Here is a 71,147-nt window from a genome sequence, read left to right on the forward strand (position 1 = left end):
CCCAAAGGTCCAGGAAAGGTACACTTGCACAGTACTTAAAATGCAACTTGCAGATCTTTCAACGCTCCATCATACTGCATGCATAAAAATTATAACTAGGAAAAATAACTAGGAAAATTAATTATAACTAGGAAAAATGCATGTTGGCGTGCATTTGGCAGACGGAAGCGGAGCAGCGGGTTTCACTAATGCGAGTGATTTTAACGTCCTTTCTGTAGCACTTTTAGCAATTTCTTAACATAATTATTATTAATTTATACTAACAATATAACCAGCCAGCAACAGTTTCAAAACGACCTTCATAGCGACCTCCGTAACGAACATAAATCAACGAAAGCATTAGTCTTGGATACATAGTACCTTCACTGCGCTCCTGTCAAAAATTCCGCTGGACACTGTACATCAGAATCGCCTATCAATTTTGGCTATTTTTTGATGAATGTTAGCCATTTTCGTATACAGATGTACTTATTTACGGAAGTCTGCCGGTATGTTTATACTTTGTCAAATACAGCGCTTTGCACATTGTCTAGAAAAACTAGCAAGCTAAAGCTGTTGCACAAGTGCACATATTTTGCGCCATGCACTGGCAGTCTTCCCTTAAGTGAGTTATTGTCGCACGGCTGAAGAATCGTTTACTACTAATACTTATTTTTCCTTTTTTTAAAGGTGAACGAGAAGCTAGCGCTGCTGCTGCCGGCTCACAAGATCAAACCGAAAATGGGTAATTTTATTTCTTAAATAGCTGATAGTACTTAAAAGGCAATGGCTGGATGTGGAATGTATGGTGACTCGTAAAGCCCTGCATTGTTCAGGTGCTGCACAACAGTGTGACACCATGAAGACGACTTGTCCGCCTACGTCGAGTATTTTGGTAGATATCCGAGGGTTGCATCGTCAATCCGTTCCTCTCGCAGAACCGTTATTGGATGAGCGAAGTTTCCGCTCCGGTATCTAACATCGCCAATGTGGGCGTGGATCCGACTTGGATTTCGTGTGTCCAAGCCCGAACTGTCCTCGGTTTCTTATGCGTTCTTTTTTCGAAGGTAACTTCCCGTATCGTTGCTTTGATGGGAATTGATGATACTGGTCCGTGGTCGGCTAGCTGTTGTGAACCTTGTGGAGGTTCAACGTCGGGTTCGGCCACTTCGCGCACTTCTGGTCGGTTCTCGAATCCTTCCTTTGGTTTGTTAGTGTCTTGTGCCCGTCGTGCCTGATCCAGTATCAGTTCCTCCATTGAGACTTCTGTTGGTCTGAATTTCGACCACATGTAGTCGAGGTTGAGGAATGTCCGAGAACCAGCTACCGTTTTGGTTGGTTGCTCTTTTCGCTGGAAGAGGCCCGCTTCTCCTGGCGGAGAGTTAACGGGTACCTGTGCTTCCAATGGGACTGTCTCCCATTCTTCGAATCCTCCCAGTTCTTTGGTGAGGTCAACGGCTGCAATTGTTGCAACGTACTTATCCGTTGCGCGTCCGGATGATACTTTGGGGAAGTTTCTGTTGCCCCGGTGCGCGAATCGGCGTCCCGGTCCTCCGCGTCTTGGGCCTCGTCTGGGCTGCTCGGTTGAGTTTCTCCTCACCGCCAATCCGGTCCAACTTCCGTGGCCGGGCCGTACTACGTCACGTTGTGTGACGGACGGCGCAGTCGCAATGTTTGCGCTGCATAGGTCGGGCAATTCCTGCCTTCCGACCTCCGACGTTCCAACGCCAAGTCGAGGCGCTGGGTCGGCCGTTCCAGGCAATATTTGCGTTCCGACTTTCGACGTTCCACGGAGTGCTACCGAATTCACCAGCTCTAAACATCAGTGGTGACGAGCTAAGTTTCAGGTCGACTGGTCGACTTTGTGTCGCCTTAGTGGACTTCGTTAAGCTTGCGTTGCTCGAGTCGACTTGTTTCCCGTTGGCGAAGGTCGGCTTAGCGGCGAAACTGCCCGTTCGTTGGGTACCGGTGTGTTGGTCGGCAATCCAGCTGGGTGAGGACCGCTTCGTGGCTGTATCTCGGAATCTTCCGTTCCAACCGTTGGTTTGGCCGGCTGGATGCCCGCATCCGACTTGTTGTCGGTTGGTTGCCGTTCCAGGCTAGTCGGTCGCTTGTTGCCGACTTCCCTTTGTGCGTTCTCCGTGGTCGGCTTCTCTTAACCGACCTTTGAGGTTGGCGAAATTCTTCCGACCTGTTTGGTCAGTTGAACTTTGCCGACTTCTGTTGTCGGCTGTTCCGATCCGGTCGAGGTCGGCTGTTGTTGTCCGACCTCCTTGGGTGGTGGTAAGTCGACCTGCTGTTGGTCGACTTCCTTTACCGAGGGTTGGTCGACTATTTGTTGGTGGACTTCCCTAGTCGGTTGTTGTTCACCGGCTTCCTTAGTCGGCGATTTTCGCCTGACCTCTGTGGTCGGCGATTATCGTCCGACTTCCTTTGTCGCCGTGTCCGTGTTGGACGAGGTCGACTTGGGCACTTCTTCCGTCTTGTTGGGTGATTGTCGTTCGGACTCTGTGGCTTTCGTGGCCGTTACCAATTTCTGAGCACTATGTGAGCTCGAATTCTGGTCGGCATGGGACAATATAGTCCTCGCCTGCAGCTGTTCCGTATCCCTCCCGGTCGGGTGGGACGGGGCTGCTACGTCAGCTTGGGTGTCCAGGAATGTTTTATCCCTGGCGTCCTCGAAACTGTCATCCGAAGTCGGATTCGAGTCTGCAAGGAGGATTCGTTCGTTGTGCCTTTCCCTTGCTTCGACCGATTTAGTCGAGTCGGTCGAGGACGGCTGACTTCGTTCGTGACCAGCGTATCTAAGTGAGTACGCAGTGGTCGCTGTTGCACGCCGAGAATAGTCTGTGTTGAATTTCCTGGCGTATTCGTTCTCCCTTGGATTCATCAATTGAGGTCAACTCAGGTCGGCTCTGATGGAGCCTTAAAGAGTTTATCAGTTAGAAAGAGAAAGTCGAACAACCTTCTGTGCGAAGGTGTTCGATGAATTCAGGAACTTCTTTTGGTTCTGGAACTTCCGAGTATCAGGACCGTCCGGTTTGTTGTTGTGTTGTTGTGTCTGTTGATGACTCAGTACACAGAGTATTAGTATATAGTACTATGGTACAGTACAGTACGTTATAGTAGTGCGGTGTAGTCCGTTCTATACTACTATGCTGACCAGTATGACGTAACAGATTAAGTGGTCTTGCACTTCTGTCTACGTCACGGATAGCGAGTAGCGTCAAAAGTTTAAAAAAAATAATGATTCACCCTATGTTAGGCTGTGGGAATCTTCCCCTGCACGCTGATTGGCTGCCCTCAAAGTACTGAAAATCGGTCGTTATGACGTCACAAGGAAGCTTAGGAATTTTGGCGCTAATTTCCGCGAGAAAAACGTTTGATTTTTGGTCAACTAGAAAGTTTATCTAATCGAATTTTAAATTTTCTGTCCGTTAGAAATTAATTTTATTAATTAAGAAATTTTTTTGGTGATCGAAACACCGTCAGAATTTGAAAAGAAGAGAATTTCCGACCTGTTGTCGGTTAGACTTTGTCTAACTGTCTAGACAGGTTCGTTGACCGAGCGGTGGGTTCTCGACCAAAAGTAAAATTTTAAGTCGGATTCTCCGTTAAAATTTACTTTTCACCGTTAGAAAATTTAAATGTACGGGTAGAAATTGTTTTCTACCGCTAGAAAGTAAAAAGCCAACCTAGTTTCGGCTAAAATCGACCTAGAAAACCGTTACTTTACCAGTGTCGGTGTCGGCGTCCGCTCGATTTCCTCCGTCCGAGGTCGGAAATCTGTCGTTTCCGTGCTGAAATCCGTGAGTAAAGTTGCGGGTCGGTGTTCAAACCGAAGGTCCCCGTATTATAGGATTAATCCGTGCGCGCTGCAGACTCTTGTTCTAATCTGATCCGTCCGTTGGGATAAGAAAAGTTCCGTGCGTTTGGGAAACGTGCTGTTCAATGTGGAAGAGACAAAGAAACTGTGCTCACCAGCTGTGGGAAGAATCACTTCAGTGATTCTCGTTTTTCCGCAGCTGTAAGACGGCAAGATCGTTCTGATCGAAGTCAGGGCAGAGGCTTCTTCAGCAGTCTATCTGGCAGTGACTTGTAGGTTCCTGACGAGTTCTCCGAAAGTGAAGCTTTTCACCGTCTCCTCAGAGATTCCGTATGATCGAAAACCGTGAGTATCTGCTACCATGTAACAGACAATGGTGAGGAGATCACGAGTGATGCTTTATTGACAAATAAAGGGAACAAATACTGCGTAATAGCAGGAAAGCAAGAACAAAGGCGCATATGGCCGAAAATAGCAAGTGGTTGCTAAAGTGGTTCTTGAGCGTCTGATGGCGTGAAAGAATGCTGGCGGCAACCACGTGCGTGCAGCTGGCCAGATGCATCAGCTGTGTGATGCGCCGACTGGACTCAATCCAACGCGAGCATAAGAACGCTGAGTCATATTGCGAGAGAGGGACGAGAGAGCAAGTATAGCTCAGTGTGTGCGCCGCGTATATCCGCTTAACCGGATGAGTGCAGTGCAGCAGCACACGTACGTACAGCGAGAGAGGCAATAACGGCATGCAATGGGTGCAAGTACGTCCTGTGTGGACCGTACGCACCAGGCGCAGTCGTACGCCTCTGACATTATTAATAATCAGTTAACTACAGCTAGCGCCCCGTCAGTATAATTCGCGTTTTAGAGTATGTTACAGTTTCTGAATTTCAGTTATTTTTTATTAGCGGTTTGACATAAAGCTTATATCTGTATGTCTGTACTGCTCACTGTATAGATATGCTTTGCACAAATTTTTCAGCCAAATAGGTTTGTAGATGCAATTTTGGGTACAATCATTGACTCTGTCCACCTTCCAGCAGTACAACGTTATACACCATGAATTGTTTGTCAACTCCTGAGTCGGTTCATTGGAGGGTGGGAATCATATAAATTTTAAATAGAATTGCTGTTAGGTGTAATGTGCGAATAGTCTTGCATGCTGTAGTATGATACTATGCTGCACTACCCTGAAAATAACTGGGAAAATCAACGGAATATGTAAATGTTAGTAAAACGGGTCTAAACGTTCATATTCCCAGTTGATCTCATACAATTAGATCAAATTTGTTTTGGATTTGACAGAAGTGTTTAATTACTTTAACACTGGCGTTGACTTACGGCAGCTATCACAAGTTAAGCAGCAAACGAGTGTGCGGAGAAAAAAGAAGATTCATTTTTCACCAATTAACCGCACCTGATTAACCGAATACATTATCAGGCAGCTTTATGGTTAACCGCAAGCAAGGTGGTGATAGGGTATGCCGCAAGGCATATAGTCTACTCGGCCCGTTTCCCTGTACTGCTGCCGTCACCTGCAAGGAGTATGACGTTACGGCATTACATACGGTTAAATTAGGTGCGGTACAGAAGCACCATGTATAGCCACAACGTAAAAACACCAGCCGGCTGACATCAGTCCGAAGTACGAGCGACTGGTTCGACTAGACTTGTTCTTTCCCCTATATTTCAGCCTTCTACTCGTCTATCTGTGAGTGCCTCGTCAGCCGCGATTGTATTACGCGCCATGCGATTCTGTTTTATGGAGTTACTTTGCTCAGAATGCAATGTGACCTTTTGAAATTGTTTATGCCGGCGATTACTTAAGAACTTCGTGCATGGCCAATAATGTGAACAACACTATACATGTCAAACTGACGATTTACCGGCAAGATTTTAAAAAATTATGTAGTTGGCCAAAAACTTATTAGTTGCCACATTTTATGCGGCATCTGCCAGATTTTATCGCATGCCAGCTGCCAGAGCCTCCAGGTTTTATTGCTCGCCATGTCATTCGCAGTGCCACTGGCAGGTGCCAGTGCCACGGTTTACCCCCTGCTCGCTAAAAGATGATCTTGGAGAGATGAACGGTGTACCATTTTAGCCATACTCGTACCTTATCTTATAATTATAAGCAATTTCAGAAAACTACATGCCTTCCTGATTTCCTGTATTTTGCAACGCAGCAAATTCGGGGCCTGGAAGGTTTTTCCGTTTCCACTGAAAATTCAGGGCGCACAGCCAAATCACTTCGCGCCTCGATCGGGGGCGCATAGCGATGACCTAAAATTAATGGAACTGCAGCGGCTCGATCAAGTGGCACCACAGAGTTGTGTGTAAGGGAAAGCACCACACATGCAGCGTGTGTATGCTCAGGCGGTCGCAAGCACGTGCAGTGCACACTTTGCAGGTGCTGATTTCCCGTATACAAACTCTGTGGTGCCGTGCCACTTGATCGAGCCGCTACAGCACATTTTCAGACGGCTATAGGCTGCAGCCCAGTGCTTATCCGGGCTTGGCCCGGATAAGCCAGATAGGGTCAAAAAGAAGGAGAAATAACAATTATTAAAGGAAGGAATGTTTTTGGTCAAAAAGAAAAAGAAGGTTCGATAGTCAAAAAAGGAAGAAAATTTTCGTGGTCAGAAAAAGAAAAAGATTTCAATGGTCAAAAACAAAAAAAACCTTCTGGACGACGACACTCTTAAAATATCCGTAGGTCTGAGATTGTGAGTTGCAATAATTATGTGAGCCTCACGATTGTATGAAGTACCGAAACACGTGGATAAATACGGACACCATGGTCTATCTTGTGCATTCTCTGCTGATAAACACCCACGACACGGCGGGCTGAACAGCATCGTATGCCGATCTCGTCAGCTGGGATTCCGGCAAAACTGGAGCCACGTGGCACATCGCATACGTCCGAACGACGTCCTGATGGCTGTACAACCTTCGCCTGGCAGAGAGGGATGTGCTTAGCGTGGGACGTCACTTGTGTGGTCACGGTTGCGCCTTCTCACGTCAAGTCTACGGCGGCCAACGCAGGTGCCGCAGCGGTGAAAGCAGAAGAAAAGAAGTCCCGGCTTTATTTGTATCTAAGTGGCAGATACACATCTTTGCACCGATAGCTTTCGAAACAATGGGCCCTTGGGGGCCGTCCGCTATCGTCATCATCAAAGCACTGGGTAAACGACTCGAACAACACACGGGGGAAACCCGTTCTCATGAATTTTTACGCCAAAGATTGTCACTGCAGATTCAGCGCGGCAACGCGGCGCCGGTTATGAGAACGATGGAAGGAGCAGAAAATTTTAACGAAATTCTGATGTTGTAAAAAATGTTGTCTGTTATTACAAATTTATGTTGTTCCTCAGGTGAAATAAACATATTTCAGGTGAAAAAAAATATTTCTGGTAATGCGTTAAGAAAAGTTTTGGGAATTACACTTGGTAGTCTGTACGTTTAGTAGAGTAAGTAGTCCGTACTCCGTGGTACAGAAAACGCGTACCAGCTAAACATATTTTTGAGAAAAAGTAATTAATTACACGTGCGCTGAGTGTGCTATGGATACCGTGATGGCGAGGTAAAACGGAACATCAACTACGGCATCCAGAAGATGAGGCGAACAAAAACCAAACTCACCATTTCCCAGCAAGTCACCCTTTATCACGCCTTTGTCCAGCCATACATAGATTACTGTGGACTGGCCTGGTCAACGGCGTCTTCGGGAGAGCGGGAGAAGTTGAGTAAACGTCAGGATGCGGCCCTGCGAACCATCACCGGATACGGGATACGGGTAACACCGCAACTGTACCGGCAGCTGGGGATTACCCCAGCAAAAGATCGATTGCGCCAGAAGGAAGCAGCCTGGCTTTTCAAGATCCGCAACCGGGAGAATTTTGCTGTGCCATCATACGTGTGTGACTTGGTTCCTTTCACGGACACCAGTGCCCAATATGGACTTCGCCGGACAGAGCGGATCGATGCCACCGCGCGGCGGAGCATCGGAGAGACGATCCTTGCGATGAGGCTTAAAAGTCTGTTCAATAAAATTATGAAGGATGGAGATAATCTGTTTGGCTGTGGTTCTGTCGAAGTCTTCCTTTCTTTACTGCGTCTTAAAAAGATTGTTTAAATTTTTGCTGTTTTATTGTTGAACTTTGATATTGACCAGAATATTGAGTGCCTCAGGGTTTGTCTGCTCGGAAATAAACTAAACTAAAACTAAGGAACGGAACGGCCTTCCGACACGCCCAGAAAGCATGGGACACTCTGTTAATTATTAATGTACGTAGTACGTACTCACGTACCTACATCAGTTTATTCAGTACATACACTCTGTTTTGCCATCTGTACTACTAGCGGTGGTTGCGAACCACATTATTTTATATTGCACGAGAGCGAGCGCCAGTACCACTGCGAAATGGTGCTGGGATTGTGGAACTGGAAAAGCGTGACGTACGCTCTTCGTGGCGTCAGACAAATTTAGGGGCCATCCATAAATTACGTAACGCTAAAATCCACGGTTTTGAATACTCCACTCCCTGTGTGTCACAATGCTAACAAAACCGAGATCCCCTCCCCTAAGCGTTACGTAATGAAATCAAAACCCCTCCATAAGCTATACCATTGTGACGTCATAATTGTAACAAAACGTAACAAATTTTTTAAAGCCCCCCTCCATTTTGGCATAAATCGTAGCGTTTCAAAGACCCCCCTCCCCCTACTTGCGTTACGTAATTTATGGATGCTCCCTTATGCTCTTGACGAAGACTTATTGCAGCACCTCCCGCTTCGCGCTCGGTGCAAATTATTGTATGCGATGGTACATTTTGTTTTTCAAGTCGTTATGGTGCTGCAATTATTTTGTATTATAACCAGACCAACCATGCCTTTTCCGCTTTCCGTATCAGACGGCAGCGGCATTCGAATGCAAAGTTGCAAACATCTGAGAGAAATCGCAAATTACTGTAGATAATGGATCGGCCTGTTACTGTACACTGTACAGTTTGCATGCACAGACTACAGAGTACAGACCGCAACCGGCAGCGTGCCGACTTCTCTCTACAGGCTGGTGCCAAGCCACGCTTGCTATCAAAATATGCGAGTGCTGAGCGCGCAGCCCCGAGACAGATGCCTATCGGGCTGCGAGGAGGGAACCTTCTACAATAATATGTATCGCACTGCATACCTTTCCTGTACTGTTTACATACTGCTCCAGGCTGCAGCCATCCGCCCGTAGTTGCGCAGCATGGCTGCGCTACACTGATAGCGTCTTCATTCTACACGGTCGTGGTGTTGTAATTCTAGACGGATGAATGGAGCAGTTCAGGGAAGGGGTTAATGCGACGCTACTCTATTCCTTTTATACAGTTGTATATTCTATGGCCTAAAAATATAAGTATCACCGTATAAGATGGTGAATATGTTCCTATAATTTATAATATAATCATTATATCCGTGTAATGTAGAGTAGTCATACACTAAATGGTGCCACGGCCCCTAATTATTAGGCTCGTTACGCCACTTTGTGGTAATAATTCTGCGCGTTTAAATCTGGATTCTTGTTACAACAATGCAAATTAAGAGCACAGCTGGTTAGACTGTTCGAGTCAGACAAGTTTTTAATTTTACATACGAGTATTCTTTTCACCTATTTCTCGTCAACATTGATTTTTTCCGCGATGGTTTGCCTGGATCACTTGAGTTCCTAACTTTCCTACACTGTAAGTACATTGAAAATATTTGCAGTGCATGAAACCTTCGTAGTTCGTACACTACATGAGTATTAGTAATCAGTTATACAAAAGGGGAAAACACTGAAACTGTCCATTTTTTCCGGGCTGTGCAATATTTCCGCACATCGCAGAAAGAGCCAATTAAGGTAAATTAATGGCGAATGGCATTTCACGTTTATTTAAGATCCACTACTTGGCAGCGCGAACACGATTAATTCAGTTGTAGTCTCAAGAGCATTCGCTAGAGTAGTACAGTAAAACTTCATGAATCTAAAGCTTATGGAATTTTTCAAACAATTCTGCAGTTGTTTCAGTTAGTAAACTTTAATCAGTTTGTAAACTTTAGTTAGTTGGTCTTAATCGTTTGGGTTTTCAGGAAATTTCTGATCGTCGATTGAAATCAAATTTTTTAATCCTTCGAAGTTCAAGGAAAGAAAAGATTTAGGTAAACTATTAAACGAGTTTATCTGTAAGTTGCAATATTATTTTACTTAAAAATTAAGTTTCACTTAATTTTTGATTTGTTCGTTTAGCTGCAGTAATGCTAGAACCTTACAGAAATTAAGTCAGCCGTTCAAGATTTTACTGCCTGCATTTTTAATTCGACCTGCGCTGGTTTTATGGGGCATAAATAACTTTCTCTGCAAAGCGAGTTGTTGGAGTCAAAACTGGTATGAAATGTGGGATTATGTGCCAAAGATGGTTTTTCTCTTTCGAAAGTGGTATCAAGGTTGCATATTAGGATGCAAGGGTGGCATACGTGAATTTAAATCGCTTGGGCGGGAGGGGCACCCGGGGACCCCAAGACGAAAACGGTAAACTAACCTACCGCAGAAACTGCACTTAAAATTTTTAAAAACAATTTAGCTTGTTCAGTTTGCGTGTAAAGCTACATAATTATATGGTAAGTGCCGTGTAAAAAATTACAACAAGTGCTAGCGAGCGATCTTGCTGCCAAAATTGCTGGAAATTCTATCAGAAATGATAGAAATAGATCTAAAATTTTTGCAGCGAAATCTGAAGGGCGTGTATTTAAGGCTGTAATGCCGCTGTATCATGTATAAAGTCTACAAAAAAGATACACTTTCGCGCGTAGGCAAAAAAGCCTTCACCATAAATAAATGGGAAAACTTGCCAAACTTTTAGGAAAACATTTTTTTTGCTAAAATCAGTTATTGAAAAGTAGAATTATGGGAAGAAAGTAGGGACTAACTTGAGTTTAAATTTGAACTTGAGTTTTCATTAATTTAATTTTAATTTAAACGCGATTTGTGTAATCGGTACGATCCCCGATCAGGATAGCATAGAGCGAGTGTTTCTTTTGTAAATGCTGTTTTGTTCTGGTGCATAGCTTTTGTACTCGCACCATGATACTTATTACTTATTAAAGGTTTAATAAGTTATAATTTATTTTGAATGACAATGTCATAAGTAGCATATGCATATGATCGCAGATGATGTGAAAAGATACAGGCTTGCGCACCTGCTGAAGTTAGGAGCATGGTTTATATCGCAGTAAACTGAGTAAAGGCTGTATTTTTTTATAACGGGCAAGCAATGCACACAGTGCTCGGAGCTACTATACAAACAGCAGTAGTGTGGCAATACCGTACAATTACAATACACGTGATACTTTTAATCAATAAATTCCTGTTTTTTGTCACGCCCAACTGGACGATTGCCGATAAGTATTGTTTTCAGGTTTTATTCTATTAACGTTATTCTACCTGTATGCAGAAAAGATAAAAATTTTTCGGAGAAGCGAACCGGTGACCGCCCTGTGAACCTGTTTTATGGATTACAGATCATTCCACAGATCAGCATGGAGTTTACGCCGTTAGTGATGCCACAGTTCCAGCCACTCTTGGCTGAGGCTGGCCAGATGAGTTACCAGAATATGGTGGCGGTCCTCAATGATGACAACAGCTGGTGGCTGGGATACATTCAGGATATGAACGGCGAGCTGGCCTTCATCCACTTTGACTCGAAGAAGGTCACTAACCGTTGGGTGCACATGGGACGGGTCTGGGCGTTGCCATTCTATGCAGACACCCGCCCATTTTTACATGCGCGCAAAATGCAGGTCGTCTATGCGGCACTGCGAGACGAAGACGATGGACCGTTTCGTTTCCGACAGGTAACAATGTTCAATGAAGTGCAAGGATGTGAGACATGTCGACTGTACTACATCAAAACCGTGACTATTGACACCAGCGACCAGCAAAACAGCGCGCGTTGTGAACTGGTTCAGCACTGCCAAATTACACCACATCTGCCGCCCGCCGGTTCTCCGCTGCTGCTGCACTCCATCAGCGGTCTGCGCTGCACCAAGTACATGGTGCCCTTCCCCGCAGCCCCGACGATTTTCCGTGACGCCTCCGATAAATTTCGCATCATCAAGCACTTTCGTCATGCATTTGAAGGGAACAGGTCATCCGTTCATAAATGGGACTGTTGTCGCTTTCATCTGCGAGCTGAACGGGATGGATGCATGTTTATCTTCATGGGTCCCGCAGTGGACGCCGAGATGGCACAGAACATGGTGAAGACGTTGACACAAGTGCTGGAGACACACCTAGCCAGTCGGGAACAATGGCCAGCGATTATTCGGCAAAGTCCATGCATAACTGAGCCATGTCGGCACGAAAAAGGTAACGCCTCAAGTGGTCATTGCCGTCCATTGGCAAGAACACTGTTTTGGCGCAAACTCATGACAGTTGCATTTTTGTGTGAAATGATACATGGGTAACACGCCAAACTTAATATTGTTTTAAATATAATAATATAATATTATATACAAGTATCGGTCGCGCGAGCGCGCGACCAGCTGTGTTCGAGGTAGGGAAGAAAGAAAGATATTACAAAATATACTTTGTACAGCAATAAAATAGATTTCAAGAAATATTTCAAAGTAAAACCCCAGCGAGTCAAGCTACTAAAATATTTTAAACATGTAGAAATTGTTAGAGGCACGACAGCCTGCGTGGTAGATACGCCACTTTGCGTATGCGTACCAACGCACACATGCTGATTCGCCCTCTCTCGTACGTACGTGAGTGGCTGCACTGCACTCTCCGCCTAGCGGATCTACCGCGGGCGCACTCACTGAGCATACTTGCTCTCTCGTTCCTCTCACTCGCAGTATGACTCAGCGCCTATACGCTCGCGTTGGATACGAGCCCAGTCTGCGCAGCACATTCCACATGTCTGGACGCACGACGTTGCCGCCAGCGCTCTTTCTCTCTCTACATTTCATTACGCGCTAGAATTCGCTCGCAGCAACATGACTTGCTGATTTTCATGCCAGACATTGGCGTCTTTGTTCTTTCTCCCGCAATCACGCGGTATTTTGCTCCCCTTTATTTGTCAATAAAGATCACTGTGAGCTCCCTGCGCTTGCCTGTTATATGGTAAGCAGATCGTCTGGTTTTCTGTCCACCGGATCCTTTGAGGAGACGGTAAAGGCATAATTTGGCGGAGAACTCGAGGAACCCACGGTTGAAAGTCAGATCGACTGCGAACGCAGCCTCTGCTTTCACCTAGCCTCACTGTCTCGCGATTGTGGTAGCAACAGGTTGATCGCAAAAGCGATCCCTTCCACTCTCGCATTGCCCTATCTCTCGTCTCTTCCACACAAGAAGAGCGACTCGGCTGACTGCCCCAGACGGACGAATGGGAAAATCCCCACTACCCACTGAAGGATCAGGCTCACACGACAGCCTGCAGCGCGCGAACGGATCGTTTCTGCAAACGGGGACCTTCGCCTTGAACGGCGACCCGCAACTTTAACGGATTTCGACCTCCCAACGGCGGATCACCGACCTCCACGGACACCAGTAACACACCGGTAAAGTCCTGGTTACAGGTCGATGTAGGTCGATTCTAGATAGAATTTCTAGATTCTAACGGCTAAATTTAATTTCTAACAAAGAAATTTAAATTTTCTACGGTAAAAAGTTAATTTTTGTCGGAGAAACCGACTTAAAAAGTTACTTTACCGACCTAACGGACCACTCTGGATAACCGACCAGAGGTCGGTCATTGTCTTATTTTTCACTTTTGGCGGACTTTTCACCGTCAGAAAAATTCCTAAAATTTTAAAAATGATTTCTGACGGATCAAAAATCAGAAATTCGACCAAATAACAATTTTGGCCGACCTAAAAATAATTTGTTTTTCTGCGAAAAATAAGCGAGAAAATTCTCGAACTTCCTTGTGACGTCAGAACGTTCGATTTCAGTACTTTAGCGTTAGCCAATCAGCGTGCCGGGGAAACTTCCCACACGCTTAACATAGGCGTGAGTCATCATTTCTTGAATTTTGCACGCGGCTCGCTATTTGTGACGTAGGCAGTGAAGTGCAAGACCACTTAACCCTGTGACGTCATACTGGTCAGCGCAGTAGTATAGGACGTACGTTACCGTATTACTATATCATACTGTACTGTACCATAGTACTGTATAGTAACCTTGTGTACTGAGTCACACACAGACACGTCAACAACAACAACAACATCAAGTCGGACCATGCTGACCCTCGGAAGTTCCTGAACCAAAAGACGTTCCTGATTCTATTGAACATCCCCACAGAAGGGATTGTTCAATTCACTGCATACAAGCAGCAAATCTTGTTCGGTTCCACTTTAACCGACCTAACCCGACAACAATGTCGTACCCGAAGAAGAATGAATACGCCCGGGATTTCAACACCGATTACTCCCGGCGCCTGACCTCAAACGCACCGTACTCACTGCGGCATGCTGGTCGGGATGGAAGTCAGCCGTCATCAACGGACTCGGTGAAGTCGGCCCAGGCACGGGAGAAGCGTAACGAGCGGATCCTCCTCGCCGATTCCAACCCGACCTCCGATGACAGCTTCGAGGACGCTCACGACAAGACGTTCCTCGAGCCCCAAGCTGACTCAGCAGCCCCGTCCCACCCGACCGGGGGGGAATCGGAGAAGCTGCAGGCTGAGACGACATTGTCTCATGCCGAGTCGGAACACCCACATGGTGTACCGACCTCATCGGACCCAACTGAAGGAACTCAGCCGAGCTCACAGAAAGCTCAGGAGTCGGTTACGACTACGACAGTCACCAACATTGGACGCAAATCACCCAACCAGACGGATGATGCGACGAGGTCGACCTCGCCCAACGTGGGCAGAGCGACTTCACCGACCTCGAAGGACGGCGAACAGCAACCGACCTCGAAGGTCGGAAAGAAGCAACCAACAACGGAAACCGACCAAGTCCAACCGACCACAGAAGTCGGAAGGACATCACCGACCTTGAAGGTCGGTCAACAAAACCCGACCTCGGAGGTCGGTCATCCTCAACTAGGAGGCAAGGAAGGTCAATCGTCACCAACTAAGGACGTTGGCCAACCAATACCGATTAAGGAAGTTGGTAATATCCAACCGACAACAGAAGTCGGAAGGATTTCACCGACCAACTGGGTCGGACAACTTCCACCGACCAAGGTCGGTCAACAGCAACCGACCTCGAAAGTCGGTCAACAGCAACCGACCTCGAAGGTCGGTCAACATCAACAGAAGATTGAGGTCGGACAACAATCTCCGACCAAGGAAATCGGTAAAGTCCAACCGACAACAGAAGTCAGAAGGATCACTCCGACCAATAAGGATGGAAGTCCATCGACCAACCAGGTCGGACCTCATCCGACCACACAAGTCGGAACTGAGGTCGGACAACTTCCACCGACCTTGAAGGTCGGACAACAGCAGGTCGGTTACGTACAACCGACCTCCCTGGAACAGAAACCAGTGGATAACAGGTCGGATACGGAAGTCCAGCCGACCAAACTAACGGTCAGAACGGGAAAAACGGAGGCGCCGCCACGAAGCAGCCCGCGCCTAACTGGATCACCGACCTACTTACCTGCACCCAACGAAAGGGTCAGTTCACCGCCCAAGCGACCTTCACCAACTGGAAGTGAGTCGACTCGGGTAATGGGAACCTTACCAATGGTACGAACACCTTCACCGACCGATGAAGTCTTTGGGACGACCACCACAAAAGTGGTTCGCCCGGATAGCAGGGATGGATTCTTCCGAACGCCGATGACACCCCACTTGGGTAATCATAGGTACCAAGCAAGCACGCTTGAGTACACGGCACGGAAGTGGATTGCATCCACACCTCCAGAAAGGATTGACTATATCAACCGGCTCCGGGAACGATGTCGCCAACCGATTACACAAACCGTGTTGGCTGACCAAATCGTCAACTCCGCGGAAGGTACGATGTCGCAGTCGGCAAACGCCCATAAACTCGAACGAATGAGATGGGAAAAGGAACTCGCCGAGGCTAACAAAGTCATATCCGACCAACAACGGCGGATTGACCAGCTCGAGTGTCACCTCAAGAGGTCCGACAACCCATGTCGATACGACTTCGAAGAGGTCGATAAACTCAAAGGCACACTGGAGCGGTCCGTGGAACCGGTCTTTGAACTAAAAAGACGGCTCGCCACCGTGGAAAAAGACCTAGCTGATACACAAACTGCACTGGTCGAATCGGAACTGGCGGCAGGAGAATTCCACCAACAGTTGAATCAGGCCAACGAGGAAGCCGAGGCTTACCGAAACGAGGTCGACAGATACGTAGTCGAACTCAAGCAGGCCGACAATGAGGTCGACCAACTTGCCGACCAGGTCCATGGACTTAACGATGTGCTGAAGGAGGAACAGAAGCTCCGAGCACAACTGGAATACAGTCTGGCGGAAGCTCAGAAAGTGAACGAAGCGCAACGGAACCGCATCGTTCACCTCGAAGCCCGTGAAAACGAACTCTACGCCTACGGAGAAAACGCGGACGAATATATCGACGACCTGAATCGGTACATCGATGAGATGGATACGGAGGTTCGGTGCCTCCAGGAGAAAACGAAACACCTGGACCGAACCAGGGTAGAACCTCCATCCTACAGGACGTCGATGGCAACGGACCACTATCCGTCGCAGACTGTTCGGAACATCCTGTGGGATATCCAACCTAAGGAGTCCGAGAAGAAGGAACCGACCTACTTCGTGGGAGTGGTTACGAACAACCCACTCTCCGGAACTCTTCATCAACAGCCTTTACCGCATCATCCAGAACCGGAACACAACACGTCGACTGCGACACCACATGTGCCAACGTCGAATGTTCCGACAACAACAACGGCTGGTACCTACACAAGTACCATGTATGCAACGCACACAACGATGCATGCGCCAGCGCCCACCGCGTCCCACCTGAACGGACCACGGGGAACGGAACGCGATACAGGACGGCGACTGGAAGGACGAACAGGCTCTCATCCCAACATGGATGACTTCGGACTCTTAACTATACGCGACTCAGATTATCAGAGAGCCCGGGTGGGGTCATACCCAATGATCCTCCAAGGACATAACCGACAACCCGATTCGGAACACTTCGCTGACAATCCGGAACAGTCCGATCCGACGCCTCGATCGACCCACAGAAGGTCAGTACCAAAGGAGGCCGCAAACAAATCAGTTTGGACGGGTCAACGATAACCCGGCCGGATTCTTCCAGCAGCCAACACGGCCCCCTCGAGCAACAGCACCTCAGCCGGATCGTCAACCGGCTGGATATCCGGACCAACAAGGTCGGGGATATCCGGATCAACAGAACCACGGATATCCTGATAACAGAAATCAGGAATATCCAGACCAACAAGGTCGCGGCAACCCGAATCAAGATCGAGAACCAAACCCCGCTTCACCGACCGCCATGAATGCACAACAAGCATTCCAGGAGACGATGATTCGCGTATGTGCTCGCGGACGCAAACAGAGATTGCCTGAATTCGACGGTGACCACAACAAAATCGAAGGGTGGCTCAAACAAATCCGCCGATTCCACGCGGAAGCACAAGCATGGCATGAATCCGACCACACATTCATGACGGACCTAGTCTCGCGACTCGAAGGCCAGGCCGCCCAATGGCACCGGGACACTGCCGGTGCAGAACCAGACGGAGGATGGCCGGTCAACCTATGGTTGGCAAAGTTCGAAGAACGATTCGCGGACAAAAACAAGGAGATCAACGCATTGACAGCGATGGCCAGACGAAAGTACCGCTTCGGTCAAGAGACACCGGAACAGTACTATGACGCCATGATGAACATTAAGTCACGATCTCAGACCATAACCGACCAAGTGGCACTTCACCACTTGAAGGAAAACATACTGGAACCCAAACTAAGGGAAGCCCTGGATATCCGAATGCCGACAACACCGACCGAACTTCGTGACTACATACGGCAGTTCGTCAACGGCAAGGAGATGTACGAGGTGGTAAGGGGATCACGGGACACCGACTACGCCCGAGTCCGCGCCACGATTCCGGTGCAGACTCAAGCCCCACCACCGCCTGGTCGCCCGACCGCACCAGCCGTACATGATGCCGGGATATCATACTCCGACGTATCGACAACTGACTCCCCCGCCAATGACGCTACCAGCGCAACTTGCGCCGGCTCAGCAACCGACCTGGGCAAGTATGGCGGCCATGAACCAAACACGCTGGCGGTTGCGGAACAACGGGTTACAGGTCAGGTCCAGATCCCACAGGATTGGACGTACGGTACTATCCGGCCAACCACTCGGCGGCGGAAATCGCGCCCGCGGTAACTTCAACCGCGGCGGAGGCGGATACCAACATAGTAACCGGTCTCCCCAAGCACCACAGAGTGCTTGGCAGTTCACCACCTACGTGGACAAGATGGAACAGCTGTTTCTCCAATGGACATTGGCGAACAGCTTCACCTGTCACTACTGCAAGTTTGGCAACCATGACCAAACACGCTGCGCGTTTGCGGGAACTCGGGTACAGGACAACCCGAATCGCCGCTGGTACGAGGATTGGCACGTACGGTACTTATCCGGCCAACCACTCGGATCGGCAAACCCGCACTCGGCACTGATCGTGCCACCCCCTCGACAACGCCAACAAGGAGGAGGTCAACAGGGATCTTCGGAACAGCGGCAACAGTTACCGCCTCACCAGCCTTTCGGCTTTCCGCCGCCCAATAACGGGTCGGCTTGGGGCAACTCCCCGGGAAACGCCTAAGGTCGATGAGCTCCGGTGACTCATTCGACCTCCAACATCCCACCGAACCACCGGACAAGGATAACCCTACTAACCAACCGCACTTTAACCGGAGAGAATCACCTGAACCTGAACCCACAACAGAAGGGGTAGTCACCCAACAGATTGATGCATTGGTCAGACAACTTGGCCTGAACCTTAACAGTACTCCAGAGGAGTTCATACATGCATTGTCAGCTCCAACAGGAGAAGCTGCAATAGCCAGAACAATGGCAGAACGACTCGGGATTTTCGTCAACAAAGGCGAAATTGAGATCCGGACCGGAACGCAACGAATGCCCGGCTTACCCGACCCAGTGCATCAACTTGGCGCTGGAACGTCGGAGGTCGGAACGCAGGGATTGCCCGGACCGGCCGACCCAAAGCCTCAACTTGGCCTTGGAACGTCGGAGGTCGGAACGCAAGAAATGCCCGACCTACGCAGCGCAAACAATGCGACTGCGCCGCCCGCCGCAGAAAGCGACGCAGGACGGACCGGCCACGGAAGCTGGACCGGACTGCCGGTGAGAAGAAACTCAACCGAGCAGCCCAGACAAGGGCCAAGACGCGGAGGACCGGGACGCCGATTCACGCAAAGGGGCAACAGAAACTACCCCAATGTATCATCCGCACGTACAACGGATAGATACGCTGCAACAATGGCAGCTATCGACCCCACCGAAGAATCGGAAGGAGAAGTCGAAATATGGGGAACATTCCCTCTGGAAGCACAGGCACCCGCTCACTGGCTGCAGCAGGAGCCGGACCTCTCCCAGCAACAACCTCAACCGGCTAGAACAGTAGCCGGATCTCGGACGTTCGTCAACCTCGACTACATATGGTCGCAAGTGAGGCCAACGGAAACCTCGATAGAAGAACGGATACGAGAACAAACACGACGGTTCGAAACTCCCACCGACGTGCTGGAGGACGGAGTAGCTAACCGACCTCAGGCACATGAAGTGGTCGTAACCGAAGTGGGACCAATCCAAGGCACGCTGACGCCAACAGAAGGCGGATCAGTCTCCTTAATTCCCGTCACACCGACTGTACGGGAAGTGACCTTCGAAAAGGGACTCACAAGAAACCGAAGACGGTCAGAGCCTGGACACACGCAATCCAGATCGGACCGACGCCCACTATGGCGATGCTCGACACAGGAGCAGAGACTTCGCTGATCGAACAACGATTCTGCGAACAAAACGACCTGCCAATGCAACCTCTTGGCCATTACACTAGGATACTTGGCGTAGGCGGACAAGTTGCCTTCACCGTAACCCACTGCTGCACCGTACCGGTAACGCTGCAGGGATTTACGAGCCATCACACTTTCCACGTTCAACCGAGCAACGCGGATATCCCAGTGTTACTTGGATGTGACTACCTCCATTCGAAGTTCACCTTCGTGCTAACGCCCATTCCTAACCCGGAACGATCTGGAGGAATGACGGTAGTGCAGTCTATCCCGATACCAGAGGCATCGGGCACGGTAGAAAGTGAAGCGAGGATAAACCGGCTTGGCCAGCCGACGGAATCTCCGCCCAACATCTGCCGTGACTGCCGGGATACTAACCGGACTTTGGTCGAGGAGTTACAGCTGCACAATGCCATTGAGGCGTACGAAGACCGGATACGTACCGGAAGACTACGTCCGCAAAAGCGGATACTGAAGACGGTAGTCAAGTCTATCCCGATACCAGAGGCATCCGCCACGGAAGCGGATGCCCTCTTAAAGGTTCAACAGAAGTACCGAACCTGGTTTACGGGAGTTCAACACTTTCTCGACCGACGGACGTTGGAAATGTTGGCCACTCTCCAACAGAACGGAGCGGTGACCACGGACCAGATACAGGAAGCACAACGGACATGCGAACCTGTATTGGCCCTCGCCGGAGACATCGACGATGAGGCTTGGGAATGGGAAGATGAACGAGTCCCAATTCACCGGCAGTACATGGAATACGGACTTCCTGTACCACGCCCTCTGGAGATACCCTGCCAAGAACTGGGCGGAGCACTCTTCAGTTACATGCGACAAGTACAGTTGTATGGAGAATCCACAACAACTGCGTTTTGGAAACGGTACGGCGAGGATACCTCAATAACAAGGAAGATCCCCGACCCGTTACCGGCAACAATGGAACACTCACCGAAGGAAGTGAGGTTCGTTAACAGTCTGGAGAAACCGACTGAAAATACGCAAATCGGCGAAACTGACCGACCAGAATGTTGCATAATTTGCAACGACAATATTGATGGAGTCATCCGGACGCTGAAGACCCATCATGACCTGACTTGGGTTGACGGCAGACCGTCGTCACCGACCCCTCCGCAACCAGATCGGAAGGTGAACCCAAGCCGGAAAACCAAATCAGTAGCTAACCGCTGGCTGAGCAACATAAGCTCACAGCCATCCGACCTGGAGAAACAGGAAGGAGAAAGTCGACCGACCCAACCGACGGATACGGCCGACCCACCGACCTCAGAACCTGCAAAAGGCAATGTGCCACCGACCACAGAAGTCGGACATGGTAACATGCCAGAGGTCGACCTTGAAAGTGGATCAGCCATAGAGTTCGAAGACTACGATTCGGATGGCTCGGACGTACAAAGTTCGAGTGATTCACCGGACACGGACTCCGATAATGAACCTTCGGAAGAATCCGAAGAGGATGATGATGAAGAACTCGACCTGTCAGTACGACACTGCAGGTCGGATAAACCGCGGGATGACGACTCGGATGACTCTTCCGAAGAGGATGGAGAACCGACCTATGACGTCAGGCTAACAAAAGCATTGCGGTCCATCATCCATACTGAACTTATAGTCGACACTCCTCCGGAACAAACCGGACAGGAAAAGCCAGTCGATCCTGAGCAACAAGCAGAACTGGAACAACTTCAAATTCTGAGAGAATTTGGAGGAGGTGAACCGGAGAAAGACGATCTCCGACCTTCGACGATAGTAGTCCAGCAGTTGTCAACGGAACAACCAGCCTCGGTTAACTTGACTGACCAACAGAAGTCGGAGCAACCGCGCCCACAGAAGGTTCGGATTGCAAAAGTTAACTCAATTACGGAGTTGAACTTGGGCAACAAGCACCCACAAGTTCACCATTTGGCACTGGACCCGTTCATCGACTCGAAGCCGCTAGACCGACAAGTGGTCTTCAACAGCGAGCGCGTCTCTCTCCCACCATACTCAACGTGTTCTATCAAGGTACGGACGGCCAAACCAATGGACCCGATGAGACCCATCTACTTCTACACTTTACGGCGGAAGCACCGACCTATCCGACCGATAGAAGCTAAGATTGAGATCCGACCTCAGATAGACGCGGCCTGGATAAACATCCAGAACATGACACACCAACCAAGGATCTTGAAGAAAGGCATAAAACTCGGCCATATGCAATACAGCGACATGTTCGAACCGGACATCGACAACCAGTACGTCGAATGGGAACTTCCACTTGGGATTGCCAAGACTTGGCCACCCAAGCCCGAACCAAAGCCATCGCCGAAATTCGAAATTTTCGAGGCGACGGGAGTTAGAGCTCAACGGAAAGTGAAACTCCTACCTCGGGCGATAACCCAAGTGCATGTCGTAATGGATGTTGCAGTAGCCACCGGACAGAAACTCATGTACCTTGGTGGATCCGACCCCCAACGAGACGGAGTCGAAATGATGGATGGCGTAACTAAACATGATGGGAGACGATTTACCATCATGGTAGCCAACCACACACACCGTGAGGTCACCTTACGAAAAGGTGCCCCCATGGGTCGAGTCGAACCGTTCCAAATGATGACGGACGACCAGAGAGTTGAAGAAGCGAGAATACGCTCAGCTCAGGTAGAGGAAGAAGACGCGGAATCCCAGGAAGAGCGGCGAAGAATCATCGACTCCATGAACTTCGGTAAGAACTTAACCGATGAGCAACTTGCCCAACTTAAGGCAGTTGCCTGGGAATACCGGACCGTCTTCCCAACCTCGAAGAAACCATATGGAGATGTCAAAGGTGTAACACACACCATTGACGTCCAAGGTGCACAGCCGATCAAGATGAACCCCACCAGAACAAGCTGGAAAGGAAGGGAATTCATCCAGAAACATGTGCAGGAGATGCTCGACCAAGGAGTCATCGAACCTTCATCGGCTGCATGGAGTTTCCCCGTCGTCTTAGCCGCGAAACGGAACGGAGACGGCACGGTTGGAACTCGCTTCTGCATCAACTACATAAAGTTGAATGCGGTAACGAAGAAAAACAATTACCCACTACCGAACCCGGACGAGCTACTGGACCAGTGCGCCGGAATGGAGTACTACGGTAAAGTAGACTGTCAGTCCGGCTTTTGGCAAATTCCCATGGATGAAAATTCCAAGGATTACACAACCTTCGTGACACCGGAGGGAATGTGGAGATTCAATCGTATGCCATTTGGAGTCTGCAACGGACCAGCGACCTTCCAGATGCATATGGACAAGATCACGGCATCAGCCCGAAAGAAAGGCGTGTTCGCATACATAGACGATATCATCTTCTTCGGTAAAACTTTCGAAGATTTCGTCGAGGCTTTCCGAGCAACCCTCGAATGCCTCAGAGATGCCGGATTTACCATTAAGCCCTCCAAATGTGAGGTAGGAACGGATAAAATGCTGTTCCTCGGACACGTCCTTAGCAAAGACGGAGTCCAAACCGACGATGAAAAAGTAGCAGCCATTGCTCAACACGATTACCCGAGGACAGAACGCCAACTGAGGTCGTTCCTGGGATTGGCTAACTACTACCGTAAGTTCATCCGAGGATACGCCCAGAAGACATCAAAGATGTACGAGCTCCTACGGAAGGACCAAAACATCAAAAAGGATTGGACGGAGGCCCACACGGCCGAGTTCAACGAAATTAAGAAGGCGTTAACAGAAGCGCCGGTACTGGCGAAGTTCGACCCGTCGAAAGAGACCGTCATCGAATGTGACGCAAGCGGAGCCGGACTTGGCGCGGTGTTATCCCAGGACGGACATCCGATCGCCTACGCCAGCAGAGTCTTACACGGACCTGAACTCAATTACGGAGTCACAGAATGGGAATGTTTGGCCGTGGTATGGGCAGTGCAAAAATTCAAGCACTACATTGACCATGGACCTTTCACCGTACAAACGGACCATCGAGCATTGCAGAATCTGCTCAGATGCGAGTCAAACCGACCTGGCATCAACCCTCGGCTAACAAGATGGGCACTGGCTTTACAAGGACGGGACATAACCATCAAGTATAAGCCAGGAGTTTTCTGCGACAATGCGGACGCCTTGTCGAGGTGGCCACTCGAACGGAGTGATGACAAAGATCCACACGAAGAGTTGGATCAGGTGCCTAACTTTGAAGACTTTAAGGATGAAATTAAAGTCTGCACCATACGGACCCTACGACGTCTGAAGGACAACGCTTACAGGAAAAAGAAGAGGGATGAGAAGGAACCACCGGAAATTCCACTTCCACCACCTCTTCCCGGATGTAACGTCATTTCAGACTGGGATGACCTAAGTACCACAGAAGTACGGGTCGTCAACGTACCAGCTCCGAAGACGTCGGGCCTCAACATATTAGAACCGACCATCCGGACCGCAAATACGGCGGAAGAGACGGACGAGTTGAGCCCACATGGCGATATACTCGTACCGCCCGTGTCAACGAACGCGGAATTGCGGAAAGCACAGCTGCGAGACCCGCACCTGAGGAAAATTATCGATGAACTGGAGAACCTGGATAAACTCGACTACAAGTCGAAGTACACCGAGCACTACCAGATGGCTCAAGGACTCCTGTATCGATTGAAGGTAATAAACGACAAGCTGGAACGATGCTTCGTCGTACCTCTCTTCATGCGAACTAACATCATACGTTCGCTACACGATGGGAAAACCGGAAACCACTTCGGACGCGATAAAACCGTAGAAGCATTGAAGTTGCGCTACTACTGGGAACGGATGTCAACCGACGTGTTCGAATACATTCGGAAATGCCGACAGTGCATTTTGGCCAACAAGGTCCGACGTCCCCCACCGGGTAAACTCCAGAAGATGGAGGTTGGTGAAGCTTGGTATCGCATCTACGCGGACTTCAAGGGACCTTTACCTCGAACGCAGACGAAAGGATACCAATACATCGCAGTTGTAACCGACCAACTGACGAAGTTCACCATCGCCCGGGCAACCAAAACAAACACCGCGAAGGAGTTCGAAAAGTTCTTCGTGGAAGATGTCCTGCTGAAGTACGGAATGCCGACCTTCATCCACTCGGACCGAGGGACGCACTTTACGGCGAAAACATTTGCCAAGGTTGCGAGGATCTTCGGCATCCAACATACGCTTGGAACGGCCTATCACCCGGAAGGTCAAGGACAAGTCGAACGGCAAATGCAGACGATATGGGACGGAATACGTAAGTTCTGCAACATAAAGGACGGACACCGTTGGCACAGAGCCTTACCATACGTCGTCTGCGGGATGAACAGAGCAGTCCATGCCTCGACCAAATTTTCACCTTACCATATGCTGTATGGTCGAGAAATGACCATGCCACAGGACTTAGTGGCCGGGACGAACGCACCGGAACAGTATACGGATAAGGAACATTACATCAGGCGGATAAAAGAACGACTTCAAATGGCCCATGAAATCGCGCGCATCAACATTGATGAAGCCTTCGAACGGAGCGCCGAAATTTACAATAAGAAGAAGTCGTCACCGACCTTCAAACCACGGGATAAGGTAACGGTGGAATTCCCAACTAAGGATCCCGCCAGGATGGAACGATACGATGGAGAGTGGACGGTCATAAGTTATGTTGGCCCGAACAACCTACTACTCCGAAGTGAGGACGGACGTGAAGACACCGTAGCCGTCGACCGAGTGAAACACTTTCCAGCCGACGCACGTCGACCAGTAACTCGGTCATCTCGACAAAAGAAGCCGGATAACGACCTGGGAACCGACCCCACAGAAGGGAAGGCAACCAGTAAGTCGACCAAAAAGCCTGAAGTAACCATCGAGCAATCGGAGAAATCGGACTTGACCGACCAACCTGAAGTAACGGTTAAGAAAAGAGGTCGAGGTCGACCTCGGAAGAAACCGACGAAGGACTTCGAGACACCAGCCTTGCAGGAACTGCAGAAGCAAAATGTGATACCAGACGAACCCGCTGAACCGACCTTGGAGAAGCCTAAGGAGTCGGACAACAAGTCCGAAGAACCGGTTCAGCCATCCAACCAACCTGCGGAAGACCCCAAGAAGTCGGTAACTAAGCCGGCAAGGAAGAAGAAGTCGGATAAGACGACCGATCATTTGGCACCGACCACAGAAGTCGAAGTAGCCGACCCGGCAGTCGCACCGACGAAGCCAAAACGGACTTATAAGAAAAGGACGGTCACACTAACCGACCAAGCGGCACCGACCACGGAAGTCGAAGCAGCCGACCAGCAGGTCGAACCGCCCAAGCCTAAACGGAAATACGTCAAGAAACCGAAGCTGACAGCACAACAAGTGCTGGAAGAAACTGAAGTCGCAGAAGACGAAGCCCATAAAGAAATCCTCGAAAGAATTTCGGAAGGACGGGCAGACTCGGAGAAACCTGTCAAAACTGCAACACCAAGAAACCTCAAGCAGCAGTCACGACAGAAGTAGTCCCAACTTGAGACACCTAGGAGCGGACATTACGCTCAGAAAAAAAGAAACTGCGAGGTCGAGAACCGACCCGGCGGAGAACCAGCCTGCCTGAGAAACGGCACCGTCGAGAAACGACGTGGACTTTCGGAATGGATACTTCTTTTATTCTTTTGCAGATTCCAGACAGCAGACGTTAACCACGAACAAGCCAAAAATGCCAACCACATAAGTTAGCCGGATTCTTTGGCCGGACCCGGAAATGTGTGGTCAGACCTGGGTATTTCGGTTCTTTCACCGTACCGTTACGTCCTCCAAGGAATCCCCTGGAAAGAACTGGGCAACCGACCTCAGTTCCCCAGCATGGCATTAGCAGATCGCGAACTAGATCAGAACCACATCTGCTACACCGGAGCCAACAGACGCCCCGGCTTGCTAACATAGCATATCGTGAACCACGTTCTGCTACCGAAGAAAATTACTCCGGCCAACCGACTCCGGAGCGCAGACCGAGAGGATGACGCTAAAATTGTACGGAAAACCGGACTCCGAGCGTTCCCTACAATGTTCGCCTGGCACCCTTGGCCGACTTTGGAACCAGGGTAACCGACCAGTAACTTTCGTCACCGCAGACAGTGGTATCTTCTTCGGTTCGGAATGTCACATGGTTCGGCATTGACCACAAAAGTCAAAACCGACCTGCTACGACATGGCATAAGTGACACACCCAAGGCAGGAGCGAAGAACCGGATTCCGCCCAGAAGCCCAATCGACGCACATCGTTAACCGCGAATAACTACCTCAGCCGACCACAGAAGTCGACTACTCCCGAGGTAGCCACCTAAAAAGGAGAATGGCGCAGATCGTGCCATTAAACCACGACCTCTTTATTACGACTCGGATAACTTAGCCGACCACAGAAGTCGGTGAAGTTTCAACTTTACATCCGAACGACAAGTCGTACGAAAGGATATACCCAACACAGACCGTGTTGGATAACCACGATCCACTACCTCAGTTGACAACGGAAGTCGACTATTTCCGAGGTAGCTGCCCAGGAAACTTGACCACCGCAGGCCGCGGATCCAACAACGATCTCCTACTTCACTGCCAACCGAGCAGACCAGCCAACCGAAGCTGACCGGCCTTTGGATCAGATCGTGAGCACATTTGTTACCATAGTCGACCACGGAAGTCGACTTGCCCCATGGTAGAACTGCCCGGCCTGCCAACATGGCACATCGTCAACCACGTCTGGCTACCTTAACCGACCACAGAAGTTGGTTATAACAGTAGTCAACCAAAACGGACGCACCAGGATGGCGCGAACCGTGCCATGGAACCATGATCTACTACCTCGGTCGACAATGGAAGTCGACCATTTCAAAGGTAGTTGTTCAGAAACCTTAATCGCGATTCGGATAACTTAACCGACCACAGAAGTCGGTGAAAGTTTCAACTCAACATCCGAAGGACGAGTCGTGAATGTTCGTTGAAGCACCCATGGTCGACTCCGGAACCGGAGGGTCAACCAAGCGGACCGCAATAAACACAGCTCGCTACCTTAATCGACCACGGAAGTCGATTTGAATAAGGGTAGTCGATTAGTGAAACGGACCGCAAGCTCGCAGATCATTAACTTCGACCTGCCATGGAAAACCTGGCCAACAGACGCCATGGCAACCACCGAACTCAACGGAACTTGGACCCGTCTAGAGGCAAAGTCCAATGCCACATGGCTCAGCGGGATAACCGACCAACAGCGACTCGGATCCGACCCAGAGCATGCGAGAGGTACGAACCAGACCACCACTCCTGAGAACTTTCCGGGGCTCGGACGAATGCCAAGAGGCCTGAAACGACCTCTCAATGGATGGAGTCAACCGTGATGAAGAATCACCGACCTCGAGTTGGACAACATTTTACCCGACATCAGGTCGGATAAAGCGAAGTCAATCAGACAACAAGTCGGGATATGACCAATCACTTGGACCCTAACAGAGTGGATCGCGTCAACCATGACCTGCTACCTAAGTCGACCACAGAAGTCGATTTTACCAACGGTAGCCGACCTAAGGTACGAACTCGACCATCGCTCCTAACAACTTTGCGGAGCCCGGATGGACGCCCAGAGGCTTAAACCGACCTCCTGACGGACGGAACCGATCTCGATGAAGAATCACCGACCTCGGGTTGGATAACATTATACCCGACCTCAGGTCGGATAAAGTGAAGTCACCAACAACAGGTCGGGTACGAGGATGATTCGACCGAAACGGACTTGTACGGCTCCACCTCGAGCCTGCATACCGTAACTCACTTCGGTTGAACACGGAATCTTGAAATTACCGACCTCAGGTCGAATAACATTGTCCCCGACCTCGGGTCGGACATGTGACGTAACCGACAACAGGTCGGTGAAAGGAGACACCATTGAAGCAGTCCACGGAAAACGACTTCCGGACGGATGAAATCGACCTCGGTCGACCTGCGAAACGGGATAACCGACCTTGGGTCGTATAACATTATCACCGACCTCGGGTTGGATAACATTATACCCGACCACAGGTCGGATAAAGTGAAGTCACCGACAACAGGTCGTTTATGAGGAGGATTCAACCAAAGCGGACTTGTATGGCTCCACTTTGAGCCCGCATACCGCAACTTACCTCGGTTGAACATGGAATCTCGGAATCACCGACCTCAGGCCGGCCATGGGGAGTAACCGACAACAGGTCGGTGGATGGACACACCATGGAAGATTTTCACGGAAAACGATTTCCGGACGGAGGTTTGATCAAAACGACTTTGTCTGGTCCCACTTGGACCTGCAATCATGGAATCATCGACCTCAGGTCGGATGACAGTGTAACCGACCTCAGGTCGGACATGTGCGGATAATCGACAACAGGTCGGTGGACGCAAGATTCTAACGAAAAACGACTTCCAAACGGATGAAATCGACCTCCATTGACCTGGAACATGGAGTAACCGACCTCGGGTCGGATAACATTACACCCGACCTCAGGTCGGATAACCGGCGTTACCGACCACGCAAGTCGGTTAACAACACCGGATCGTTCGGAACTGTCTGGAACACCAGCGGATTAGTCGAATTACGACCTTTCGACGTTATACGGTATACAAAATCGGTAAATTACCGACCTCGAGTCGGACATGTGAAGTAACCGACAACAGGTCGGTAGATGGAGAGACTATTGAAGATGTCTACGGAAAACGACTTCCGGATGGATAAAATCGACCTCAATCGACCTCGAGTCGGATAACATTGTCACCGACCTCAGGTCGGATAACCGGTTCAACCGACCACAGAAGTCGGTTAAGAACACCGGATCGTTTGGATTCGCTTGGAACATCAGCGGATTAGCAGAAGTACGACCTTCGAACGGACCAGCCACACGGTAACCGACCTCCGGCCGTACAACATTATCACCGACCTCAGGTCGGATAACATTGTAACCGACCTCGGGTCGGACATGTGGATGAACCGACAACAGGTCGGTAGATGGATACCCTTTAGAAGAACTCCGCGGAAAACGATTCCCGAACGGATTATTTTGACCAGAACGACCTCCCATGGTCCCACTTGGACCTGCAAGACTGTAACTCGTCTTGGTCGACCAGGAACATATAATAACCGACCTCGGGTCGGATAACATTATCACCGACCTCAAGTCGGATAACCGGTTTAACCGACCACAGAAGTCGGTTATTAACACCGGATCGTTGGAACCGCGTGGGACACCAGCGGATTACCTGAATTACGACCTTCGAGCGGACCAGTACCGACGTCACGTGGTAACCGACCTCAGGTCGCACAACATTACCACCGACCTCGGGTTGGCTAACATTATACCCGACCTCAGGTCGGACATCAGTAATCACCGGCAACAGGTCGGTGAAAGAAAAACCAATTCGAAGATTGGAATGGGACACGACCTCAAAATGGACGAATTCGGCTTAACGGGACTTGTTTGGCCCCACATGGGCTAAAACAACACAAGTTACCGAGGTCGACCATCGAGGTATGTTATCACCGACCTCAGGTCGGATAACATTGCGACCGACCTCTGGTCGGATATCCATCCTACCCGACAGCAGGTCGGATGACAACAGTCAATCATCAGAGGATGGAAGGAGCAACAATTTCCGACCGGACCTTCGAGCCAGTTCGCATCGGATGAAGTAATAACCAGGCTCGTGGTAGCAGATTTAACGGTTATAACCGACCACATTCTATCGGCATTACCACTTGGCGACCACAGAAGTCGTATGACACAAGTACGGTTTTGCCCGACCTGAACTTTGGAATTCGGGACTTAGCCGGATTCCCTGACCGCTGGTTAACTTACCAGTAGGTCGACCTTGGTCAACCGACCTCGGTTCGATTCCCCCATTTAGGGAGGATGCTTCGGCATTCGCAACAGCGACAGTGCCTCTCTCTCCGGAACAGACGGATACGAGTCGGACGTAAGTGTCAGCCGTGCTTACCCGACCTCGGACTAAATTACCGGTTACGTTTGGTAACCCGGGAACCGACGCCCCGGACCTAATACACCGGATCGCATTCAGACAGGAGACCCCGTGGACGTCATCCTAGTCGGAATAAGTCCCCCGGACAGATCTCTTTTTAGTATTTTTATACATTTTCTAACAAACGGAATTGTATTTTACTTGGAATCTCTAACGAGATCTGTTTTGCATTACTTTTGCTCACTGGAATTGTGATTAAACTGTACCTTATTACACTTTTCTTTCGCGCTGTTTAACCGTCATTACACTTTTTCTTTTACGTTCTCCGAAGCCAACAGAAGCAAGATGCCGGCCAACAGAAGCATTACCGGTCCAACGAAACGCCCGAGCGGCTTCCAGATTTGCGGCCGTGAGTTGCTTGTCTCTCATGGATCTGGAAGTTAAGGATGGGACGGTCAACAGGACACCGGACTCCCACTGCAAGAGGACGCGTACCGGCGACCCCACATGGGTCGACCGGAGAGGTGCGATGCTGGCGCGGTACTGAGTCGGAGCATCCTCGCAGGAGCTCGGATTCCCGCCCAGAGGCATGTTAGAGGCACGACAGCCTGCGTGGTAGATACGCCACTTTGCGTATGCGTACCAACGCACACATGCTGATTCGCCCTCTCTCGTACGTACGTGAGTGGCTGCACTGCACTCTCCGCCTAGCGGATCTACCGCGGGCGCACTCACTGAGCATACTTGCTCTCTCGTTCCTCTCACTCGCAGTATGACTCAGCGCCTATACGCTCGCGTTGGATACGAGCCCAGTCTGCGCAGCACATTCCACATGTCTGGACGCACGACGTTGCCGCCAGCGCTCTTTCTCTCTCTACATTTCATTACGCGCTAGAATTCGCTCGCAGCAACATGACTTGCTGATTTTCATGCCAGACATTGGCGTCTTTGTTCTTTCTCCCGCAATCACGCGGTATTTTGCTCCCCTTTATTTGTCAATAAAGATCACTGTGAGCTCCCTGCGCTTGCCTGTTATAAAATGCGGACAGCTTTCAAGCTTTCCGGTTAAATTCGGCCAGTTTATAAAAATGGTAACAGCCTCCGTAGTTTTTCTTTTTCTTTGTCTTTTTCACGTTTTTAATGTAACTTAATACTGCCGATCTAGCCCACTCAAAACCTGAATTTGTTGGTACGAAAGATAGCATTTAAACGGTGATAAAATGGATGGAATAAGATCATTTACACGATGCTTATTAAAAACCATTCAGCTGATAACTGATATGCGCAGAATTAATGGAAAGTTGTGCGAAAAAATTAACATCTGTTCGAGGTGACCTCGCACGCTGCATCTTTAGCTACTAATTGTTGATTTTCAGCCATTCAGTGAGCTCTTCACTCTTCATTATTTAATAAAATATAATAAAATCAAATGAATACATATTTATTAGATTTAGAGGTTAGTGAATAGAATACCCAGGCTTACACAAGTATTACAGAGCAAAGTAGGTAAATGAAAACCCAAGCTCAAACCAGTGTTACAGAAGGACGTAGGTTATCGAAAAGCTGAAAACCCAAGCTACCAGTATCACAGAACCGCTACATTAGTGAATAAGGTAAACGGGCCGCAGGCCGGGTTTTACATATTTATTAAGTTGATATATAATAGACAAATAGACACTTTCATTATACCGTGAGATATTGAGGCACTCAGATTTCTAGATATTTTTGTACTTAATTTCGAAACTCTGGAGGCTCGAAAATTAGGGGTGACGGCCCCGCGCAGCTGGGCCGAGTCCGCAGCGAGGCCGAGTCGAAATATTTAGAATTTCTGGAAATGTAAAAGCTTTGGAGCCGACTTTGGACAAATTTCTAGTTACTTCGAGGTATCCGAACGGAATTAAATACATTCTAAGGTTTTAAGAACTTGAAAAATATGTGTCTGGCAGTTTGATGTGGTTTGATGTGACTGGCAGTTTTAAGTACGAGTAACTAAATTGTTTAGGTTGCTAAGTTGCCAAACTTGTATTTGCTCAGTCTAGACGTTTCCAGAATTTACTGGAAATTTCTGAGAGCTTTAAACGTTAAGTACTGAAAGTTTGAAACGTTTTTGGAAACGCTCCTTAAACCAAAATTTTTTTCCTAGCTACAGGTAGGAAGTTTTGGAGGATGCTAAATTTTATAAAACTGTCCAAAGTTTCACAAACTCAGTCTCGAATTAGGAGATATTTTCAAAACATGATTACGGAGGGATATATGAATCTATTGAAAACGCTAAGTACTGAAAGTTTGAAACCTTTTTAGAAAAGTTCTGGAAACAAAATTTTTTTTAAACTACAGGTTGAAAGACGCTGGATTTTATGAAAATATCGAAAGTGTCACAAACTGAATCTCGAATTGGGAGATAATTTCTAAAAAATAAGGACGTGAGGGTATATCTATTGATAATTACGTTTATGTTATCAAGAGATTGATATGTCCTTACGTCCTTATTTTTGGAGATTATCTCCTAAATCAAGATTGATTTTTTCAATAAGTTGATAATTTTATAAAACAGAGCATTGCACAAACGTTCCTACCTTCATCTTTAAAAAAATCTGAAGTTTTGGAGAAGGTCCAAAAAAATTTTTGAAAGTTGTAGTGCTTAAGGGTTTTTAGTACTCAAGCTTGTACGTACTCTACTACTTACCTACCACTTAATCGCCGGCGTATCAAAAATTTTTGAAAGTTGTAGTACTTAAAATTAATGTTGTTAGTACTTTAATGTAATACTACGTAAGTTGTAGTACTTAAATGCTGTTGTTGTTGTTGTTGTTGTTGTTAGGATTTTACAGCGTAGTCCTTGAATGGACCATTGCTCCAACAAATATTGGTTGAGGTCATTTCTTCATGGCGGCAGTGTTATTGCAGTCTCCATGATGGTTTCAAGGATGAGAAGTAAACGTCGGTTTTCAGGGTAGAATACTGGACCGGTCAAGGTGGTTTCAAATATTCAGCGTAATAATTGTCAAATATTTAGGGCTGAGAGAAGAGTGGTCAAAACCTAGTACGGTACTTCTCCACATCCCGCTGTTGCGAACGGCAGTTGGTAGATCCAGCAGCGTGATTCTCCGAACAGTTTGTACATTTATAGTTCGAGGAATCTTTGTGGCATTCACGAGTAAAATGCGCTTCACTGCATCTTCCACACACAGGAATAAGTGATTGGCATGCGCTCGCTTTGTGACCATACTTGTTACATTTATAACATCGTAAAACAGCTGAGTCGATGCTAACCGTTTCAGTCCAACCGCAGGTGGCGAATACATATAAACGCTTGGCTGCAAGAACATGCTGTTGCGCGTCAGCATTGAGAAAATGGATCTTAATATGTCCTGTTCCGGTGAACGAAGTGTGCTATTATTGCTTCTCCTGTGGAATATAACGCGAATAGAAGCGATTTGACCACGGGTAGACGGGTTTCTGAATTCTATCTCCTCCTTTAAATGTTCAGAACTTTCCACGTCAACGTTTTTAACGATAATGGGAAAGGTAGTCTTCGGAACAGATAGCTTTTTAATGGGTAAAACTTCACTGGAAGCCAACAGTTCTTGTGCCTTATCCCTTTCTTGTGCAGAATCAAAGGTCAGCAAGATTTCACGCGAAACTTTCCGTTGATATACCTCCTTTACAAGAGGCGTGTCCGTTGTTGATTTACCTCGAAAAAAAACCATCCAAATTGGTCATAACTTCTTTTGGCTTAATGATTTCTGGTAGGCTGTTGGGATCATGTCGTAAACTTGCAATCGGGTTGAACCTTTGCTGCTGATAGACTCCTGGTGGATCCGTTCGCGTGGTGCTGGGATGGCACTCCGGTGGTTGGCGCGCAGCTTGCGCATATGTTCGTGAAGAGTTGATTTTACCATCCAGGAGACTGGAGACTATGCGTTTATTTACCGCATTAAATTTTTCCCGTAATTGTTGATAACGAGAATCCTGTTCCACCAATTTAAGTTGTAATCGCTGTACGTGATCTTCTGACGCATCAAGGCTAGCGTACGCTTCTTTCAAATGTTTTCTGAGGCTTGCTACACTTTTAACTTTTAAATGCTGTTAGCTTCTAAAGAGTTCGCAACTTAGCAACCTAAACAATTGTTATTTAAAATTGCCAATTACATCAAACATAATTTTATTTTTTCTAATTCTTGAAACCTTTAATACGTTCTTAAATCCGTTCGATTATCTCGAAATAACTATAAATTCTTTAAAGTCGGCTTTAAAGCTTTTGCATTTCAAGAATTTCTAAGTATTTCGACTCGGCCCCGCTGCGCGGGGCCGTTACCTCTAAATATTTTAGCCTCTACAGTTACTAAATTTTAAAAATATCTAGAAATCTGAGTGCTTCAATATCTCACGGTCTAAAATGTCTAATTCATACGAGTAATAAATATCTAAGAGCCGGCCCGCGGCCCGTTTACTGTATTCATTACCGTAGCGGCTCTGTGGTACTGGTGGTAGCTTGGGCATTCACTAACCTGCGTTACTTTGTAATACTGGTGGCAGCTTCGGTATTCATTAACCTCTAAATCTGATAAATATAATGTATTTAGTTTATTTTATTAGAAACTGAACAACTGGCTGAATGGCTGAAAATCTTACAATTAGTACATGTAGCTAAAGATGCAGTCTGCGAGGTCACTTTAAGCACCTATTAATTGTTTCCCACAAGTTCCATTAATTCTGCGCTGAAATATCGGCTGAATGGTGTTTTATGGGCATGGTGTAAGTGGTCCCACGCCATCCATTTTATCACCGTTTAAATACAATCTGTCGTACCAAGAAAATCAAGTTTTGAGTTGGCTGGATCAGCAGTACAAAGTTACATTAAAAACATGAAAAAGACAAACAAGAAGAAAAATTACGGAGATTTTATAACAATTTTTATAAGTTGATCGATTTTAACCGGAAAGCTTGAAAGCTGTCCGCATTTCCACATGTTTGATATATTTTCGTTGCTGGCCTCGGTTGGGGTTTTATATTTGAAATATTTTATGGCTGTACGAAGTATATTTTGTAATATCTTTCATTTTTCCTTGCCTTGAACACAACTGGTCGCGCGCTAGCGCGACCGATACTTGTATAATATTTAATTATAGACAGAAAAGCGTGACTGTGCTGAATGTTAGTAAAATATTACTACAGTAGTACAGGAAGACCCTGAGCAAGCTGTGCGGAATAAATTAACGATGGTTTACTAAATGCAAAACTAAAAACGCAAGACCGACTACAAATACGGTAAAGTATGTACCTTGTATACTGTACATTATGCGCTTGTATCTTATGAGCAGAGCTGAAATTAAAACAACAGTCTTTGCTATAATCTGATTGCACTGCCAGAAGGAGTACTTCCCCGATTGTTTGACTTTGTTCTACGCTTTGCCTGCACTTCACTGCCCAATACTCAGATCGATTTGCACAGCTTTACGATATTTTTGTGAATAATTTCGGGTCCCGTTTACTGCAGAGTCAACTTTCAACACATATGACAACTCGAAATGTCCTTCCCGGTTATGTGCCGGCTTTTTGCCATTTTGGTTTTTGCCATTTTGGTTTTTGCCATTTTGTTGCTGCTGCGAAAAGTGGTGGTCCTGAAATGTGCATGATGAAGCGTTACGTTATGAAATGTCGGGTTAAGTGAACTGTCGTGTAACAGCTAACAGGTCAGCACGACCACGACAGGAGGAGGCTTATTCGGGGAATGGTGTTATTTTTCAAACAATATTTTTCAGAGGGGGTCGTTATACTGTAAGTCGAACAACTGCGCTTTATGTTCTACTGAGACTGGATGCAGTAGCTATCGGTATCTGTAACTGCACAACCGGGAGACCGAATTTGCACCGCTGGGGTGCGAATTCGATAATTACGGTAGTTACTGTAACGCTATCATCTACAGACATCCTTTACCCACCCGCGGACATTCTTGGCACCCCCATCACGCATTCGTTGACCTTTGTGCTTGAAATTGGGCTTACACTATGTATTCAAATGCTTTCTTCAGATGGGGAACCCGTTTCATCTTGCACCGTCGCTCGCCTGGGTCAGCTGCCGCCGTCCCTCCTCAGCGAGATATTCCCCTATTTGGACTTGCATTCACAAATGCGGGCGAAACGGTAAGAAAACATGGCGCCGAATTGCTAAGTGGCCCGTGGATGTGATGTGCCTGTTTTCTAACGACAGGTCTACTTTGACAGGGTGTGTACATTGTGGCAGCTGCTGCTGAACAGTCCCCGTCTGACGAAACACATCAGTATCTCCTTCGAAACCTGTGCTAAAATTCAATCCGATAACAACAACTGCTTTCGCTTGGCAGCGCTACTGAGCCGCACACTCAGCTCAACAACCGAAAGCCTCACCGTGTTGGGAGCTCTCCGCCCACAAAACAGATTAGTTTTAAATAACGTGCTGGAAGCCATCAAGATTACGCTACCGCTAATTGTTTACACAGACCACATCATCACATATCCCGGACCGATACCCAATTTAACACAGACGGAATTGTGGCATCCTGCAGGTGGAATTACGCGATTCTATGGATGCCAATGCAAGTTATTCCTGCTCCATAACTTGCAAATGGATCATCTTTTCGCATGGCCAATGTACGCGGTTTTTAAATTTAAACCAATGTACAATAATGCAGGCAGCGGTCATCCCTTGCCAGCGCATGAGCAAGCATTTATGGCGGATCTGACGAAACCACCCCACGAACAGCCCATCGACCAAGTGCGCATCACCATTCCGCGGCTGATGTTGCGCGGCGGTGGCGACTTGGACCACCGGCTGCTCATGGCTGGCCACTTCATGTTCGCCTTGAACGACAATTTCCCACCATCCACGGAGGACATGTTAGCCCGGGTGACGGCTGTATATGCTCGCTGGGTGCGCACACTCATCTATCCAGATGATTGGGAGGCGGTTCGCAATTATCTCATAATGTAAGTGCGTTACGGTGGTTTGTAGCACATGAACAAAGCAACCGCTGTATTCGTTGCTCGTTCAAGGCGTTGCTTGCCTCTCCTGTCGGCCAGTTTCGGGTTTTCGTACACTTTCAAAAACGCTTTTTTAAACCTGTAATTCAGCAACGATCTTCGACTGATGCCACTGCAAAATGGTATTAAAAAACGAGCTGCTTGTTCGAAACCTAAATCTCCCACACATACTGGTTTTTCTCCCACACATACTGGAAACGGAACCATTAGTTGCAGGGCAACCTGCTTTTTCTCTAATTGCGTAAAGGGGCGACCATTCCACTGCAGTATTTGTGCTCTCAGTGCCGGTTGGGTTTTCAGTGTTGACCCGTTTTTTTAACGGCCGGAACTGACGGAAACGGGTTACGTTACAAGCTTAAAACGAGAGGGGCTACGATGTTGAGTCTATAACAGACGGGCCGGGTTTAAACGGGATACGGATTCCGTTTCAGGCTGAATTACGGAAACGGGCCGGTAGCCGCATTTTTAAAACGGGCCAACACTGGATTTTATCCGGATATCGCATGCTTTGGGCTTAAGGTGTATAGCTGTATTACTGTGCGCAGGTTCAGCCCTTTCGAACCCGACGGCCGTCCACAAAGATGGGCCAAGGTCGATCTGCGCTTGGTGGATGTCAGAACATTAAGCAGGATGGCCATCTATGGAATTGACGCGGTATTTCGAGTGTGATACTACACAACGCTCGCCTTTGACGGACCACGTCAATGCATGACATACTGCACTGCTGGAGAAATCAAGATCACTTATTCGAGTGGGAGTTTGGCTACAGGGCCGACCATCAGTACTTTTGTACTTACAAAATTAATATAACGCTGATTATAGTACTGTCAGTGCATCTTTTTACAATTGCTTTTTAAGTTGTTGCATCTGCTAGTTTGTTGTGAGCGACACTGAGCGTCCGACTTATGTTCTGCATTATCTGTAGTTGTGCTTCCATATGAAGTGTGTGTGCCAATTCATTACTTTTGAGGAATTGTATTTTTATTTGTTTCTTTACCAACAACAAATTACTATTTTGTGGTGTATGACGTACGACCGGAAGTACGTACGGATATCTCGTGATTATTGCTGTTATTGTTGTGACCTTATCTACGTAGCAACCGGACATGTGAAGCTTCGGTTACTACGTTAGTGTATTCAGTTGACTCTTTGCACTATTACAAAAACGGTAATACTTCTAATAAAGTATTAGACCGTAGACATCACATATTTCGTCATTTTATCATCACAGAGGACGGCCCTAAGTACGGCCGCACGTGGTGATCTCAGCAAAGCGAGGGCAATTCTGTGACGTATTCGAAAAAATGGCGATGGAGCGGAATCGAACCGTTGGCTACCGAGTGTGATCCACGTAGCACAGTCACTGGGCCATCGCCGCTGTTGGCAAAGATCAGCTTGCACTTGAGCCAACTAGGTAGGCGGCGATATGGGCGGCTGTCGTGTGCGCAGAGTCTTCTACTCTGACACCCCTCTTGCAGGCTTCGCTACGAGTGGTGCAAAGGTCATCAACAGCACAAGCAACAGGGAATACGTGTAGCGCGTGATGACGTTGTGATCACGCGGGGTAGAGGAGATACGGGAGTCGCCATGAAAGTTGGCCCGCAGTTGGGCGTCGTACGGCGCCCATTCACGGAGGCCCGTCGAAGGTGGTGGACTCCGGGCCTCCGTGAATGGGCACTGTACCGTGTCGTGGCTTTGCAGTAACTCTGGCGCTGTAATACCTTCGACCACTGTCTAGTTAATATTCAGTGGCATCTCGCTCTTTTGTTGAGGACAACTAGCCGCAGGACATTTTATTGCAACCAATTCGCCGCAAGGTCATCTCGCCTCGCGACAGATCGTCGCGGGACATTTGGTCAGGATACCATGCCGCGAGACATTTCGTCCAACCACTGCCCTACTCAAGGGGCTTCACTGTATTGTATACAGTGAAGATACTGTATTGTATGAAATTGTATTGTATTGTATGAATTGTATGAAATCTGTATTCTGTATTGTATGAAATACAGAAACAATACAGCCCCTAGAGAATGGCGTTGGTCCAACCATAAAAAGCATAAGAACACATAAGAATGCATATGAAAAACATACGAAAACTTAAGAAAACGTAAGAAAACATAGGAAACATAAGGAAACATGGGAAAACATTAGGAAACATGTGAACAGAAGAAAACATAAGAAGACATAAGAAGAAATACGAAAAGCATAAGAAACTGTAGAAAAAATGACGAAAATCCGCGCCGCGTCTTGCGGCAACATGCCGCAAAGGTAAAATGTCCCAATGCAGTATGTCCCAAGCCGAAGTGTCCCAGCGTCCGCACGCGCCGCGGCGAACTGTCTTCGCTGACAAGTCGCGCATCGCATTTGAGTGCGGCGAAATGTCCCACTCTCTGTTGTCCGGGTGCGCCCTGCCCAGTAACCACAAGCGTTCAGATGGCTACAGCACAGTACAGTGCTTATGCGGGTCTGGCCCGGATAACCACTGTGCCGTAGCCTGTAGCCGTCTGAAAATGTGCTATAACAGTATATTTCGACAGTGTCAATAATTTTATGTGTTTTGGCATTTGATCCTTCTTACATGCCGCTGTTCATTTCACGGATTGCTCTGCCTGATTTCTATCAGTATCGACTTATCCCAATCTACTGTAATTTGACTGGGTTAATTGAAGACTTGAGAGCTGCTGCACCGTAAGCCGTCAGTACGTAGATAACAATGTTAACAACGCATGGAACCATCGTAGATCTTTTTTTACATGGAACGACTAAAATTTTCTCATTTTTCTTCACTGCACTGTATCGCAAAAAGGTTCCTGAATTTTAAAAAAAAAACTGTACAGTCGCTCAATTTATTAGTTTTGCTCATTGGGATGTTCCAGAAAATTCACCCTTTTGATCTCATCAAGGTTTTGAGAACTTTGTCGGTGTTGGGCTATCTGCATACTGTACCGTAGGTATTTCGAAAACCGGAATTTTCTAGTATAATAACGGAATAAAAAAGCGTGTACTTGCCGTTTAATACAAATTACGCCTGGTAAGAGGAGGTTAAATTATTTAATGGTCAATGGTCATTAATGGGTTAATGGTGGTTTTCAAAGACCATATTATCACAAATCCCGGCTGGATGGCCTGTGTAGAAGACGCGTACTTGCAGCATCCGGCAGCTGAAAAACTGAACTTCTATAGACGCAACTGCCAGTTAATTTTGCTCCAGAACTGGACAGTCGACCATCTGTTCGGTAAACTAATGTGCAGTATGTTTTCCGATACGCTTTAAACAATCGTTGTATCAAGCATCCCCTGCCAGCACACGAGCAGGCCTTCATGGAGGATATCACGGAGGAACCGCATGAACTTCCCATCGACCACTTGCGCATCACCGTTTCGCGACTGCTGCTGCGCTGCGACGACAGCGAAATGCAAATGACCAGTCGTATCATGCGCATCCTCAACGACAACTTCCCACCGGTCACGGTGGAAATTCTTGAAAAGGTGACCGCTGTGCATGCCCGTTGGGTACACACCCTCAGCTATCCGGAGGATTGGCAACCCATTCGCAATTATTTCTTGCTGTGAGTTTATGTTTGTACGTAAATTATATATAGTCCATCCAGAGGAAGTAGCCCCGTGATTCGTTACGCAGTCACGGAAGAAGCCTGTGCGGCACTATAGCCGTACTAACCGATGAGTAATTTTAATTTTTTTGGCAACCTCTTCCTAAAAAAAATCTGATGCATATTGTTACCCGTTTTACAATATTCTGCATGCATGATTTATGAATTCATGTAACCCACTCTTTAGAGCCGCTTACTGATTAGTAAGTTCGTGCAATGGTTTAATAACACGACCACGCTACAAAGGTTACGCCACTGCATTTACGGAACCGCTTCGTGCTGTGGATGTATTACTGTATTATCGTCCGCAGGTTTAGCCCGTTCGAGCCCGACAGCCAGCCAAAAACATGGGCCAAAGTCGATCTACGGCTGGTGGACGTCCGGACATTAAGCCGCAGGCGCATGGCCATCTACGGAATCGACGCGGTATTTCGAGTGTGAGCACTCTCCACCGCGTAATCAATCTCGCCTGCGATGGAATAGGCTTTCTACTGCATATAATGTAGCTATACTGTACAGATAGCTGCTGTGCAACAGTCGAAGCCCACTTGAAGGTTTAAGGGCGGATAGTTTATTTTATGGTTTAACCTGCAATAATTTTATGGTTTACATAACCTGCACGTAGCAGTACTTATAAGTACTGTTTCTGTTATATTTGCTCGCTTGTTCTCTTCTTTGTTGCTGCTCGCGGTTGTTCGATGACTGTCGTTTGTCACTGTTTGCTCGCTCAGGTTTAAAGTATCAAAACTACCAAGGCCTGAGGGCTGTAATTTTAAAATGTCTTCTTGGAAAAGGCGTCGCTACATACACTGTATTGAAGACAGACCTAGACAGTTAACTTAAGCTATTTATGTGAAGAGAGCGAAGTGTACAGTTATCCTGACGCACAATGTTCGTATATTCTCGGGACCTATAAAAACGCACCGCTGTTCACATTATATCCCTGGTCCCGGCGTGTTATCCATATTATAACGAGTACGCAGAAATCTAACGCATTACGCTCATCCCGGACACCCGGCGCCAGTACCCATCGGTCCCGCCCTTCGACGCCCGTCAGCATGTACCTCGCGACTCCCGCATTCCTCACTGACCAGCAACTCACGGTCCTCGCCCGCGTCCACGCCCAGCCCGCTCCCGTCCACCCCGCGCGCATACATTCTCGCACCATTACATAGAAACATCAGTGGGCGTGCCAGATTGTGTATTGCAGTCCCGAGCTCGTGGCGGGTGGCGTTGGAGATCACGTCGATTACGCTGATGAACAGGGAGGATGGCGTTCTTAAGGAGTGGTGGGGATTCCTTGTCTATGAAGAGCGAACGGGGGATAATGTCATGTGCGCCGGTGGATACGAGCTCTGCGATCAGGCCATGTGCCGATAGAGCGTCAGCAGTACCGGCAAAGGATCGGAGGGATTTCCGGCCGCCGTCGTGTTACAGTCTGTATCTGGCCAAAAAAGCACTGCCGCATTTGCGGCATACAAAGTAGTGGTACTGCACTTTTCGGACAACGACATACGCCGCTATGAAATGCGGTTGAAGTGCACAGTGTCAGTCATCGCAAATGCACCCAAACCGGCGGCATTCGGATTTCAACGTACTATACCGAAGATATCGTTCGGCAATTCGGCAATCGACCGCTGTAAGATTTTCTGAACTGCTTGTTATTAAAAAAGACGTGCTGATTAAACCTCGGTAAACAGTCACCTCAAGTCAACGTGAGTAGGTAAGGAATGTCGCCAATGCCCATGACGTGGATTTTCCACCGACCGTTTAAATTTTAAGCTACAGTACTGCAGCAAAAATTTTCAAAAGAAATGGTTTTAGGTTCAGTGTGTTATTGTTAACCAACGGTGTGCATTTCCATTTAGGCGAAAAAAGTTTTAATACCTCGGACACTTTTTTCCGAGTAGCCACGCCCCTAAACTGGCAGCACGGAGGGGAGATTGGCAATTATTCAGCTCAGTGAGAAAGTAGTGGACGGAATAAAATAAACTAAACGAATCTTGTGGGTTCGAGTCGTTCAGTGGACAGCTGACCTGATAGAGCTACGTTGCAGCCCTAAGCTATTCATTAGTCAGCCAGGCTCAATTGTGTATTTGTTTGTCTCGGTTCTTCTTCAACATCAACTTATTTATTCATTTAAGCAACTATAAAAACAGTAGCATATTCATTTCAATATTTAACCGATTGCACCTGTGGAATTTTATTCCGCGCTAATATGCCTGGATGACTTTCGGTGCCTGCGCTGTAAGTACGATACAAAAACCTTCGCAATGCATTGAAATATGAGACGTTCTCGATAGCATCTGGGTAGAATTTACAGTATAAAGAGACCTTTTACAATATAAAGAAACTATGTAATTTTACAGTATAAATCTTCCTAAATAAACTGTCGGAAAATTCCAAGTGTTCTAGAGTCCCTTCCGCTTAATTTGCTTTGCAAGACAATGGGTCTTTAAATAACATGAGACTTTTGGAAAATTCTGCTCGTTGCTCAGCATAAGCGGGATTAAAGCTGTTCAAAAACAGCTCACATCATACAGTTTGGCATTCTAGACAACCCATCATGGATTGTGCGTCGTTAGTAGTGTCGCAGTTTCAGGCACTTCTGGCCGATGCCAGCCAGATGAGTTACCAGAACACGGTGGCGGTCCACAATGAAGACAGCAGCTGGTGGCTGGGATACATTCAGGATATGGACGGCGAGCTGGCCTTCATCCACTTCGACGCCAAAAAGTTCACTGACCGCTGGGTGCACATGGTACGCGTCTGGGCCCTACCCTTCTTCTGGGACGACCGGTCCCAACGGGATGCGCACAATATGCCCGTCTATGCGGCACTGCGGGACGAAGACGACGGACCGTTCCGCTTCCGACTGGTGACGAAGCTGAGCCGGTTCGGGGATGTGAAAAGATGTGCGAAGTGTTCTACATTAAAACCGGTAATGCGGCTTACGACGCTCGCTGCGAACTGGTGCAAAACTGTCAAATTATCAAACAGCTGCCGCCCGCTGCTTCGCCGTTGCTTCATCAAACCGGCACTGGTCTGCTGTGCGCCAAGTACGTGCTCCCATTTCCCCGCGCCCAGATGGTTCTCAGTGACACTTCCGATAAATTCCGCATCATCATGCATTTTCGCAAGGCATTTCAAAATCCGCCATTTCTTCGTGTGACGTACTGCTGCGACTTTCACGCCTCCGGTGAATTTTCAATCGGCAAACAGTTTCGTAACGCAGCGAAAAATAACACGGCATATGGCATCTTGTCGGACAGTTGCCGCTTTCACCTGCGAACTGAACGGGACAGATGTATGTTTGTCGTCATGTTCTTCGCAATGGATGCGGAGATGTCACAGCATGTGCCTGAAACGTTGACCGAGGTGCTGGAGACGCATCTGGCCAATGGGCAGCGTTTCCCACCGATTCGTTCACGAAATCTACCAATGACTGACCATGCTATGTATAATAATGGTAAGGAGCTGTTTTTTCACAGCTTCAAGCGAGCCATTACATCGCCACATCTGTGGTACCTCACCTTCACCGGTGCCTTGCAGCTGTTTAACCTCGAATACGGTGTACTTTACTGATTACAAGATTACGCTTAACGCGAAGCGTTTTCCATTTTTTTCGCTATACTTTAACACTGCATTTGGCGTTTTGTACTTTGATTACCCACCTCAACTTGTAAAAACTGTACGAGCAGGGACAAGCTTTATGGAATAGGTTGTTCTCAGAGCTTGGGTAACAGTGTTAAATCCCTTCAGATGCGGAATCCGCTTCAGGATGCTCGGTTGTTAATTTATGCCACCTGCAGCCGTTTCTTCTGAGCCAGACATTCTCGCATATGGACTTACACTCACAAATGCGGGCCAAAGGGTAAGCAAATTTTTGTACAGCTTTGACAGCTGGGTTTCTAACCTTGCCAGTTATTGTTCTGTTACGATCCACATCGCTAAACTTTGCAATGTCGAAGAGGATCCATTTGCTTTCTTATTATATCTGACCGTAGACGAATCAACTGGTCAGAGTTGCGCCAGCTGTCTAATGTATTTTTTGTGCTGACAGGGTTTGCGCGTTGTGGCAGCTGCTGTTAAGCAGCTCCGGCCAGACCACACACATCAGCATCTCGTTGGAAAGCTGCGCCGGAATTCACTGCGATAACAATAACTGCTTCCGCGCGGCATCGCTACTGAGCCGCACCATCAACTCAGCCACCACAAGTCTCACGTTGTTGGGCGATTTCCTTCCGTACAAGTTACTCTTTCTACACGACGTGTTGCGCGCCATGAAAATCAAACTGCCCTTGATTGTCTTCAAAGACCATCTTACCACGGATCTGGGAGGAATGGTCTGTAACCGCCAGTCGTATTTGAAGCACCCTGCAACCAATGTTACGACCTTCAACAGGCGCAGTTGCGGCACTCTCCTCCTGCGTAACTGGACAGTGGACCATCTGTTCGGTGAAAGAATATGCTGCGCATTTAAATTCCCTTTCTACGATGACAGCCCCATACATCCCTTGCCAGCGCATGAACAGGTATTCATGAGGAATGTCACTTTGGAATCGTATGAGTTGCCCATCGACACACTGCGCATCACCATTCCGCGACTGCTGCTGCGCTGCGACTGCAGCGAAATGCACATGGCTAGTAGCGTCATGCGCGCCTTAAACGACAACTTCCCGCCGGTCCCGGAGGACATGCTAACGAAGGTCACAGCGGTGTACGCCCGCTGGGTGCGCACCCTAAGCTATCCCGATGATTGGCAGGCCGTTCGCAGTTATCTCTTGCTGTGAGTGTGTATTTGTGGATACGGGCGACTTCGTACACGTTAAATTTTTCGAGGCATGTGTTTTTACTTATTTCCATATTCCACAGTATCCCTATCCGTATAATTACTTTACGTAACCGTCATATATCCTGCTGAATACGTCATTGGGGGTTATCAGGAACTGCACGATCCCAATGTATCGCAACGTATCCTTGCTGTCTTCGTTGGGTCTCGTTTAAGTATTCAGATAACGTTCTCAGTTTTCCTGGTGGAGTATATTCGCGATGCATAAAGGAGATACGGCGGGATACGATAGTGGTTAAAAAAAGTGGAAAGTTTGGAGGGGTAGATGAAGGATACGAAGATTAATAGAGGATACTGTGGGATACTGTGGATTCAAAACACATGCCCGGAAAAAATAACGTGGACTAACCGTGCAGTAGTGTAGATTTGTACTACATGAACGTCAGGAAGTGGCCCTCGTGCGATGCTGTCCTTCGACACGTTTCGAGGATTTTTTCACTGCCGTTATCAGCATTAAGCCTAGTGCTGATGTCCAAAGTGCCACTAATGAAATCGAAGACCGCACTCGTCCGCACAATGCATTCAGACACTGCGCACCTGTATCGACTGAATGCTAACAAGAGCAGACAGTGGTCGAACGTATTAGACAATACAGCGCATTGTCAGAATTAGTGAAAATTGCAAAGCCCCAGTCGCTGTACAGTGTCTGTGTTAATTGCACAGTGCAATTAATTTTAGTCAGTCAACTTTTCATAATAATACAGTTACAATGTTAATTTAGCAACCGGCGTGGCACGGCTTGGTCTTTTACTGCACAACCCCACAGCACGCATTGATTGCTCTACAGGTCGCAGTAACGACACGTTACTACACTACGCCGCACGGCGCCTGCGAAGGAACATGCGTGCTCAAAACGCTCAAAAGCTCTACAGTGGACGCCATAAATGTGGTTACACCGATAGCCGATAGCGCTATGCATACATAAGCATAGCGCTATCGGCTATTGGTGATAGCCGATAGCCGATAGCGCTATTCGGCGCTATGCTTATGTACGCTATGCATACATAAGCATAGCGCTATCGGCTATTAACCATATAAGTGGCGTCCACTGTAGCTCGGCACCATCAGAAAGACATGACACTGTTGTTTAATAAATTCTTTAACAAAACGATGTGTACCAATTGTAAAGAGTAAGCTGACTGGCAGACGTAGTGGAAGCGGGAACATCATCGGTTTGACATGTTATAACAGAGCACGCCGCACTCCGCTGAACGCTCTGCGCTACTCCTTTTTGATGCTTCACCGAAGGGCGGAGATAACAGCCGACATTTTTTATAGCAATACGTATGGGCAGCACCTCGCGGCATTTACATACATACTAGTATATATTAAGTTTTCTTATTTACGCTGCCAGTTACTATTTTTGGTATTTTATCTGGACTTAGATGAACGGGTGAGTTTTGTTCTGATAATTATGACGCGTATGTACGTTGTACGACCTAAACTATGAGCACCGGCTATTTGGTACTGGATGCCAAAATTAAATTAGAAAATCAAACGAACAGTGTGCGATAGAAAATCATCCAATGCGTATAAATCACCCGCACTGGACTCGAACAGGGCAGCACTTGTCGGCGCAGTTTGCTTTAAAACCAAGCATCTGCTTTACTACGGTAGTAAAGATGTGTTTTATACAATGTGTTTTTATGGTCTGGCTTTATTTTATTTGAAGTAGTACTGTGTGCAGGTTCAGTCCCTTCGAGCCTCGACGGTCGACCGCAAACTTGGGTCAGTGTCGACTTGCGACGGGTGGATATCCGGAACCTAAGTAAACTTGCTCTCTACGGTATCGATGCACTCTTTGAACTTTAAATGTGACACTTGATGCACCGCCTCGCCAAACCTCGCTGTTGACGGGATATGGAAATGGCTATGCTTGTGGTCGAGAACATTTTGGAACGTGGTCACGTGGAGGTTCAAGAACTGGGAATATTTTGCATGTCCGTACGTGCAGTTATTCAGTACGTTACTATGTTTGATATTAAATATTCATTGGTATGTTGTCGTCTTCTATCAGTCAGTGTATTTTCCTTGCTTTTTATTTGACCATTTTGTTCTGTAAAATTATGCTAGCGTGGTTTTCTTGGTTCTCTGCTTACTTATTAAGATATTTTGCGGGTCCACCGGAAACAAAATTGGGAAGAGTAAAAATCGGCACTTCCTAATACAAGATTCAGTTAATCCGTTGTACAACTCGTTTCCAGGAATTTCATGCAGAACCAAAGGTCAACCAATAAACAAACCAAATAGACTGTCCGAAACGGGGATTGACTATTCAGTATTTCTTGCAGTGAATTAGTTTTCTTTTATTTTGTTTTATATATGTACAAACGCTTTCGGCGCAATTTAAATGCATCAGTCGCAAAAAAACAACAACCAATAACAACTTGCAAATGCTTAACAATGCTGCATAAAATCAATAACAACTCCACAAACAACAATTCTCAAACTCTCCTTCGCATGGCATAAAATCTTGCAAATGCTTAACAAAATTCGCGAAATTATTTTAGCCGCCTAAAATCTGTTTGGATGTTCCGAGAGCACGATCACCGGCAAAGGCTCAAACTGCGGCACATCGACCTCCACGCTCGGCGTCGGAAGCGGTTGCCTCACCGCAACTTCTTTGAGACGCTCGGCATACCGTTCCGTCACAACGACATTCCACACGAACGCCACTAAATTGAGGAGGAAGGACACCACCCAGCCGGCGACAGGCCAGATGATCATTCGCAGGCGGGTGCCGCGGTGGTGGAAGATGTCGCCGGTGATCTGGATGAGAACCGGCGCAAAGGTCACCAGCAGCAGAAAAAGCAAGGAGTACGTGTAGCGTTTGAAGACGATCAGAGCGCGAGGAGTGGCCGAAGCGTCCGCCTCGGGATGGAAGATGGTGCGCAGTTGGGCGTCGGAGGTGGTTGGCTCCGGGAGTGGGCGCTGCAGTTGGTACATCCAGAAAAGACCGAGGAGGGCGAAGAAGATCAGCATACCGCCGATCACGTACAGGCTCACAGGTAATACGGATTCTGCAACAATTAAAAATTATTGTTTCATGTCCTTATAAATACATACACATATGAAGCAGAACAGTTCACGAATAAGTTCGAAATTTTAAAGGAATACAGAAGGTTTTTTAGTTTGAATTTGCAATCTGCTACTTTTATAAATTAATTTAAATTAATTTGGGATTTATAAATTAATTTGGGATTTGAGAAATAATTTATTTTTCAGAGAAACTTCTTTATTTGTCATGTTTGATGGCAGAATGAAGCTGACCACGCCGCAAAAATAACTGCAGAACTCCTTTCTCGTTTTCTAGTCGTAGTTAATTTACATGATCACGTACTGCACAAATATGCGGCCTCAGATTTAACCTTTCTATCATTCGAGAAAAGGTCACTTTACTATCAACGTACCTAGCAAAAGCGGCGGCGCCACAATCATGGCCACGCCAGTGGCCACATTGAGAAAACTCTGGAAACCGATGGTGACCAGCATCCGTAAGCGAATAGTGCCGGCCGTGTCGTCGCCGTTATACGCCAACATTATTGCGGAAAGAGTGTCTAAACCAATGCTGCACAATGTCAGAAATAATTACCCAACTAATTCCTTAATAGCCTATGTAGAAACGTACCTAGCTAAGCTAACTGCGAATGGGAAAAGGCCAGCGCCACCGGTACATATAGTGCCGCGTTCTGCGTGAACGGCAATGTCGCGGTATGGACGTTGGACGTGACGCACTTGCGGTTGGATTCTCCCGCGCAAATACTAACCACAACTTGCGTACACCGGCCGCCATTGGTCGACGTGGTGCGCACGTGCCGACAGCAGTTACTCCTTCCAAAATATCTGATTTTGAGATTTTTATCTCTGGTGTCTGTTATAGTTTGTACGGAAACCCGTTTAACGCTTTACACGGGTAACATTAATAGTAGCGACGATAGCTTTTTGAGCAATACGCCATCAATCTGCTCATCAGTTGGCGACTGAACACTGCGGCTGAGTCACTCTGCAAACACCGGGATAAGATCGCTATATTACTGTTTAAATAAACATGTTATTGAAATTTGAGACGATTGGGTAACTTTTCCATATTACAGCCTTCAACTATTCGAACACGAAGGCCTACACAGTCACGTTTCCGGTAGTGCAAAATTAATGTTTTTTTTGCGGTCGAGAACTGACTAGTCACACTACAAGCTCTCGGAACAGACGCAAGAAAAAGCAAGGTTTATCAGTTATCAATTTCGGCTATTCGCAATCACAGCAATGCAGTGCGTGAGTACGAATCCATCCGCGACAATTCAACTTCGCTTATTTTTATCATTTTAACTGTACGCTTTCATATACTGATCATCAGGTGTTGAAATTCCCAAGAAAACGAAGTCGTAAGGAAATGGTTACTGGTCTTCGTAAGCAAGTAAAAGCTCCGCTGATGAATTCCCAATCACTGCATAGAACAATTAATAGGAAATAAATTCTTCGCATACAAATTTCAACCACTTTTATTCGTGGCATATATAAGCTCGGAAAGCTTTCATTGATTAAATTATGCACAGAGTAATGTCCTTTAGAACGAAGTTACCCGGGTATTTATTTTAACGACTGAGACTGAATTTCGATCAAACACCGGTTTTCTTATGGATCTTCTTTTGACCACGTTAGTTGCAGGAATTTGTTGTATCGCAAAGCTAATCAAGAGGTTTTTACGCCAGTTCGAGCATGATGTTCTTGGACATTGTGAGACTAAGAAAAGTGGAAATCGGTTAGTCAGTTGTGAATAATCGTACGCACATTTGTTTTTTCAATGTGTAAATTCGAACTTTTTAATTAGTGTCTTTCGGCGCAGGCTTTTTGTTACGTTTAATTGGCTATTGCCTGAATAAAGGAAAAGTTCTGAATAAGAAGATCAGCAAACAGTGTATAACAGAAACACAACCAATGCGCAAGAAAACGCCACCACTGGGTACGAACAGAGAAACTCTCGCTAACGGCTCGTTCTGAGTAGTATGCGATAAAACAAACCACCAGCCACACTTGGGCATTTTGTCATGCGTTTGCAAAGGTCACTTTATTGTTGAATCAAAATAAGTGTCACTTTATTGTTGAATCAAAATAAGTCAAAATTTACTGCGTCAAAGGCGGTGCAAACTGTATAACCGAGTATTTTCCCGTCAGCATCCAATCAGTCTCGTTGGCGTTCAGCTGCTGCAGTCTCTCCTGATCCGTCACGCCCACCAACACCGTCGTCTTCACCCCGCGCAACGCCGCTACCGCCGTCGGCCGGAAATTCCGCAGGACATACCCGAACTTCTCCTGCGGACTCCAGCGCAGTTCGCCGGTTAGTTTCCGATAATTCAAATCCCCCTTAAAAATCAAGAGGTCCTCCTTCTGCAGCTGCGCATACAACCCCGGCGCTTTAACATCCATGACGTCATAATCGTACGGCAGCGTCCAGAAACGGTCCGCGCTAAGTTTAAACTGTCCCGTCGTTAGATATCCCTGCCATTTGGTCCCGAACTGCCCGGTATGCTGCTGGTCGACCATGCGCAGCGTCCGGTGGAAATCGGGGATGATGACGTCGGAGACGAACCAGGGCAGGGCTTTGACGTGGTAGTGGACGGTGGCGACCAGGCCGGAGACGATGAGGAACTCGCCGAGGATCAGGTCGGTGGTCAGCTCGAAGCCGAAGTTGTCGCAGATGATGGCGATGTGGGCGGAGCGATTGAGGCGTTGTAAGTACGACCAGATGGCTTCCGATTGGTCGACGAGGAGGAGCTCTTGGATCTGCTGTTGTTCGTCGTGGAAGTCGTGGGACACGACGTGGCTGGATTTGTTGTGAGTGGCCGTGAGGGAGAGGTCACCTTTGTTGCCCCACACCGACAACTGCAACGCACATTCACAAGTTTTACGGCATTTACATAGCCAGTTATTTACCAATGGCAAAAATTAACGGGATTAATTGTAATTTATTTCGTCTGATTTTATTTTGCAGTTGCTTTTAATTCATTTTAATTTTTTATTGACTTCAGTAAGGAAATTATTTAACTACCAGTTTTGATTTTAATTAATTTGTGCAGGATGATCTGATTAATTGCTAATCTGTTAAGTTTGAGTAGAATTAGTTAATTACTTCCACATTTGTTTAAAAATTTAACAAGCCACTTTTTTTGCTTGAATTATTTTTTTAAAGTCTTTTATTTTATTTAAAGCTTATGTTACTGTTTTCGGGTGTTTGGTAATATTAGAAAGCGTGGACTTATTACTCGCATAATATTCATTAGATGCTCTTTAACCAGCGGATCACTACGGTTATGACTGGCCGCCACCGCTTCCAGGGTGTTCTCCAGATAATCCAGCAACGCTTGAATATTGTGCATATTATGCTCCAGCGATTCCTTCTTCTTCAGGTGAAAATGATCGGTTGTCCAAGATCTACGATAAACATGCATCAGCACTGTAGCGGAATTCCTTAAGTGCAGACTATGCAGTTAATGGCGATTATGACTGACTCGCGTTCGAAGATGTAGCTGAGGCGACGGTAAAAGTAGCATTCCACGAAGGTGGTCGGGGAGTCGTACCAGCGCGGCACATCGCTCTCGTTGCGCTGGTTCCAGGCTAGAGAGCGCTGCAAGGCCCAATTCCATTCCGCCAGATCGTCGCCGACGCTGGAATTATTCCCCAGCGGAAATTCTCTGATGGGCGCGTTGTCCGTCATCTCCTGCTGTAATTCCGCCAGTGACCTTTCGATGCGTAGCTGCCCGGCGATGTCCTACCGCAAAACGAAAGCAACGCGTTAAAAACCCAAACAGAAAATAAATAATAATACGCACAACGGGAATGGAGTCATTTTTGAGGGATTCCACTGCAACCAAAAAAACGTGCACCAATCAAAAAGCGGCCAGACGAGGATGAGACAAAGGGGAGTACCATCAAGTTTGTAGTCCGCTAGAACGCCGGCCAAGACCGCCGGCAGTCGTTTCTCCACGGTGAAATGCGCGTTCGTTCTGTCAAAACACGTTAACTGTTAATTATTTAAAAACTCGGCTAACGATAACGATTTCAAAGCCAACGAAATTCTTGTTACACGCAGGAAGATGTAAACGTTTATATGGTAGATTACCCGGGCGTCTCCGCCCACCAGAAGGGCGGTAGGAAGCGCTGGCGAGGATCGTAGAAGCGGAGACTATCCACGACATTTTCCGCCTGCAGTGTCGTATTCCCGGTGGTTGGCGCCGATACCGCGCTACCCAATAAGAAACCCAAGACCAACAGACACTGCATGGTAGCGTGGTTACCGATGGTGTTTTTCGGGGATCCGGATGTCTGTTATGCAGCAGCGATGAAACGATGCGAACGACAACAACAACGAACGAACGATGGCAGACTATAAATGCACTGATACCAGATCAAACACCGCGCGTTCGATAACAATCTACTGTAAAATTCCTCTCTTTGGTGCAGTCGCGGTTTGTAGACAGTTTTTGCAACCTGCAGTTAATTCCGGCAGAGAGCAAAGGTCAACGCGGATGGCGATAGCGATCGTGTACTGTACTTGAATTCTGGTTATGTAATAATATCGTTATATACCTGCTGTTCGCGTTGTGCTTTTATTTGATGTACTGTAATGTATTCGAAAGTGGAGCTAGTGTCGACGACGGCATCCCTGTTTTCAGCCAGTATTTAGAAACTCCGGACAATCGTAATATGATTTTGCGTACTGTTTATCAGCGACACGATGTATTCTCCGGGTTGTTACACATGCTAGAAACTTTTCAAAAATTGATTATGTGATAATCAGTGCTTTATTTCATAAAATACAGGTACGGTACACTGAACACAGATCAAAAATAGTTAATCACAGTAACAAAATCTCATTTAACGCTATCGCTCCCTCCATTGTTCCGAGTACGGAAGCGGCGTGATAATTAGTGTTTTTATGCCAGTTTGTACTTGAGAATTATAAGAAAATTGTGAACAGTCGAAGTATGTATTTCCCATGTTCTAACTGCAATGCACTCTAAACCGGAAAGAGACATCTAGAAACCACAAATGTACGTCATACGCATCAACCGATTGTCCTTAAATAAATACCCTTATCACACCAAGCAAACAGTTTTCCTAGCCGCTATCATTGTCCTTTCTGCGCTTGCATTTTATCCATTATGATGGAACAAAACAGTTTGCCCGTGCCTTTTGAAACGCGTGTAATAATCTATGCCACAATAATTTAAAGCAAAGTTAGTTCAGAAATGCCTGCCGATATTGACACCCCCGTTGCCGCAATACGCCTACGCATGCTGCTGACCGTTGGTCTGCAAAGTGTCCTTAATGCCGTCGCCGGTATTACCGTCATCGTTCTGCCACCGCTCATTATTCGTGCGTTCCATCGGCCTAGTAATTCATTTTTCAAAGATTTTCATATTATTAAATTTTATTGCAATGCTGTTTACGAAAATCAGTTTTTTTTTATTTTAACTGGTCAAATATTTAAAAAAAACTGGTAGAATAAAACTTATAGCATTTCTAATTTTTACTTTTTACTTTTATTAGTTTTATAAATTTGTTTTACTTTTGCATGCTTGAATTTTAGTTTTTATTTATAGTGCCCCTATTTCCTTCTTTTCGATTTGTTCATAATGTTTTTTTGTTGTACAGTATATCCATATTTTAATTTGTAGAAGGCGCGGTGCCGATTAGTCTGTACTGCATCGGCGGTGTACTGCTCTTTTTTGCGCTGCTCGGACTCTTCTGGATCTACAGAATACGTTTCAGCGACAGTAAATCCCACCGTTTTCCTACAATCTTCCCAACATCCCAGTCCAGCGAATCCTTGTGCATCCTTGTCATTTTCAAGCGCTACACGTACTCTCTGCTGTGCATCCTGCTGCTGACCTTTATCCCGGTACTAATCCAGATCCCCAACGATATTGTCAACCGTCGCGTTAGCCGATTGATTGAGTGGCCGATCTTCACATGGGCGGCGACGTTCTTCCTAAATTTGGCGTGTTTCATCGGGAATGTCGTGATGGCTGAACGGTACGCGGAGCGATTGAAAAGGAGCACGGCGCGGCGCGCGTCACTGGCATGGCATGGAGGGCGCCACAGTCGGATGGTCCGCCGCCACCGTTTGAACCGTTGCCGGCACTGCTTGCCGTTCAACGCTAAAGGAACCATTGCAATTGGGTGTCTCAAATTTTTTAATTCAATTAGACCATTTTTAGCCGTGCAAATAACTTGGTTTTTTGTTTTATGTGTCCAGTTCCCTGTGAAATTGCTAGTCATACTTTTGACGCATTAGATTTTGTAATTACTGTTAGTGCGGTAATCAGTCTTCTTATCATTTTTGAGTAATTCAAATAATCGAAGAGAACTCGTTGTAAATCGCAAATTATGTACGACATACGCTTCCGGTATAATAAAGACAGAAGTAGTGTACTTGTCTGTAGCGTGTCTTATACTTATCAGGGAAACGAAGATTGCTGCGCTATCTACGCAGATTACTGATTAGAAAACATACAGGATGATCGCATCAGCCACCGATATGTCTGTTGCAGGTTCTTATCGCGGCAACCGCGAACTACTTGTCACCAACATTTACATCTTATGAGCGTTCTAGAAGCGTTCTCCGGGTGACAAGGCTTGGTTCATTTCACCGTTGTATCTCGTATATGAGGACGCAAAGTAATGAGTAAACAGGCATACGCATTTATTTAACTGACCACTCGACAATTCGGAATATAACGAACCATTAGTAAATCCACCATTAATTTATTACGACACAGTGCGAAACGACTAGCCAATCATATGGCATTCGATCTGGGCATCGCTGATGAACAGGCCGTGGCCAGTATCCGTCGGCGCATGTTCCTGACCATCTGGATCCAGACCATCATCATTACCACCGCCGGGATTTTGATCATGGTGCTGCCACCTTGTCTTCTCCGTAAGTACATCACAGTTACACTAATCAAGCGAGCGACGCTAAAGCTTATTTTACGGCGTATGTATTGTCTTCTGAATCCGTGTAGTCGCCATTCATTCGGCAGACTGGGCGGTAGACGCTCTGTTCTCAGCCTAATCACCCGAGGAATTTGTAGATAGCTCTCACGGGCGGTTGCTCTAATGTCCAACCCACGAATAACGCTTGTCTGCCTTTGTAGCGCCCGGTTCCGTTCCGCTCAGCCTGTACTTTATCGGCGGCGCGCTCTTCTTCACGCTCTTCCTCGGCAGCACCGGCGCCCACAAAGTCCGCACCCTGCAACCCACCGACATCATCCAGCTCGTCCCGCCTGACCACCCCGTCGACGAGCCGGTTATCCCCTCGAAAGACTTCAAAGAAGCCAGGAAGTTCCCCATGCTCTTCGCGTTTCGCAGCTACAACTACGGAATGATCGGTCTGCTGGCCGCCAGTCTCATCTCCGTGTTGAGCGAAGTCCCCAGGGATATTCTACAAGGACGGGTGGCCATGATCAAGTGGCCGCTCATCGCGTTCGGCGTCGGCTTCGTCCTGCAGTTGGCCTGCATCATCAGCAATGCCATCGCGGCCGATAATTATGCAAAGGAACTACGCCCCGAAATCCGGGATTTCGCTACGTTTGAGGAGATGGTGCGACGCCGGCAGCGGGAGCAGGCCGGCGTCGGTGAGCCGGTGAAGTTTGAGTCGCTTCCACGTCTGACTGTGCCGAGCGAATCACCGGACGACACGCTGCAAGTTATTCTGCGGAATAATTAAAAGAACATATAACGGCGCCTCGTTTCCCAGTCTGTACATAATCAGGCAATTTCCAGTGTAACAAACTGTGTGACGTAGTTGATCCAGCCAAATACAACCGCACCTCATTAGACATGTGACTGCAGTACGATTTCCGACGCTAGATTATGATTTAAGTAATGCACTTGAATGATTGAGCATTACGTAAATGCCAGGCAGTATTCAACTACAATACAAGCATAATATACGCTCGTTACGCTGCATGCAGTCCACTTTCAGCTATTAATCCGCATGTATAGAAGACTAGAAGTATGGCAGATTTGCACTCTTACGCTACCGGCCACAATATAACAATCGTAGTTCAAGAAACCAATTTAACAACGTAGAATCTCCTGTTATGCCGTATCGGCAAACAGTTGACAAACAATCCGATGATAATATGCAATTTCTCTGTGTATTTGTCTGCGGGCATATCGTTGCTTAAGGTCTCGTGCAATGAGTCAAGCAGTATTTTGTTACTAAACTTTCTTCAGCGACCTTTTTATTTCCCAGTTATACCGCGGACCAGGCGGTCGGCTTCCAATTTCTTAGTATAAACCGTGTACATGGTATAACACCCATCAGCCAGTCGCCGTCCAAATGGCACATGAAATACTAACTAACATATTTATGTATAATGGCGACATACATTCTATGTATAGCCTTTGATTCCATTCCAATCATCCTGTACATTGTCGGCGGCCTCCTCATCTTGGGATCCGCCGTTAGTTGGGTGCTGGGCGTCTCTTGTGTCCTCACCATCAAACCGGCCGACTCACCATCCCGCCACCGGTCGACCCGATGGAAGCCCTCTCCGCGGTGGACCTGCACGAAGATAAGCGGTATACCCTGTTCGCCTTCCGTCAGTACAACTACGCGCTGATGGGGATGCTGGTTGGCGATCTGATCGCTGGTCTCATCACCATCTGCACCGTCCCCGATGGCAGTCGGCGCGGCCCGGGGACCAGCATCCTATGGCCGCTGGTGGCCTTCGGATCGGGCTTCTTTCTATTGGGGGCCTTTATTATCTGCAACTTTGTCGCAGCGGACAGCTACGTGGAAGAACTGCGACGTTGGCCGCGAGCGCGGGGCGCCGACACGGCGCCGTTGATGGGCGCAGCGTCCGTACCGCGACCTGCAGCATCCTCAGAGCAGACGCTGTAGACTGCTCTACGGAATGCGTTTTGCCATTGAATTCCTTGTCTACTCTTGTTCACGCTTAAACGCGTCGGACTGCGTTCGCATAATACAATTATTCTGGGCATACACGTATTGAAGTTGGACACCATTTGATTATTTTGTGTGATGTTTAATCTTGCTAGCTGGACCACCGATGCCCTTTAATGTCATCGCCAACAGTGGCAGCTAATTCGGCAGCATATCAGTTGTGGTGTTGTACTGACATCTGCAGAATCAAATGATGGTTATACCGTAATAATAAAGTATCATGCGCTTCTAATGCTTTTCAAAGAGTGTAAACTGTAGTGCGCTCTTTTTGTCAGCACGCCGCATGGTTGTCCTTGGGTGTACGGGTAATTAATATACGTTGTCATTGCTCTTTCTTTCACCCGCACACTGCAGATATAATTTACAATGTACGACAAAGTAGTTTACAATGCACACTGTACAAAACTTGTACAACTTTTGTACAATGTAGAAAAGTAAGTAGAGTGGAAAATAGACCGTTAGGGCTGCGGTCGCGCGTCAGCTACTTACTTTTGTCGTGTGCTGTAAGAGGGTCGCTACGGTAGGAAATGTCACAGCTCCTTTTTTTAGATTTTACTGGTACACATTCACAACCCTGTAGGAAAGTGAACTAGCTTTTTGCGGGCTCTGGATGATCAAAGCGCAGCAGGATTATGTAATGCGTCTCGCGTAATTTTATTGTTTAGTTCAACACTCTTTCGACTAGTGCATTAGTAACACTTCGATCTTTTCTGATATTCTGCTCACTTGGAGGATACGGTTTCGTATTTTGCTCACCGGGTTGCCAGCACCACCCCCACGTAGCGTGCGTGTAATAACTGCTGATCGCACGCTTTGCCTTTCGAGTTGTTTTTTCGCTACTCAGTATAATTAGGTCAAATGGAGTTTGTTGAAAACCCATATTGTTGAAACTACATGTAGAATGCGTGAAAAATCTGTTTTTCTCCACTACATCGTGATCCGGCTCACTTTCAACTGAGAAAAATTGGAGTACGCACTTAATATGCTCGTAACGGCCGAACTACAGCATTGAGTAATCACAGCCTAACAAAGCGCTCCTACATTCAGGAATATCTCACGGTAGAACCTGCATGTTAATATTCGCAGCGCAAGTATGTGATACCTTTGACTATAAGGGTCCTGCGTGTACATACAGAGCGCCTAGCATCACGAAGACGACCTTCGTTTCGATGGAATATTACTCGTAATTTCCCGCACGCAACGTAATCCACATGTGCCCGCTGGCCGTATATTATATGTGCATATGTGTACATACACGTACATGTACTACACGTACATATGCGCATATATGTACATGTACTACATATTATATGCACTTATATTGCGTGTGCAATATAAAAACAACCAACCGAAAATGTACAAGCTTGTCCGGAAATTTCTTACGAATCCATACAGCGATTTACATAAATTTGCGTGTTACGCCAAACTGCAAACTACGGCGCGCCACGCCACACTTTTCAAACACGTAACTTGCATTTGGCTGGGTAGTGGCTTCGTACACGCCATATAATTTTATGAGAATAATAGTAACTGCCTGGCGGAAGGTGGCTAGAAAATGATCGGTGCAGTAAGCGACAATCTAACTGCGGAGCGCATTTAAAGATTTTGATAAACGTAGTGAAGTGGCCATCGTTATATGCGCAAACTTCGCGCTAGCTGTACCTTTACGTAGGAAATTACCGGACAAGCTTGTACAGGTGCATATGAAGTCCTTATGTAGAGCGCCGACCGTATAGGTCCATTTTATTTGTCGGCTGCCGGTTTTTAAATGCCGACTCCGACATCGTTAGCAGCTTGCAAAAAAAGATATAGGTTAGTAATGCCTGATTGCCTATACCATTAAGCCACCTAGTTTTGTATCCTACACGAACATAAAGACATCGATTATTGACGCGCTTAGCTGCTGGCAGTGAAATCAGGCGTTGGACACTACGGGATTATTTTGTTTAGTGTTTAATTAGGGGAAATATATTCTTTTGTGTCATGGTACGAGTACAAACTATGCACCAGAACAAAACGGCATTTACAAAAGAAACACTTTCTCTATGCTATCCTGATCGGGGATCGTACCCATTACACAATCGCGTTTCCCCGTTGTGTTTGCATAGATATTCGCTGTTTAAAAAACTCTTTCGCCCGCTTTTGGCCAGTTGAAGTTGCTATACCGTTTCCAAGCGTTTCCACTAGCTTTTTAGTACCGTCTCCATAAGGTCCGTAAATTTCGATGGCTGCAGCAACGAAATCGTATCTTGCTTGCATGCAAGCGTGTTTCGCTAGTTTCTTCCTTTCAGCGAGTTCGGCTGCTGCGCCGGCGTTCACGGAAGTGCGGTCGATATACTAAACCGCCACGGTGTTTGATTTTGCTCGCTGGACTATCGATGCCCATTAATGCCTGTACAATACAATACAGTAGGTTTTTCCTGACATCGATATCCGGCATTTTGTCAGCTTTTAAGAGATGGTGCGGCGCCGGCAGCAAGAGCAGGTCGCAGCGGCGGAGCCGGTGCAGTTCGAACCGTTGCCGCGTCTGGCTGGGTTAAGGGTTTAACCCGATCAACGTATTCTCTCTTATCAGTGACGTATTAATCGGCGTTCAGAATTCGCTATTATACCAGCAACACTATGTACGCTTGCGAGGCTGCAGGCACTCTTTCGACTAGTTTTCTTGTAATACACCTAGCACATTTCTTACGGCCGAACTACAGCAGTCACCAATCAATCACAGCTGAACAATCCGTTCCAACAATACAGAATCTCTGATGGTGGCGTCGGCATGCTAATATTCGTAGGCGCGCGTGCAGGAAGCGATGCACGTGATAGTATTGGCTGTAAGGCACCTGCTCATACATAACTGCCCGATGATTGATCCTGGATTCGGTGGCATATTACTCGTAATTTCCACAAAATGCTGTTAAGACGCACTGTTTAATAAAGCAATCCGAGAAGCTGGCTGAGATTAAAATACGTACCATGAACGCCCGCTCGCTACTGCTCTGTGATATTTCCCATATTTGCTGCCAGGATGGGTCAGAACGGTATGGCAGCTTTCATTAAAGTTACAAATACTTCTTAACCGAAACCATTGCGAAGCCGCCGCAGCCCTGCGTTGCGGCTGAAGAGCCCGGAAATTATCGTCATTAAGCGAAGATACTGCCACAAGGCCCACAACATACATCTGAATCTGCAGCTGAGCTGCAAACACGCAAAATGGCAAGAGAAATGGACGCACGGAAAATACCCAGAAACGGCGAATAGCTAGTATGGTGGGCGGTGTCATCGGCCCAAACCTGGCCTAATCGCAGATAGTTCCTTGCTTGGAAACATTTTCCAAAAACTGGCAAAACCGTCGAAGCCATTGCATAGCGCACTTATCAAAAGAAAGACATGCAGGAAATAAGGCCTGTACGCGTCTCTTCACCAGAAACCCGCTAGCGCAAACGGAACTCGTATCCAGTGCACCGGAAATGCAGCTGCCGAAATCGGATAGCCGTAACAGCCGAAGCGGATATTACTTCTGAGCAGGAAAGAGCCCGCTGTTGTTGCTCTCTCGAGGAAAATCAAATTTTCTGACTGGTATGACGTGCAGATCGATTTACGTTGGTTCGCATCCCGCTAAACACCCTCACACAACCATTAGCACAACTCTCTGTACGATGAGTTCAACCACACTGGTCACCATGAACTATTCGGCCCTTGCTGTCATAAATTCAACTGAAAATCGGACCGGCGTCATGGTTTTAATGTTAATCGAACCAACGACGGTTGTTGCTTGGGCGATCGTTTTGCTTATGCTGTGCTTTGTCGGGGCGGCTGGGAACCTTCTCCTGGTGATGACCATACTGCTTAAAAAGAGTCTACGGGTGGGAGCAGGGCTGTTAATTTCGGCATCGTTGTCCGTAATGGCTATCATGTGCTTAATATCGTTGCCACTCTCAGCCATCTATATGTACGGAAGTCAGATTAAGAAATGGAATTTGTCGCCTGCTGCCTGTGTGGCCGAACGGTATATTTTTCAAAGCCTGTTACATGTATGTCTGTAACCCGCAGTAATACGCAATAAGTTGCGGGTCAAATAAACTTGCTTTAAATCAATTCTTCTCCGTATCACAAAAGCGTTTTAACGGCTGTAAATATGTAAGTACAGAGTATTTTTCTCTATACTTTTGCCAAAATTACTGTGCGAGATAAATCGAAAACCAAGAACTAAGGCAGCCGTGACGTGATTCACTTCGCTAACCATCTTTGAAAGTAGGTTCTTTATCTTCTGGATGCCATGATTGCCGTCAACCGTTTCATCGCCGTGCTGTTGCCGCACCACTACGCGTCATATACCACGAAGAATTCTAACGCTTACCAGCTCGCATTAGCCGTTATTGCCGGATTTGTTCTCGCTCTGCCGGGATGTTTTGGCTTAGCCGGAGGGTATATTAAAAACTCCGTAGGCAGCTGCACTTATCCGTCAAGTGGACCCATTGGAAATGCGCAACAGTCCCTGGGTGTGTTCATTCCCATCGCGGTGACGGTTGTGTCGTACTTTATCCTGGCTATAGCACTGAGAATCAAGAAGCGCGCGCAGCAGAGTTCTAACAGCACCGGCATATCGACGAACCGAGCAGCCACTGCCATCACAAAGATGGCTTTCGTCATCTTCTTTATCAGTCTGCTGGCCTTCCTGCCCTTTCCGATCATCGTAAGAGTGGCACCCCAGACCTTCGTCTCGTCCATTCCACTGCAGTTATTCTCGCGGTTTGTGTATCCGATTGCCTTTCTGGCAGTGCCCGTAAGTAATTATTCAAGCGATACCTCCAAGATTTTCCTTTGCTGATTGGTTACAGGTTTTGCTGCTGCTGATGAGTTCCGAATATCGCAGCGCGCTCGTCAGATTACTGGGACGTAATGCGCGGATTGGAATACTATTAGAACTATCGTTGCCAGCCGAAGTTGCATCCTATCAAGCCAAACAGAGCAATCGCCGTCCATAGAAGACCGAGATTTCGAAGGCCATTAAATTGCTTACGTTCACGATTAAAAGATGAATTGCAAAATTGTTAACCTGTTATGGTTAAATTTTGTCGTTTTACACACATTTGTTCATTGTCACAGGAAGCGATGAGAGCTGCGACAAACGGGTTCATGAGCGAAATAATGAGAATTATTGAGCCAGCCTGCGCTAGCTGCTAGACAGTTCACTTGCTCACTGACGAACACGTGCAAGACCTTTAATAAGCATCATGTACCGGGTACAAGCTTGAAGCTAAGAACCAAAATAAAATTCATAACTTAAACACTCCCTCCATGTTGTCCTGGTCAGGGTTGTACCCATTACACATATCGCATTTGCACGTTGTATCTGGATAGATAGGGGCTGTTTCAAAACTCTTTCGCCCGTTTCTGGAAGTTGCTATACCGTTTCCCATTTTCTCCACTAGCGTTTTTGTTCCGTCACCCAAGGTCCGAAAATTGTAAAGACTGTAGCTACGGAAGTGTCCCTCCTCAAAAAGTAGAAATCGACCAATAGTAGCATTCTGAGCCTGAGTTCTGAGTTGAACCATTAGGTAATACCCTAAAAATCGGTCATGGTTTTAATCGGTTTCTTAATCGGTTTTGGAGCTTAGCGCACTGGCCCCTAAATCTGTGTCGCCGTTATAGATATCAAAGTTTAGAACTTTGTTATGTCATCAGTTATCAAAACCAAAGTTCTGTGCAAAAAGAAAAGGATCGGTCGACCGACAAGAATTATGGCTATGGCTATTTCACCATAGTATTCTGCAGTGTGGCAAAATAGCCTTCTGCTATTTTACCCCACTATGCGTTACATTAGCGTTTTTGTATTCTGTTGCAGTATGCATTGCGTCTAGCACGAAGCCGCTTATCTGAGCGTATTAGTTTGGGAGTAAATTTATCGATGAGCGGCCGGTGGGAATTTTTTGTCGGGAGAGGTCGGACTTGGCGTGAACAGAGTAGAGTGTATTTTAGGCACATACATAGTTTTGTGCTGCCTTGATGTTTTAGTGTTGCCAAAACGCTTTCGTCAAAAATTTCGTCGAAAATTACGGACAAGCTTGTGCCTCACCTCACTACATAGTACATACCGTGACCGCATAGTACAAACCTATGTATTTGTTCTAAACAGAAAATTCATCGGCCAGTGTTGCGCTTTCAAGCCCGCGCATTGCAAAAATTTTAACGCTAAATTAACTTTATTTAAGAAATTTACCTGGGTTTGTAATAGATGTGTTCGAAAAATAAAATTAGTAAGTAAAGGCAACGCCCCAGAAAAATGTCAAAAGTAAGTTAATGTCCAACGGTAAAATAAGCACATTGGCAAGGACGTTTTACTTGTGTTACATATGGCAAGTTTATCCAAGTTATCGACGCGACGGCAAGCGTCAGTATACACGGAAATGCAGCTTTGCGCGAGTGCCGTGAATTGGTATCACAATCATTTGGCAGAACCTGTTTCTGATGCGGGCTTGCATGAGTACTTGAATAGTGGGCACACATTATTTACTTGAACGATCAATTAAAAATTAAACATTTTATAGCCAGGCAAATTCGGAAAACTTGACTGAAACATGTGGCTTGTAAAACATGAAAAAATCATCTTACTAGCAGTATAAGTTTTATTATAAATTTATTACTGCTATCAAGAAAAATAATTTATGACATCAAGCATCATTAATTATTGATACAAAGCATAATTAATTACTGCATCCGCAATTTGTTAGTTAAATGGATACACAACGTCTTGGGTACGTGTACCATACCGGCAATCACGTTGTACACAATGCCACGTTGTACACAACGCTTCGTTTTCAGGTTCATCGGCGTCTTGTTTTATTTAAGTGGCAACGTCTGCCTAATTAGCTTGCGCTTCTCACTTATTTGTTATGCAGAAATTGCTGTTCCTTGAGGCATTCATGTTTTGCCTGTATCAATTTTTCCAAAAAACAGGAAACTTGGCATTCGTACGAACTGAATTGTGGATAAGCACTATGAGCGTGGTGCCTGGTGGCGTCTGGTGCATGTTTTACTAAATGCTAATTGGTGACACTGACCGGCTAACTGTCAGCAGCACAGATTTTGCATTCTCAGGCAAAATTAACGCGGCAAGCGCAGTATATAAAGATGTCAGTGCTGTTAGGTGATAATCACGGTTACTTGGTGCAGCACTCTGCTGTCAACTCTTTCCCGATCTAAGGCAATCTTTATCGACTTCAGTTATGTGTGCGAAGAAGTCAACCGCTGCTATCCTTTCGCTGTGTACCACCGTCACGCTGCTACTGCATCACAGCGCAGCGGAGTCTGGTGACCCCACCGTCGAATCTGACCTCGACGCAATCAACGCTGGAATTGGTACAATAAAATCATCTGGAACTGCCACCCGGTAAGGCCTTTAATGACTGCAGCGCACGCTTTACTGGAATGACTTCCAACTTAGTGGATGCTGCGCTGATAACATGAAACACCTTGCTTTCACGCAGTTAGTGCCGTTTATATCGTGTAAGCACAAATTTAGAGCAGCATGCTATGCCCTGCCACGGTAAATTCGTCGCTTAAATTATAATTATTACTTCAAAATTAAATCATAAATCATAATCGAATGTGCAGAGTGTGATCATCTGCTCTGTCAACTGTTCATATAACTATGCATATGCGGAAGTTAGAGCGACATACAGATACACCCTGTGACTTGTGAGCAAGAAAAAGGCGCGGTGAATTTTCTGTACGCGCTTTACCAAGACAGCAAAAACCGGTTTTAAAACGATGTGAAAGTGATAGTACAGCAGAAACATTTAAGGACATACCGAACTGCACAGGTGTGTGTTTGCTTGGTATTTAGCGCAGGTATGTCCAAACGTTGAGTTGAAACCAAATCAACTAGCGGTCAACGTAACCGTGGATAGTTGCCCTAACCAGCATTCGTAACCGTCAACCGTGGATGGTCGAGGAGTGGCAATCCTTGGTTGTTTCACATTGCAGCCATCCACGGTTGTCGGTTAAGCCACCCTCTAGTGGACTTGCTGGTGCTGGTCAACTCAACGTGGAAAGGTACATGTGTCTGTCCAGACTGCGTCTCAAACTTGCTCGTACGGATGCCAACCGACTTATGCTCCGGTCATACTTGGTGTTTGAAGCCTTTAGAACAGTTCTAATCAAAAAACGTGTTAACAGTATGACCGCAAGCTGTTCTAAGCACCTTTTTCTTGGAACCAAAAACTATGACCACTCTTCGCACAAAATCTTTAAAACATGTTCTATAGCTATATAAAACGTGTTTTAGTGGGGAGGGGCCTAATCAAACTTCTTGAGATGTTTTAGTACGTTTAGTCAATGGTAGTGCTCAGGACCGGAACTGGATCCTGGTCACATACCGATTCCCATTGTTATATGAGCTGATAATGCGGATATCATTTGAAAACACTTAAAAAAAGTGCGTCCAACTGTCGAAAACACATAGGTCATGTCATGTAATAATTTGAGATACAAATTTTGCTGCTATCATTTAAAAGCACTACCGATACGTAATAAGTAACAAAAGCAAAATGCATGTGCTAAGCAAAAAGTTCTAAATTTTTCGTTAGAACACGAAGTATGACCGGGGAATTAGAGAACGCACTCGTACGCGCGCGCACTTATAGATGACTGACAGAATTCAAGAACATTAATTTTAACAGGAATGTTGCGTCCTAAAACTCATTTCGTCTCATTACATACATGCAACATACAGCTTAGGACAAAATGGTCGCATACCCAATATCTCCACATTCAGTACGAATGCAGCGCAGTGCACTGTACGACTGAGTTCAAAATATCCGTTTCGTACAAGTGTACTGCACCGCTTGCGTACAGAATGCTGGGTATGGGGCTTTGCGACCATTTAGTCCTACATTGTAACAACGGGTTTTCGGGTTCAGGGAACAGGCGGGAAAGCTTGTTTTATCGTGAACGTAAATGAAGAACCGAGAAAACCTATTTTACTTCGATAATTTCTTATACATACAACCAGAAAATAACATCACTATATTATCGTATCTATAAAAACGTTAGCAAACAAAATTTACTGTTAAAGTGATGGGTGGTACCGCGCAAGCGGATTAAGCACCGCTGTATCAGAGATCTGCTAGCCGCAGGTTTTGACCCTTCCAGTCGCACGCAAGGGAAGCGGCAATTAATGCAATCAAGTGCTTCTTAACAGTAACCAGTTAGCTTAAGTGCATCCGCGAACAAAAAATGTCTAATTAACACCGACGCAACGTAAAGCGTACATCAGTGGGATTAACAGCGAGGCTCATACCGAATGCCTTTACATTTTTTGCAGTTCCTTTACAACCAACATCTTACAAACATTTCTAAAATGTTCCGACCCATTAATGACTAATGGCTGTCGCGAGTGTGAGAAGTCATGCGCCAACCCCAACCCGTCGCCGTTATGCGCTTATCCTTGCGACAGCACCTGCATCTGCAAACCGGGTCTATACCGTACTTTCATTCCCTCGCCGACATGCGCGCCGCCCAATGGACCCCTGCTCAACAACTGCAAAGCAGCATTAAGTAACGTTAAAGGTTAAACACCCGATGGCCGCGGCTACGATGCGTGTTGTCATTAATTGATGTACACAGCAAGCGCTGATGATAGTTTATTTCTAGATGGTGTTGCACTGCACACTGATTTTGTCTGATTACTTTGATTGCCTTTGAACAAAAACGGAAATTCTACTGATGACATCAAATGATCACGTATATCTGTACAGGGTGGGCAGTTAGATTCAAATGTACCCAGAGATTTCTAAGACTGGCAGCGGCATATCTGTTAAATTTTGTGGTGATTACATTACAGGTCTCGAGATGTTGATTTAATCAAATTATTAAGTGTGTCGCCAAGGAGGAAAAATAAGTATAGTATTTTGTTCGGCAATGTGTGAGCACTCTTTAACTGCACCCATTGTACTACGTTATTAAAACTACTTTACTACAATAATAATACTCTGCATTACTCAGCCACTTTTATTAAACGTTTATTGATTTTATAACCGCGACATAATAGTCGTGAATCATCTCATTAGGGCCGGCATTCCACCACCAAGAATTTAAAAAATGAAAGGACTACGCGCAAGAGGCTATGCCGCAAATATTTAAATAAAGTTTTTTTGAGTTTTTTTATGAGTTTCGGCATTCTGCCTGGTCATTTCCATAATGGTATAGTTGCGCAGAGAATTGCACTGAGTGCAGAGAGCCGTTCCGTGTTGCTCAGTGAACCGCACTACTAATGGCGGACGTAACCGGTAACACCGCGCGGATGGTTAGATCGTTCGCCTACCGCTTTTGCCTGAACGCCGGCAAACCCGTGCAGCCCACAAACAAACTATCTACCTAATTTGTAAAAATAGTAGTTTGCAAGGAATCATAGTTCCTAGATGCACGATAGGCCGGATTGGGAATGCGATGCACATGTATTGTACACGTATTACGGTCTGTAATAATAGCAGCTTTAATTATTATTTGTTAACACGTAATAATTAGCGATTGCAACTAACGCATTTCCCGGCAGACGCGGAACTTCTACATGATTATACCACATTGCGAAAGCTAACTTACTGGGAAAACCTGAAAAAGTTAGCCCAAAGCATAACTCAACCGGAACGTATGTGCCTAAAATTCATTTTAAATTCGAAAAAAAATCGTAAAGTCTGGATCGGTGTGAGAACGATCTTCATAGTTACGTACATTTACGTGCGAAATTTGAAAGAGATCGGTCCATAATGAAACTTTTGGTACACTTGAATGCATTTAAACTTTTTGGAATTCTGGGTCACCCATAATTTTCCAACCTGATGTTGCGCGCGCAAACCCATTTCACGCCTACGTAAACAAATCCTCAGGCTACAGAATAACATAAAGCAATGAAGAAAAGTATCTGGGAGTGGGCGAAAGCGAAAGTTGCCGTTGGATGTACACAAATTTTGGTGCTATGTGCCGGGCCAAATCCTTTAGCTCGTGATTAATGTTACCGCTTCCGGACTCCACTGGGGGCACTGGAGCCCCGGCTGCTTTGAGGCTGGTGCTCTCGGTGATTGGCTGTGTGCGTTGACCGTGGGTCAGGGAAAAGCCGGCCGACCGGGGTCGGCGGAAGAGAGCGACCAGTGCCCTGCGCAACCGAAGGCCCCTTTATTGAGCAAGAGCGAAATAACATCAGAAGAAGAACGGTAGGGTGTGGCGGGTGGTAAAAGAACAGAGATCACTCGCGCGCACACGATCTCGAAGGAACAGAGACAGACAGCATGCAGAACCAGTGCGAGCACACGAACAGTGCCAAGCGCAAACAACATGCCCGTGCAGGACGGCGGCCGCTTTGATCTAAAGCGCCACGGCGACGCGCAGCGCCACCAACAGACTCACGTAGCTTACTACACAAGGGGAAAGGAGAAAGAGCGGGAGCGCATGTCCTCCAGCTAACATTAACATCAATTAACTCGTTAATTGTCATTTAGTTATTGCAATTTGCATACTGTGTTCCGTGCATCAAGCACTAACAGGTCTTTTACATAATGTAATCATGCATTGCAATTTATCGCTGTTACCATAGTACCCCACAACAAGTATGCAAAACAACAGTGCAGCGTGCCCACCAAGGGATTATTCACATCCATCCTGCTTGAATCGACTGTTGGCCGCTGAGTCGCCGACCATGGCCGAACGATGCAATGCGATATATAAGCGTAAGCTGCGCACACAATACGGTAACTTCAAAGAAAACATGAGTAAGAATGTTACTTTTGCAAAGCATACTACTATTTTTGCAAGAGCAAACAAGATGGAGTGTGATAATAGTAGAATAAGAGCTCTGACTAACGCATAGTTTCAGTGTCATTGCGAGAAGTATGCATAAATATATTCCTAAGTGTGTATGATACACTGTTGTACAACGTACATTGACATTGTGACTGTGAGGCTGAATAAAATAACGAAACGGTTTTAGATTGTGACCTTTACGGATGCATGCCGGTTGTTCTTGCTTGAACATGGGCGGAACGCGCGCCGCCGACCGCTGCCGTTGTCGCCGTGGAGTGCGAGACAATGGGCTTGGCTGATCTTTTGGTGCACTGAGATACAACCTTTTCACATCTCATGGCCAGCAGTTGGCGCACTTGTTGTCGGTACTCCTTGCTGACAGTCAGATATACGAAGAAGTTTAGCGAATAATTTGCCATCAAAGAGACATCACAAATGAGCGGTAAAATATCCGAGATGGTATGCGTAGGCGTAATAGGCAGCCCAAAAATCTGGACCAGCACGATACCGGAGGCTAGCAGATTAGGACCATTTGTAACAAGGTAGACGGCGACGGTGCCCCACAGCAGAATATGGTGGGAGATGGTGTGCTTATTGCGAGAGTCGTGTGTTTGACCGGAATGGAGAAGAGATTGTGTTGCACGGTATTCCCTGCGAATGGCACAAATAAGGATACTGCTTAAGAGCAGCAAGAGAAGAAATTTTCCAAAGCCGAGAAATGCCTGTAAATTGCCACTCATTAACATTAGCAGAGGCATTCTAGATGGCCATATGCAGGATGCACGTCCGTCGTACTCGTAACATGGTTAAAAAATTTCAATGACTTTTAAAAATTATTTAGCTCCAAAAAAATTTTATAAACCAACCAAGATCGCAAAAAGCTGGTTTATACCAGGTAGGTAGCCGAGTGAGACGTACACTATTTATATTGGTATGTAAACTGATCACAGTATGACATACATATAACTAAACTACTGACCAGCAAAGTGCCATGAGCTGCTGCCCAACGCAACAACCAGTGCGGCGAGTAAAACTGCCTTCCAATTAAGAACTGGACATATTCAGAAGAGTCTTTGCTC

At 46.8% G+C, this 71,147-nt stretch overlaps 6 protein-coding genes across 8 annotated transcripts; 3 read left to right on the forward strand and 3 right to left on the reverse strand.

The window, feature by feature from the left end:
• The first annotated feature begins 9,125 nt into the window (after nucleotides 1-9,125).
• On the forward strand, nucleotides 9,126-39,038 carry LOC129587928 (uncharacterized). 2 transcript variants are annotated; one of them, XM_055481902.1, is made up of 5 exons: nucleotides 9,126-9,525; nucleotides 11,342-12,188; nucleotides 36,746-36,962; nucleotides 37,044-37,784; nucleotides 38,384-39,038. In XM_055481902.1, the coding sequence occupies exons 2-5, from the start codon at nucleotides 11,360-11,362 to the stop codon at nucleotides 38,505-38,507; spliced, it is 1,911 nt and encodes a 636-aa protein (XP_055337877.1). In that variant the 5' UTR covers nucleotides 9,126-9,525; nucleotides 11,342-11,359; the 3' UTR covers nucleotides 38,508-39,038. The 2 variants fall into 2 exon arrangements, with proteins under 2 accessions (XP_055337877.1, XP_055337878.1); XM_055481903.1 differs by having other exon boundaries at nucleotides 36,851-36,962.
• A 9,777-nt stretch (nucleotides 39,039-48,815) lies between these two features.
• On the reverse strand, nucleotides 48,816-49,905 carry LOC129587963 (uncharacterized). The gene is made up of 2 exons (XM_055481943.1): nucleotides 49,712-49,905; nucleotides 48,816-49,321 (listed from the first exon to the last, which is right to left on the reverse strand). The coding sequence occupies exons 1-2, from the start codon at nucleotides 49,839-49,841 to the stop codon at nucleotides 48,816-48,818; spliced, it is 636 nt and encodes a 211-aa protein (XP_055337918.1). The 5' UTR covers nucleotides 49,842-49,905.
• A 1,239-nt stretch (nucleotides 49,906-51,144) lies between these two features.
• On the reverse strand, nucleotides 51,145-53,688 carry LOC129587970 (damage-control phosphatase ARMT1-like). The gene is made up of 6 exons (XM_055481953.1): nucleotides 53,419-53,688; nucleotides 53,226-53,302; nucleotides 53,129-53,160; nucleotides 52,808-53,067; nucleotides 52,562-52,730; nucleotides 51,145-52,181 (listed from the first exon to the last, which is right to left on the reverse strand). Exons 1-6 carry the CDS (start codon nucleotides 53,577-53,579, stop codon nucleotides 51,423-51,425), a joined length of 1,458 nt encoding a protein of 485 aa, XP_055337928.1. The 5' UTR covers nucleotides 53,580-53,688; the 3' UTR covers nucleotides 51,145-51,422.
• Nucleotides 53,689-54,483: 795 nt separating this feature from the next.
• LOC129588011 (uncharacterized) lies at nucleotides 54,484-55,702 on the forward strand. The gene is made up of 2 exons (XM_055482010.1): nucleotides 54,484-54,674; nucleotides 54,977-55,702. The coding sequence occupies exons 1-2, from the start codon at nucleotides 54,548-54,550 to the stop codon at nucleotides 55,594-55,596; spliced, it is 747 nt and encodes a 248-aa protein (XP_055337985.1). The 5' UTR covers nucleotides 54,484-54,547; the 3' UTR covers nucleotides 55,597-55,702.
• Nucleotides 55,703-55,866: 164 nt separating this feature from the next.
• LOC129587981 (uncharacterized) lies at nucleotides 55,867-57,204 on the forward strand. The gene is made up of 2 exons (XM_055481968.1): nucleotides 55,867-56,241; nucleotides 56,459-57,204. Exons 1-2 carry the CDS (start codon nucleotides 56,103-56,105, stop codon nucleotides 57,028-57,030), a joined length of 711 nt encoding a protein of 236 aa, XP_055337943.1. The 5' UTR covers nucleotides 55,867-56,102; the 3' UTR covers nucleotides 57,031-57,204.
• Nucleotides 57,205-70,040: 12,836 nt separating this feature from the next.
• On the reverse strand, nucleotides 70,041-71,143 carry LOC129588014 (uncharacterized). Of its 2 annotated transcripts, none has more exons than XR_008690428.1 (2): nucleotides 71,048-71,143; nucleotides 70,041-70,790 (listed from the first exon to the last, which is right to left on the reverse strand). XR_008690428.1 is itself a non-coding variant. In XM_055482012.1 (2 exons), exons 1-2 carry the CDS (start codon nucleotides 71,059-71,061, stop codon nucleotides 70,266-70,268), a joined length of 468 nt encoding a protein of 155 aa, XP_055337987.1. In that variant the 5' UTR covers nucleotides 71,062-71,143; the 3' UTR covers nucleotides 70,041-70,265. The 2 variants fall into 2 exon arrangements, 1 of the variants encoding a protein (XP_055337987.1); XM_055482012.1 differs by having other exon boundaries at nucleotides 70,041-70,719.
• Nucleotides 71,144-71,147: the final 4 nt, after the last annotated feature.

This window comes from Paramacrobiotus metropolitanus, unplaced genomic scaffold (assembly GCF_019649055.1).
Source record: "Paramacrobiotus metropolitanus isolate TYO unplaced genomic scaffold, Prichtersi_v1.0 Parri_scaffold0000027, whole genome shotgun sequence".
NCBI lineage: Eukaryota > Metazoa > Tardigrada > Eutardigrada > Parachela > Macrobiotidae > Paramacrobiotus > Paramacrobiotus metropolitanus.

Bases quoted from the DNA above. Each gene is read 5' to 3' on its own strand.
- LOC129587928 (XM_055481902.1), top strand. From the start codon at position 11,360: ATGGAGTTTACGCCGTTAGTGATGCCACAGTTCCAGCCACTCTTGGCT. The intron at 36,963-37,043 runs GTAAGAAAACAT...CTACTTTGACAG, and splicing joins TCACAAATGCGGGCGAAACG to GGTGTGTACATTGTGGCAGC. The intron at 37,785-38,383 runs GTAAGTGCGTTA...TACTGTGCGCAG, and splicing joins GTTCGCAATTATCTCATAAT to GTTCAGCCCTTTCGAACCCG.
- LOC129587981 (XM_055481968.1), top strand. From the start codon at position 56,103: ATGGCATTCGATCTGGGCATCGCTGATGAACAGGCCGTGGCCAGTATC. The intron at 56,242-56,458 runs GTAAGTACATCA...CTGCCTTTGTAG, and splicing joins GCTGCCACCTTGTCTTCTCC to CGCCCGGTTCCGTTCCGCTC.
- LOC129588011 (XM_055482010.1), top strand. From the start codon at position 54,548: ATGCCTGCCGATATTGACACCCCCGTTGCCGCAATACGCCTACGCATG. The intron at 54,675-54,976 runs GTGCGTTCCATC...TTTAATTTGTAG, and splicing joins TCTGCCACCGCTCATTATTC to AAGGCGCGGTGCCGATTAGT.
- LOC129587963 (XM_055481943.1), bottom strand. From the start codon at position 49,841: ATGTTGGCGTATAACGGCGACGACACGGCCGGCACTATTCGCTTACGG. The intron at 49,322-49,711 runs GTACGTTGATAG...TAATTGTTGCAG, and splicing joins GGCGCCGCCGCTTTTGCTAG to AATCCGTATTACCTGTGAGC.
- LOC129587970 (XM_055481953.1), bottom strand. From the start codon at position 53,579: ATGCAGTGTCTGTTGGTCTTGGGTTTCTTATTGGGTAGCGCGGTATCG. The intron at 53,303-53,418 runs GTAATCTACCAT...GTGTTTTGACAG, and splicing joins TGGTGGGCGGAGACGCCCGG to AACGAACGCGCATTTCACCG. The intron at 53,161-53,225 runs GTACTCCCCTTT...TTTTGGTTGCAG, and splicing joins AGCGGACTACAAACTTGATG to TGGAATCCCTCAAAAATGAC.